Source organism: Nelumbo nucifera, chromosome 3, assembly GCF_055504915.1.
Source record: "Nelumbo nucifera cultivar China Antique chromosome 3, China Antique-T2T, whole genome shotgun sequence".
Classification (NCBI taxonomy): domain Eukaryota; kingdom Viridiplantae; phylum Streptophyta; class Magnoliopsida; order Proteales; family Nelumbonaceae; genus Nelumbo; species Nelumbo nucifera.
Window position 1 is genome coordinate 2,713,581 of NC_142651.1, and position 71,821 is coordinate 2,785,401.

At 40.4% G+C, this 71,821-nt stretch overlaps 4 protein-coding genes and 1 long non-coding RNA gene across 5 annotated transcripts in view; all 5 read right to left on the reverse strand.

Annotated features, from left to right (window-relative positions):
• Positions 1 to 8,440: 8,440 nt before the first annotated feature.
• On the reverse strand, positions 8,441 to 9,597 carry LOC148800904 (uncharacterized). Its single transcript, XR_016084267.1, has 2 exons — positions 8,933 to 9,597; positions 8,441 to 8,759 (listed from the first exon to the last, which is right to left on the reverse strand). It is a non-coding gene; the product is annotated as an uncharacterized LOC148800904 (long non-coding RNA).
• A 5,543-nt stretch (positions 9,598 to 15,140) lies between these two features.
• GDPD2 (PLC-like phosphodiesterases superfamily protein) lies at positions 15,141 to 18,918 on the reverse strand. Its single transcript, XM_010252291.3, has 8 exons — positions 18,432 to 18,918; positions 18,139 to 18,320; positions 16,795 to 16,854; positions 16,589 to 16,669; positions 16,281 to 16,481; positions 16,078 to 16,173; positions 15,787 to 15,983; positions 15,141 to 15,634 (listed from the first exon to the last, which is right to left on the reverse strand). Exons 1-8 carry the CDS (start codon positions 18,526 to 18,528, stop codon positions 15,397 to 15,399), a joined length of 1,152 nt encoding a protein of 383 aa, XP_010250593.1. The 5' UTR covers positions 18,529 to 18,918; the 3' UTR covers positions 15,141 to 15,396.
• Positions 18,919 to 44,384: 25,466 nt separating this feature from the next.
• Positions 44,385 to 47,805, reverse strand: TIM8 (translocase inner membrane subunit 8). Its single transcript, XM_010252292.2, has 2 exons — positions 47,605 to 47,805; positions 44,385 to 44,844 (listed from the first exon to the last, which is right to left on the reverse strand). Exons 1-2 carry the CDS (start codon positions 47,650 to 47,652, stop codon positions 44,656 to 44,658), a joined length of 237 nt encoding a protein of 78 aa, XP_010250594.1. The 5' UTR covers positions 47,653 to 47,805; the 3' UTR covers positions 44,385 to 44,655.
• A 4,373-nt stretch (positions 47,806 to 52,178) lies between these two features.
• LOC104592802 (uncharacterized) lies at positions 52,179 to 54,541 on the reverse strand. Its single transcript, XM_088902312.1, has 4 exons — positions 54,183 to 54,541; positions 53,733 to 53,980; positions 53,379 to 53,598; positions 52,179 to 53,280 (listed from the first exon to the last, which is right to left on the reverse strand). The coding sequence occupies exons 2-4, from the start codon at positions 53,976 to 53,978 to the stop codon at positions 52,331 to 52,333; spliced, it is 1,416 nt and encodes a 471-aa protein (XP_088758438.1). The 5' UTR covers positions 53,979 to 53,980; positions 54,183 to 54,541; the 3' UTR covers positions 52,179 to 52,330.
• Positions 54,542 to 58,663: 4,122 nt separating this feature from the next.
• LOC104592803 (putative protein S-acyltransferase 7) overlaps positions 58,664 to 71,821 on the reverse strand; it is a 14,098-nt gene continuing 940 nt past the window's right edge. The window contains exons 2-5 of the mRNA XM_010252295.3: positions 62,551 to 62,733; positions 60,744 to 61,040; positions 59,687 to 59,920; positions 58,664 to 59,577 (exon numbers count right to left, since the gene is read on the reverse strand). Of these exons, the coding sequence (XP_010250597.1) occupies positions 59,029 to 59,577; positions 59,687 to 59,920; positions 60,744 to 61,040; positions 62,551 to 62,733 (1,263 nt within the window). The 3' untranslated portion in view covers positions 58,664 to 59,028. The remainder of the gene's footprint in view (positions 59,578 to 59,686; positions 59,921 to 60,743; positions 61,041 to 62,550; positions 62,734 to 71,821) is intronic.

Genomic DNA, 71,821 nt, shown 5'->3' on the forward strand with positions numbered 1-71,821 from the left:
TACCGAACGCTGCCTTAAATGATCGATCATAGATGCGTGTTGAACAACTTCAATTGTTTTCGTAGAAACGTTGACGAAGATGCTCTTTGAAAGTTGACAAATGTGCTGGAGATTCTCTGGAAGGAGGGATATGGCCCTCTCTATCCACGTTATTTTGCCCTGCCCGGTGACCCCACCTATATATATATATATGTATATATAATTCGGCTTGTCATTTTAATTCATAGAGGGGGCAGAATTGTCATTTAAAATTGTTGTGGGTGGATTGGGGGGAATAAAGATCAAGGACCTACATGCCCCCAAAACGACGGACATCACGTCGGAAATGGGGGTACGTGACAAAAATGCCACCTTCAGATGATGCCCCCGCAAGATTTCCTAAATCTTCCATTGTTCACTATTCCAGATTAGATTGATAGAGATATTCTAGAAAATAACGTTTCGAATCTTCCTATGACTAAACTACCCCTTCAAATTTTGGGTGTCTCAAAAGTCTCAAGCATGCCTTAAATTTACCATTTACTCCGTTTATGCCTGGTTTGGTTTCTGGGCGACAGAGCTCTTGAACCACCCACCATCTTCCTCCGGTTCATTGGGGCCACCACCCATGTCCCAAGTTCCAAATCCGGTTCAACCTGACCTCACCGTTTTTTATTTTGTTCATTACAAAATTTGTTTGTATCCGACCGTTATCTTGTTTTGATTTGATTTCTCTTTTTTCTTTCTTTGGGTCATACCACCTTTTCTTTTTCTGAAATTAATTTGTCTCTTCAGGGGCATCCACTAAGTTGGATGATTTGGGTCATGGCATTAGCATTTGAACCCACATGTTCATTGTCTAAAATGGAGTCTTTGCGGGAATTATAAGAAAAGAAAAATTGAAACCAATGTGCTGTTTGAAATTACAAAACGCCCATATTTCTGTTTTTAGTAGCAATTTGTAACCATTATACTTTAGATCATGTCGTTTCATCTTGCTTGAAAAAAAAAAGCACTTTCATTCGAACCTTTGAGCGTTTTATTTTATATTTTATTATTTTTGGTATATATGAACCTAACTTTTGAATTTTAATAAATATATATAGATGGTATAAGGCCTGCTGAAGTAATTGCCCGATTTTAGAATACAAAGTTGAGTCTATTTGTGGGACCGGACTTTAGCAGGGCTGAACCAGTTAATGCATTGGATGTAATACCTGCTTTTATTATCAATTTATTTGAACATACATGTATAATGAAAGAACAGATTGCTGAATCGTCAGATCATTTTGACTTTTTGGCCCTACAACCGTAGATAGATGATAGATCTCTAAAGTGGGTCCAAGCCACCGATTCACCATTGTTCTTAAGATTTAAGATTGTCCTCTTATAGTCTAACCTATATTTTTCATCAAGTCTAGCACTGTCTTTGTGTTTTGGTTTCCACTGAATTCCAACATTAGGCAAGAGTAGTAGTAGGAACTTGAATCACGTTTCTATGTGTTTCAACTTTCAATTGCAATTTTCTTTTCTTATTATTTACTTAGGCTGCGTTTGGGAATGGTGTAAATGTAATAATATACCCTTTAAATTATGGCATCTCTGATTCAGGTGATTGCAAAGTGGGATCAGGTTTTCACTTTGTTTTACACTCTCCTCGTTTGATAAGTAGGCGCTTCTCTCGATAAAATGAAGCGAATTTACTTGGAAAAAAAATCAAAGTATTTTTAAACCCTAAATCTCTGACAAATTTGCAAGTTTATTTATTTTTATTACGTTTTCAACGCATGCAAATCAGGATCATGCACCAAAATGGCATTTACACCGTTTCCAAACACAGTGTTATTTGCACGACAGTACTCTAATGGATTAGACATGGAACCTGAATAATTGGAGGTGTCCTTATGCAGTAGGCTACTGTACCTAATCACGCACAAATAAAGTAGGAGGTATAAAAGATCAAGAACCACATTGATTCCTTAGTTGAAACATAATTATAATAATGCCATTTTAAGAATACTGTAATGGATTACAATAGTACTTGGAGTCCAGCATTTTGAATATTTATTTTGTGTTAAATCAAAATTTCAAACAATCAACAAGGTCACATGGTTTATATTCATGTAAGGTATATCATATGATTTACTTATTATTAAAGATTTTAATAATATTATAAGATGTTATGAATTTAGCATCGGTTCATTTACGGTTATGCTATAGCAATTTCTACCATGGATTTTGATTATTATTTATATTTAGATGATAAAATTTATTATTGTAACTATGATGTAGCAGTAGGATGCACACAAGTGTCCATGAACTTAAAATCAAGCAACGTGCCAATTGGCTGGTTGATAAGGTTTTCAATAGCAAACACTTTTTGGATCAGATTTTAAATGCATGCAACATGGACACAGGGTTGGGGGTTATGGATTTGAGGAATGGGCTATCATCGCTGTGTAAGTGTAGCCCATGAAACCCAATTTTAAAAAAAAAAAAAAAGGTGGAATTTTTGTCATGTATATAGTGAAACTGTTACATTTGGAATTTTGTTCAGACTTCTTGAGAGAGAGACTGAGAGAGAGCTAAGCTCTGTACAAGAACATTATTTTTTGTGCATCACTTTTATTAATTTAGAAACAATAAAAAAAGGTGGCTCACATGAATGACTTTGGCTGTGGCAGAAATAAATACAAAGAAGAAAGAACCCACCACGGACACGGAAAGATAAACATTAAAGTTTGCATCCGTCCGAGAGTAGAGCCGTAGGTAAAATTGAAATTTCTTACAAGGGAAAAAGGAGAAGAAGAAGAAAATGGCAGTTACGTAATAGAGAAAATTTTGAAAGGGTAAGCAGGGGAAAATGAAACAGAAGTGGGGACAACGTGGGAGGGTTGAGGTTTTAGTTAAACTGCAGCCTCAAACATTGACAAGAGAAGAAGCCCGGTTCCGTAGGAAGAAGGGAAACCTTTTTTTTTTTTTTTTTTTTTTGAGAAAGAATTAAAAAAAAAAAAAAGAAAGAGAAAGACCTAAGACGAGACGAGCCCCGAGGGAGGAGAAAAGATTGAGATTCTTCTGATTGGAAGATGGTCACACACACCCACTAACCACTTGCAGGATGGAAAGAAAAGTGGGCTTTCGTAGGCCAAATTGCGGCTCTCATTCTCTCTCCTCTCTCTCTCCCTCCTTCCGAGTCAAAGTAGTTTGCGTGTGGGTGTTGAAGAGGGTTTTAAGGAGCAAAACAGAAACGTCAATGCCTTCAATTATTGTGTTTTGAGTAAAAAATATGTTCTCTACTTCTCTGCGAAATGGCTTTCCCTTCTCCTTATTTTAAGTTTTAACCCCCCCCTCACCCCATCACTTTCTCTCTATACACTGTGTGTTACTTTGGTCTTTGATTTTCAATTAAACGCACCCCCCTCTCTCTCTCTCTCTAACCCATCTCTCTTTCTCTCTCTAATCTCTATTATTATATTCTTGTGTAGTGAGGTTTACATGTACTTTTGTTTTAGCTATTTTGAGGTTGCCCTCTTTGGAAGCATTTGAATACCATGGATGATGTATACAAGTCATTATCTCACTTTGATGTTTGTGTGAAGCAGGGGTGATTTTCAACCCTTGAATTTTTCTTTTGTGGTTGATTTCATGGATGGGTTTTTGACATAAACCCACAAAATCTATCCTTGCAAGGTAAAGCAATTAAACAAATCTTGGGCTATGTTTGATTTGGTAGAAGATAAAAAGGAGAAAGAAAGTTGAGGGAATCAAGTTTTGAGTTTGCGGTTCCCCATCAACTTTCTCTGTTTCTCTCTTATTTTCTATCAAACCGAACACAACCTTAACTAATAGACATATATCTCTATATTTCTTCTCCTCTCTGGATTGGATTTCTATTAACTTATACTGAAATTGTTTGTCCAACAAATAATTAAATTAGGTTGAACCCGTCACAAGTAAAGTGAGTCCCCCCCAATAATTTATTGATTAAAAAGTTGTATCAAGTAAAGGGTACTTTTTTTATTGATGTTTCATATAAATGGAAATGGAGATTGGAGGCACTTGTATCAATCATTTACCCATTATGCTTTCTTTCTTTCATTTTTTAGGGTAAATTAAAGATAGGTACCTTATACCTTAGGGGTAGTGATTGATAGATACTCTGAACTTTTAATTATACTACTTGAATACCTTGAACTCTGAAAAATAGACACTTCGATCCATCCGTTTGTATCCCATCAGTTAAATATTATATAATGTCAAAAATACCTTTTTCGTGTATTTTTTAGATCATTCTACGGGGAGACGTTTGGTTACCTGAGAATGATCTTAGAAATACATCAAAAGGGTATTTTTGACATTATTTAATGTTTAACTAACAGATTGACTCAAGTATCTATTTTTGAGAGTTCAGAGCGATCAAATATTGCAATTGAAAGTTTAGGTACCTATCAATCATTACCCCTAAAGTATAGGATACCTATTTATAATTTACCCTTTTTTATGTATCTTTCTATGCATCATGGTATACGCTTGAGAAGGATTTAAACTTTCCTTTTTTGTGAAGTAAGCCCTTATTCAGTCAAGGGTTAATGCATAAATCTTCTCAACAAAGTAGACAAGAATTTAGGGAGTTCATCACCCTAGTAGTAGAAGGTAAACAGCAACTTAAATAACCTATGAACTGTGCCATTGAATCGACCAAGGGTGAAAAGAAAAACCTTCCAACAGGAAAACTTTGAAGGGATTCTAACTTGTAACTATGTTAGACTAAGAGACGGAGCATCAATAACTATCTTCCAATCTCCTTCAGTGATTGAAGGGGTTTAACTTCTAACTTGTAATTTCTAATTTCTAATTGATGGAAGCACAACAGGTACTAATGCACAATCTAGGTCATGGGGCGAGTTCAACTTTGAATTTGTTACAAAAGAAGGCATATTTATTTTATGTAAAACCATGGTCATGGTGGTGGAGTTTTGAAAAGTCATAAAGGTGTAATATCAGAGATCATCACTTGGTTAGTGGGGCAAGCAGAGATAGCTTTCTTCGTTGGAGAGGCATTCCAGTCAAGCAAGACAAGAGATTTGCAGACAGGAATTAGGATCTGCATATGCGCGACCTACCAATACCATTGCTTGAACTATAATTAAACAATTATACTCTTATCTTTTCCATTGATTGGGTAACCCAGCCTTTTGGGGACATCATTTACATTTAATAAAAAAAAAAAAGTGTTTGTCGTGTTACAAGTATCTAAAACCAGTACAAGTAAAATAGTTTGGTATTCGTTTGGCATAGTTGCATTTCATTTTTAAACGTTTTATGGTAACAACGCTGATGTTGGTGTTTAAACTTTATGGAGAAGTGCTCTGCTTTTATTATATATTTGAAAGAAAAAAAAAATTGCTTCAATCAGGATGTGACAATTCAGAAAAGGTGTTTGCTTATTCACTTCTTAATGTGCCACGCTAGAGGGTCCACGGCAGCAACTCTTCCCCAACCAATATGGAAGTGTCCCAACAAAGTGCTTTTCAAATTCAAGCTCAGGTCTTTGCATAGGCATAAAGGGTGCCCGCTAAATGCTTACCTGACAAACTACCTTAAAAACAAGTCTGAAAAAGAAACTCAGCCAGGCCAGACACTCTCTTAACTACCACCATTTATTTATTTTTTTAGGGTCTGTGTGGTTTACAGTCAGAATTAGATTCAAAATCGGAATGATTTATTCCTATAATTTATTTGGTTACAATAGGAATTGAAATAAGCCAGAATAAGATTTCATTCCCAGTGAAGGAAGAGGGAATGGTTATTCCTTCAAATGGGATAACATCATTCCACCAGGAATGGGAATAGGATCCGGATGGTACCTTACTTATTTATATTACTTAAGCTTGAAGCAGACATAGACAACCTGCCAATTGAGCAACTGTTCCCAGCCAAGCATGGGGGAGGGGGATTCTGTCTGTGGGACTGAGACGGAGTGAATTTGCTTCATTCGCCTTGTACACTGTAATTGATTGCCCCTTGTCCTGGATGGTGTGATTTGGAGCATTTGATTGCTGGGCAGGGAAATTCGAGAAGATGGCGTGTGGTTTGGGTGGAAGCATGGAGCACTTAATACGGCATTGTCATTGCTCTCAAGTCTCAATACATACAAGCAAATAAAAACATAGAATCATGGGCAGAGGATGGTGTTTTCGGTTGGAATATTAATTGTGAAAAGATGTAGGAATTGAATTGATAATGGGTTGGTTGTCCATGAGCTGAGCTGAGCTGAGCTCAAATGTTAGTGTTTTGGTTTTGGTTTTGAATTTGAATGGGTTGTTGCACACATCAAACTTACCAACTATGTGATGTTACAATTCAGTAATTAGTAATGAGCCGGGTCAACCTGCAGAGGAAATCAAATCACTACTTGCCAAAGAGCCGTCAATTCTTGGATTAGAATCTAAAGGTAAATGGTACATGGGGTCGGCATTTATATTCATGAATCTTTCAATTGGGTTTTATTATGCTCTGTGTCATTATTCATTTAAATGGGAGATTGGTAAAAAGAGAAATAGTTATTACTTAGAGAATTAATTGGTTTTTGCCTAACGGCGTTATTACAATGAGAATTCAAAAAGGGGTTCATATATAGCTGAAGCTGATTAAATCACTATAATCCTAAGGAAACATGGATCTTGACAAATATAATCAACCCCATCCCAACTAATTTTTGAAATACTAAACAATGATCTTGTTTTATAATAATATATTGCCATTCCCTTCTTGCTTTGGTTTGGGTCGGCCAAAAACCTAGCAGAAATTCAAGATAAGACCGTAGCTTAATCTTTGATGTTGAGGGCTCCATTAGAAAGATCTGGAGATACAGAGAGATGGTGACCGACTTGATGACTTGATGTGGGTGCGTATGGCTTGTGTCCTGATAGGCTGGCTGACACTGACCTTGTAGATTTTATATGGTTGTATGTATATAATACGGAAGACATGGTGGCATATACAGCCATACATACAGAAAGTGTATTTTGTTTTGTTGTAAATAGGAAACGATTCTTTTCTTGAGACTGCAAATATTCTTCACAAATTGGTCAGTTGAGACTTGCGACAGGACTAGTTTTCAATTCATTTATTTCCAATTTTCCTCCTAATGGGATGTGCCATGTGTGAACCGATAAACCTACTCAGCAGACTTCAGCTTACAGCGGTTCCAACACCCTCTCTGTACTCTGCAGCAGAGAGTCTCTCTATCTCTATCTCGCCATATGAGAATTGAGAGGGATGTTTGTAAAGGGGAATGCCGTTTTTATATTCCACTCCTCGAAGCAATTTCTGTTGTCTACCTTTATTAATCCTGCTGCCTCTATTATTTTATTTGTACTCCCTTGCGTGTACGACAGTCGACAGTTAATGTGCACATGCGTTAGTCCCACGAGTAGGCCCATGCTTTGGTTTCCAGCAACTAAAAGCCCATAAGCCATTGTTTGTGGCCTTGGGCTTGGGTGCAACATGTGGGCCTTTTCCTAAGTCCTAACCTCATACACACAAATGAGCAAGTTTGCCCAGTTAATGTGCACATTGTGGTTTGCACTTTACCTAGGTACTATTTTAACTCTACTTAATATTAGAATAGAATAGAATTCTATTATAATTCTATACCCATTCTTCTCAATCATAAAGCACTAGGTACTATTTTAACTCTACTTATTGTTAACTCAGAGATAATTTACCATACCCAACTAGGTATAAATAATATAAAACCTAAATTAATAAAGAAAAACAAATCGATAATAGTATTTCCATACGTGTGTCTCAAACAACTATATACAAAGGTAATCCACAATTATATCTCTCTAACAGTTAAGTTTAGGGACTACCACTACTCTAACTCTTGACAGGTTTTGCTGATAACCTTTCTATCAATTGAGTACCCAAACCTCAGTAATTTCAACCACGGATATAATTTAATTTCTTGAATTTTCAATCCAACAGAAATGTAAAGGAAAATTGATACTAGAATGGGCATATATGCTTTGAATGGATGAGAATCTATTGACAATCATAATCAAAAGAAAGGGACATGAATAAGCCTTTTTTTTGCATCATAAAACAGATTAAAACTGAAATATATGGAACCATAAAAAAATAAAAAGCATTCAAAATCACACACAAGAAAAGGAAAAATGCTTTTGCTCAAACAAAAATGCTTGTAAAGGGAAATAATGCTTAATCCTGCCCCAACTACCAATAAAAGAAAAAATGCTTCCCATTTTCATTATTCCAAACTGACAACAATATGTTTTTGCTAAAAAAAAAAAAAAAAGAAAACAAAAAAATCCAGATGTTGGTGTATGATGCATTTGTACTTGATACAAAAAAGAACTTCTATCATTCATTTCTCAAGAAATTAATACCATATCCTATGAAACACCAAAAGACAACAACAATGGTGTATGATGCATTTTTCTCTTTTTTTTTTTCCCAGTAAACTGGATAAGTATCTCCTATATTTTTGGCCATCCAAAAGCTAACATTTTGCTAACTTTTCAGGTTGTTGTATGTTCGATATTGTTGCACAACAACCTGCAATTAGAGCTCCTATGAGACTTCGCTTGGGCTAGATTTCTTGGTTCTCTGAGTTTTACATGCCTTAAGTAAAATTGTTTCAATAGCATCTTAATTAAACAAGATCTGGCTGGATTGATCAACAAGATGAGCATATCCTTCATTTCTCCGCTCCCAAATGCCGCCTCTTTCAACAAATTGGATTACCAAGAATTCTAGAAACAAAAAAATCAAAAAAAAAAAAAAAAAAGAAATCAATGAAATAACAATAAAAAAGGAACAACAAGATGAAAAACAATTTTTTGAATGGGATGAAAAAAATAAGATGCATTATGTGCATCACAGAGGAACAACGGATCAGTGGGAAGAGGAATGTAGTAATTCTTACCGTTTTAAGATGAAAAAACAATGAGCAGCAGCGGCAATTAGGCGGAGCAGCGACGAGGGCAACTAGGAGGATCAATGGTGCCGTCAACAAAGGGACGATGAAGATGATAGATTGTAGGAGGATAAACTCATTGGCATTAATAACTAGACGGAGCAGCAGTGATGACTTGATCAAGTAGTGGCAGCAGCTGAGGGAATCAGCAGCAGTGAAGCTGATATTTGGGAGAAGCAGAAGAGAGACTCTCGATTGTGGGGGCAATTTTGAGATTTTAAGTTTTTATCTACTTACCCTCTACTCGGGAAACCAACTTACCTGAGTCTCATAGGAGTATCATTTATCCAGGAAAATCAAACTTTCCATGGGTCCTATACATTTTTGAAACCCGAACACATGTAAATTGGTCAATGGGATTTCAGACTTTCCCCTCTTTCACTTCATGAAAAACTAAGTTGCCCTAAATGCTTATTGGCTGGGTGTTGCACTGTTGCTTTCTCTTCTTTTTCTTCTTCTTTTTTCTTTTTAATTCTCTGAGAAGGGAGCCACAATGTTCTTTCTCAACAGCTAGCCCAATAAATATATAAAGGTCCATGGTGTAAAACCAAGACCCATATAAGATTAAGTATGGGCTTACCTGATGGAATCCAATCCAAGTATCAGAACCCTAATAATGTTCTTCCTCTGCTTTTTTTTTTTTTAATTGTAGCTCATCCCTTCTTTTATACCCAAAAATTCTATATAGGATATTATTCCTTCCTTACATATTTGAAAAATGCCATGGTTAACCTGACTGCCAAAGTGCCAATCACTCCATCCTTAAGAATTGTTAATGGACCGCTTGTGCGACGGGCCTGCGTTTGCCAAAGGTATGTCAGATATCTGCCTTCAGTACGGCTGTCAATGAACCGGATATTGGTCCAACTTGACCTGGTCGAAACGCATTATGAGTCCATCACAGATGGATCAGGTCCAATCAAGGTTCTAAATATTGATATGCCCGATATACCGATAGGGGCGTTTCGGGCAGTACAAGTCCTTTTTTTTCCAAAACCGGTTCAGGAGGGCGGTTTAAGACTTCTCCACCCTCTGAACCGGTCAGAACCTCGATACACCCTCTGTAGGGGTATATCGGAATACTTCTGGTACGATACATATCGGCCAATACGGGCCAATACATATCGATACTTTGAACCTTGGGTCCAATCCAATCCCATAGATACTTTGGACCATGTCTAATTCAATATATCTTATTGGTCTGTTCAATCTATTCAAATTGGTCTAACCCAAACCCAGTCCATTGAGATCACTACTCTTTATCTTTTGTCCATGGACCGGATATTAGTTTAACTCGACCCAATCCAACATAAATCCATTACAATGGGCCAGATCCAGTCCAATCTAATAAATACTTTGAACCACCAAGTCTGGACTGTTCCAATTCAATATGTTTTATTGGACTGTCCAACCCGTTCAAATTAATTTTGATTTGGACGGGTCCACCCCAAACCCAGTTCATTGACACCCCTAGTCTTCAGTCATCAATTTGAAGAAGGTTGAGCTCGACCTAATCTCCTCTGAGAATGCAGGTGGGGGAGAGCTACTGAACGGAGAAGAATAAATTGCCCAGTAGGATCTGATATGAATACGCAGAGCTCAATGCAAACGTTACTTTCACTTCATGACAGTTTTCTTTTGCATAATCTATTTTTCTTTGAATGCAAGATATCCCTATTGAAAGGCAAAAGAAGCCTACAAACTCAATATCGAATGGTCGATGTGGTCCAAGCATTAAGCATTAAGCCCAATTCAAATGTCAGAAACAAAATCAACTGGGCTGTAGAATGCTGTGGGCTTTTGTTCTCAACTTCTCATGGGTTGTAGAATGCTCTGGGCTTTAGTTCTCATGGGTTTGAAGCACCATTGAGTGCCTATTTGGGAGGGCAGAGTAGAACATTCAGAAAGCAGGTTCAGCCGCTTTGAGGCGCTCCAGATAAACCATCTAAAAGAGGCTGAAGCAGACAGCCAAAAAACCGATTGACAACTGATTTGGGGTCTTGGGATTTTTCTCCAAACATTGATTATGTATAGTAAAAGCCAGGAGTTGCTGTGCTCCATCCCTCCTAAACGGGCACAGAAGCTTTTCAACTGAAGATAGGAGTTTCTAATACCTGCAATTCAGTTATTTTTGGTTTTTGGGTCTCATTTTAAATTTTAATGGATTGTTGAAACCATGGTTTCCGAACTGTGGTTGACATAAGGCCTAGAAATCGTCCAAGCAATTAGTTTCATTTTATTTTTGAACGGTTCTTTTGTTAAAAGACAGTTGACTTAATCAGCGATCCACTGACTTGTACGGTCAAATCATTGACCTGTTTGACTTGAACAACAGGTTTTTACTATTTTTTATTTTTTTATTTTTTAAATTGTAACAAGTAATTCTTTTGAATCAAGCGGTCGAACTACTGACCTAGAAATCAATGGCCAAAGCAGTTCTGATTCCGGGTCAATTTTCAAAACATTGGTTGAAATTTTTGTGATTAAATTAGAAGCATTGACTGATTAAGTTGAGAAAACACCAAAGTCAAAATTTTATAGTGGTCTATGGTAGAAGTGGAGGGTCTCTGCCACAAGGGACTCAGCACATCTGGAATTGTTGGTTATCCATGAATTGCGGTCAGGTGGGACTTGTAAGACATTTGGATTCACAAGTCAACCGGGTTCACTTGCAGTTAGCCTTGAATCATAGGTAGGACCGTAGGAGTCGCAGGTCCCAAAATTGGACACTGGATTTGCATCAAGGTTTTTTGCAGGATTAACCAAACCTGTCCCATTCTCCTTTTTGTAGGGCTGACCCCTTTTTTTTTGTTTTTTATATAAATACCCTTTGTATTTTTCATAGAAAATAATCTTGTATTGAGAACCAAAAAAAAGTTAGGGAGAATGATTGTTCAGCTCACTTCAGAATTCTTAGCCCCACTATACAGGTGGGATGAATTCTAACTGTGGATTGATGCCAAATTCATGGACAGAATGCGGTTTATCTGAGTAAATATTTCCTGGAAAATACTTATCTGGATAAATAACTTCTTAAAAAACAAATGGAACCTAAGGCTCAGTTTAGAAGGAGTACAAATGCAAATATGTAGAGTACACACCTTACATTTTATATTATTTTGTATACATTAGCACTGTATATATTTGCATTTGTACTCTTTTCAAACTGAGCCTAAGAGACATTTAAAACTTAGTACAAATGTATGGGAGTGCAAATTTAAAAAAAATGCAAATTCTTGTTTAATTTTATTTTAAATTTTACTTTACTATGCTTCATATCTTACTTATTTCATTTATACTGCAACCAAACAAAATAGGTTAAAATATGAAACAAAGGTCAGAATTTACACTCAAATCCTTTGCACTGTCATGTTTTTGTTTCAATGCATTGCATCCAAACACAGCCTTAGGAGTAATTTTATGTGTAAATGCTCCTTAATCCTTCCATCTGGTCTGTAACATGTGTTAGAGATGAAAAGGATCTTATCGTTTTTAACGAGTGAGGATATATTTGCGAATGTTTTTAAACATGGGAGAAGTACCAATCAGCCCAGATCAGAATTCTCTAGCCCCAAAGTACAGGGGGAATGCATCCTGACCGTGAATTGATGTCAAATTCACGGGTAGGATGTGGCTTATAGGGGGGCAGAGGGCTATTAGTAAGGGGGGGCTGGAATTCAGAATTCTGCATCGTGTGATTTTGTACTTCTCCCTTTAAACATTGGAAGAATACTGAACGTGGATTAATTAATGATATTCTAAATTCTAATATTGTACGAAGCACTATTGTCAATTTGGAGATTCTCTTCAGTGACACTTTAGTGAATTTTCAGTATCAAATATAATATGAAAATTTTTGGCAATGTTTTAAAAAGCGATCCGGAATCAAAACTGTTCTGTCCAGCAGTTTCCTGGTTGACGGTTCAACCATTTGATTCAAACGGATAATTTGTTCTGACAAAAAAATAAAAAATTAAAATAAAAATGGGTAAAAAACTGTTGAATAAGTCAATAGTTTGATCGTTCGGATTAACGACAGTTCAAAAATCATGAATTTTGGATGTATTGTGGCCAAAATCTAAGAATATTTTTCAAAATTCTATTATTTTGATTACTTATTTATCCAAATAAATGTTCCTCAAGTAATACTTACCCAGGGCAATACTTGACTCCTAAACCATGTTAGAGGACATGTGTCCTATCACATCTTGATTTTTAGATTTAAACCCTATATCTTAAAACCCTCGAATCTAAACTCTAAACTCCAAACCCCTAAATCATAAATGATAAACTCTACATTAATCTCTAAACCAAGGTTTTAACATAGGGAACTGTTTTGGGATCCAATTCCTAGGACAAATGGACCAATTGTCTAGTCTGAACGAAAAGCCTGCTCTGACAGAAAAAATAAAAAACGGCTAAAATCGTTGTTTGGCTCAACTATTTGATGATCGGACTGCCCGGGTCAACAATTTGCTGACCAAATCAACAATTTTAGGCTAAAAATCCTAGTTTTTCTGGTCCAACCATTCAGTCCATTCCGATTTGAAAACTATGCTGTAAACCCTTAAATCTTAAAACCTAAACCCTAAAAGTATTTTATGAAATGGCTGTGGTAAAATGCATGCCCTTAGGATTCTTATAAATATCCTTTGGCACATCTCTTTTGAATGCAGGCTAAATATTAGAAATCTCCTTCATTGCTCATTGCTCGGTACACTGGGTTGCTAGGAAAGGTAATGAAACTGCACACTTAATTAATTGCCAAATTTGCATTGTCCATATGACCACCCATACTTGGTCTTGTTTGAAATGTAATTTTGCCTTGCTTCAAAAACAAATTTGTTTTCGTGAGGGTCTCCCTCTCGACGGGAGGTTTTCATTTATCTCTCTTTATATCAGTATTTGGACAGATTTGAGGGATGAACAGTTTTGATCTATGCCTATAGAACAGACTTAGGATCTTTGGTTTTTTTGTTCATTCTAGTCTTTATATTTTCACTGCTCTTTTTCTTATTTCTGTTGGGCCTTGATCGGATTTGCGTGTAATGTGCCTTTGGAGCCTGCCATGGGTATCCATTTGTTTTGCAACGATATTATCATTCCTGGGCCTTTTTCTGACAATCATCGAGTTCTCTCCGACACATTCAAACTCCAAATGTTTCAGCTTCTATAACAATATGGATAGATGTTTTTCTTGCACATTTTACGTCCCTACAGTCACAAGTTACTTCTTTGTACACTTTAGACTTTCTATGGGGCCTATTCTTTGAACATTAGGCGGTGGAATGTTAAGAGAGTTTTGTAACAACAAGTGATCTTTGGCTTCTCCCGCTTTTACAGTTTCACGTTTTCAATTATGCCATAAATTAGGTGCCATAGTACCTACTTTCTTTATACCCCTTGAAGGTTTTGCATAGTTAATTCATCTCTATTGAAGACATTTAGCCAAACTTTTTGGTGTTTCTTAAATTTGCATCAGTTGTAAAAATTTCTCATTTCGTTTTTTCTCCCGATGCTCGTAATTACCTGTTTTTGTCTCAGCATGCTTAATATGTTTTTTTTTATTTTTTATTGTATTTTTCATTGCTGCTTATGTTTAATGAGCAATTTCGTTAGACTAATTTTAACATTTAAGAAACTTCATTAAATGTGGAACCCGCCTTTACTAAATATCGAATCACCTGATGATCAATTCCCCTCATTTATCAAACAAAAAAAAAATAAATAAAAAACAAACAAACAAACAAAGAGCTTAAAATCCACCATACTAAATATAAAATTGTGAAATATATTATATAATGTAAATTCGACTTTTAATTTAACCCTACTTAAACCTATAACCCATGAAACTCTCCCTTCTCTCATTCTTTGCTCATCCCATTCTCTAAACATTGGATTTTACTCTACATCGAGCCTCAGCTTCCAAACTGGTTTCATTCAAATTTTAACAAATGGTCCGAGCCTGCCCAATGGGTATCCAAAACCGTTTGGTTTGTAGTTGGAATCGAAATCGGAATCAGAATCCAAATGATCTATTATAGGAACGGGATTCCGATTGTACCAACCAAACAGTTGAAATTGAAATAACCCATTCCATTCCTGCAAACGAAACTGGGCCTTATAGAGATTTCCATCAGAACCAGAAAAATAGATGTAGAAGAAAGCGAAAAAATAACCTTGTAAACCTTGATGGTTATCTTCCTAGTGATTTTAAAAAGAGACCCCATAAAAGTGAAGACAAGATACATTTTCAGTACAAAGTTGAAAGAGCAATTACCGTCAAGGATAAGGACGATGCCACCCACCCACGTTGAAACAGGGAGTGGGAGGCACTCAAAACTCAAAACTGTTAAGTGTTGCTCTTGCGTGTTTGGTTTGGTTTCTCTTTCGTTTTGATTGTATTTAGTGCCTCAAGGTTGTATCAGCTCAGGTATGAGCTTCAGTAGAAATGACAGCTCGCGTTGGGAGAATTTAGGCCTTGTCATCATCCCCTGAATCTGTTCGTCTCCTTCCGTTGAGGTCTCTTCTTCACCCTCCGCTTCTGGCTTGATGAAACCGGCAACCGCCACTGTTATCTCTTGAACAAGATCCACAATAACGCCATCAATTCCCATAACGTGTTGCATGTAAACTGCCTCTCTCACATTGCTGAACACATGGAAAAGCATGAAAAATAAATCTTGATTAGAAGAGATCATCCAAGTCTAGAGACTAGAGAGATTCATAGTCCTAAATCTTCATCAACAACTCAGCATCAGTTAGAATTGAATATTAAAACTCCATTAACAATGAAAACTTACTTCAACTGGCCGTAGGTTAGGAGGGAAAGATTGGATTCTTTGATCTTGGCTATTGCTCCTGGATTTCTAAAGACAGCTTTGACTTCGGATACAATCCCTTGCAAGCCGCTTGCCAAGCACAACTTTATGGCTTCATCCAAGGAGTTCCTTCTCACATCAGAGTATATCTCGTGTCCTCCATTTGTAAGGAAAAAAACCTGGTTTTCATGAGAATAGCCATTACAATCATTCACATTGAAAAGGGAAAAAGATGCATAATAGTATTATGGTAGGAACAGAGGAGACTCTTACAGGGTATGTGCTCTGCAACTTTCTGATAAGCTGTGCTGCATCTGGTTGGAAGGTTGAGAAGATGATTGGTCGATCTTTGGCGTATTCAAAAACCACCTGCCCATCAATTACAACTCAATTAAGACGAGAAGAAACTCTCATATATTCATGCATTCAAACTTCAATTCAATCCCAACTACAACAAAAAGACCAGTGGAGTATACCCTCAAGATTGCTTTAAGAGCATGGATGAGTTCTTGCTCTTGATAAATAACGTCGTCATCGAACTTCAATTCGATATTAAAACCCAACTTGGTATCAACCTTCTGGAATGCCTCTTGCAATGTGCAGAGACAGTCGTCGTCCTCAACTGTCCAGTTGAAAACACTCCCTTTACCAGATTTTCTAAATAGAGCTTTTCCCACCTGAAATTTTGATACAAGGCAACCTTTGTTTTAGTTTTATCTGATGGATTTGGAGAGAAGAAATAAAAGGAGAGTCAAGCATGGCAGGAGGAACAGAAAGCAATTACATTTCCAGGCTCTTTTTGTGGCCCATAGAGAAGGAATTCAGCTAAAGTAAGCTCTGTAGTTCTCTTCTCTGCTATGACCCCCTGAAAAATGAAAAGGGTTTTTTTAATAAAAACAAATAACGTAGATCAAACTTCCAATCATGAAGAATAAGAAGAGACAAAGGAGCGGTACAGAAGAAAAGGAGAGAAAGACTAGTGGATCTTACGTTCTCTTCGGTGACGATGAAATTATCGTGGAAAATAATTGGACAGTCATCTTTAGTCACCTACAAAAAATTTATACTTTTGCTTATAGTCTTGTCTAAAATAATAGAAAATTGGAAACCGAAAAGGGTAAATAAAGAAATCAATATACTGACATATTACAGAGTACAGACTACAGGGAGAATGACTAACAAAGTTGGGAGCAAGCAAAAATTGAGAAGGTCCACAATTATAATTTTGGAGAAACTGGGTGAATGAAAACGTTAAAGGGTTTGAATAGTTGGAGAAGAACTGGGTGGACCACTAATTTCGTTCAACAACAGATAGGCCCAATTAATGGTGACAGACTGACAGTATGGAGGAGCAGATCCCACCTCTATCAATATTAGGATTTTTTATCAATGATAAAGGTCCTCAGCCTCAGGGCGGGCTCACAAGAGAGTAAACTCTTCGGTTGCCATTCAAATACACACGAGATCGGCTTCAGTGCTCACAAGACTGTGCTGACACCGTTCATATAGCCTTGGTCCTCTGCGCACCGAAGCCGATGTCATACATATAATTTGGTTTGCTTAGGTGGACCGTTGACCTTTGTGCACGCCTTGTTTATAACAGTCAGTCTAACAGACTCCATCAGAGCAGCTTGTCTATTCTATGGATAGGTGTGGTTGAAATCATGGCCTTTGGATGTATGTTGGAGCCCACTTTATCCGATTCGCATCATTAATACATAGAGGGCTGTTATTCACGGCTTTAGCCCAAGGCTATGCAATGGGTGTAGCAGATATTTCCCCATGGCACCGGTCCCTTCAGAGTAATTAGTACTCTTCAGATACCAGCGCTACGTAAGATGGTTGTCAGCGTGGGTCAAACTTGGGTTCCCAACTCAGCACACTAGCACAAGGCGACTCTGCCATGGCCAGTGGCCCATGGGAGGAGGAGGACAACTCTAGACAAGGATAAGGCAGAGCTGAGCTGAGAGCCCACCCACATCTGTTGAGTTGACCGTATACGTGCCATCGTCCTCCCTCCTCCTTTTCCTAAATCTGAGCGGTTTTGCGGTAAACACGCCGGTTTGCATCTTGCAAGTTTCTCAACTTTTACGCGGCGGTAGGTCGCCGACAGTAACACCGCGCAAAAAATTGTAGTATTGTATTCCGGAATGGATAACCGAAAAAACGAATTCAGGCAACCACAGTTTCTCCGGGATCGTAGAATAACCAAATAATAAATCAAAACAGAAACAAAAAATTAAAAAAGGCAGGCATGGAAATTAATTAGGTAAAGGGAACAAAGAGAAACTGGGAAAAAAAACACAAAAGTGATATCGCTGGTCGGTGCCTTACCTGAACGTCGAACTCGACAAAATCGACGGAGAACTTTCCGGCCGTATTAAAGGACAGGATTGAGTTCTCTTTTATTGCCTTCATTCTCCGGTCGGACGAGTGCAACATGTTCATTCCATTCCCTCTATGCCCGATCACAAGAAACTTTGACGACTTAAACGTGGTTGCGAGACCTTCATTAACTGTGGTACGAGAATAATGGGGAAACAAATAGATTAAAAAACGCAAACGTAAGATCAGGCGGTGAACCACGGCCAATACAAAGAAACCAAAGGTTATGATTCAACACTCACCTTTGGAGAACCTATCTGAATAGAGAGGTATCGTGGCATTTTCCGGGACCTGGTCGAGGTGAGGGACGTCGGAAACATGAACAGTTTTGAGAGCCATTGTGGGATGAGAGAGAGAGAGAGAGAGGGAAGGATACAGGGGTAATTACAAGGTTTGTCAGAGGATAGAAGGTCGAGCGGGGCGGGGGTTTATAAAGAATGCGGAGGAGACGTAACGGGAAGGAAACGGGGATCTTGACGGAAGAATATTCGAAGGTGAATTTATGCTTTCGGATATTCTTCCTGTTCTTTGTATTTTTGGAGAATCAGAACGTCGCTGTCATTCGGGAGAAGCTCTCAAAGTTGGGTAGCATATTCCATTGAGCTAAGGGAATCGACGGCAACGTTGGGGTGCGCCGTCTCCTCCCGTTAGGTTTCTTCCTTGATGGGTAAGCCTGGCTGGGCAGTTTTCCTCTCCCCTGTAACTGCGTCTCCCTCTGGCCGTAGAACACGAGACCCCGAATTTTTTTTATAAACGATTTTCCAGAGGGGAATATGCCGAGAATATCTGGTTCCGTTTGGAGACCGGATTCGTCTTCACAACACACGACCGTACATTTTCGAAAAATGTTACCAATGCAGGGTTAGGACGGTGTGAGGACAAATTTTCTTGAGGACTGAGCCGTTTGATAGATGAGTTCACGTCTGAACTCTTGATAGATGCGTTTTCTACGTGGATTCGTGATGGCAATTTATCCCTTTTGCTACCTCAGACCGCACACGTAGTGCGCGCATGCAGATGCAGCCAGGAGGGAATGGTGTTTACAGTTGTTCTTTTAATAATAAGAGTATTTTGCTCCACCGTTTGGAACTTAGGACATGGTTTGCACGTGTTAAGACACAAAATGTCTATTTATTGAATTATTGCATACATCGAAATTTGGAAGCTTCTCCCTAGAAAAAGGGGAAAATTTCAGAATAACCGTCTAATTGCCCAAACTTAAGTGGATGATGACGATGTGGGTCCACCACATGTTTTAGTGGAATTGGTATCTGTTCCTTTTGGCTGTATTTGTTTGGTTTGAAGTAAAAAATAAGAACAGAAAGGAAAGCCTTAAAAAATGCTTCTTACACAGATCTCGTAGTGACGATCTCACCGTATGTAAAAAAACATCTAATGGTAAAATCTATGCTGCGGAAAAGATACGATATGAAAAAAGTTTTAATTAATCAAAATCCATTCATGAATTTCGATTAATAATACTTTATTTTCTATTACCTTTTATCATTTTAATTGATTGGTCAGTTGTTTTTCAAATATCATAACTTTTCTACATCATAATCGAACCCACATATAAGTACAGGAGATGTTTTTTATATATGGCCAGAGCATATTGTGAGGACTGAGTGAAGAAGGAGCAGATACGGACTAGTTTCAGTGGCTGATTCCTTCGCAAGGATTTAAGTTGTGTAAAGTTTGTTATTTAAGAGTCCAAATGTATTCATAAGAGTATGCTTTACACCGACCCTACAATCTGATGAAACATTTCTTATATTTGTATTTGTTATTCATCTATAAATGTTCTCAATACAAAAGCGGGATGCGAGTGTGAGGTTAATGTTACTTACTATCAGTATTTAAGGCGGTTCACGAAATCCATGCGAGGCGATCTTTGCTGCTCAGACGTTGAGAGAGTTTTTGGGCCCAACATAATAATATTATGGTGGTGGTTCATCTATTCACGCCTATGATTTTATTTTTTATCAAAATAAATTAAAGCAATTATTAATTTATCCACTCTCCTGTTAGCGTGATATTTCCAAAAACTGCCAAAGTTTTGGCTACGGTCCAGACTCGATACAGCACCAAACTACGTGGCACCGGGGATAATTAACTTTCCAGTTTCCCCCGGTGTTAAGTCGTGTTGTGCTTACCAAGATAGTTGTGGGCAGTGCCCAGCTGTTAAACAAAAGGTCTTCCTTTTCTGGCAACAAAACATTGCCATAGTGTAACTGATTCGACTCCACGTCCTACTTTATCACAAATGCTTACTAGTTATTGTTAAATAAAGCATATCAACTAACTTTCTTGCTTCAACTTAAAATAATATTATTATTAATAAATAACAGGATTTGAGAGCCCTATTATATATATATATATATATATATATATTAAACTTATACATTTTTCTTCGGAAGGCTTTGCTGTAAATAGATAGGTATTTGTTGGTTGAGGGATATATAGATAGATTGATTGATAGAGATTCCCTCAAAAGAAAAAATAAAATAATAAAGGCAATTCAATTAAAATTAAACCTTTTGTAATGTTGCTGGGCTATGCCCTTGTTTGGTGTGTTCCTTGTTCTATTCCACAGGCATGGCATGGGTGTCTCTCTCTCTCTCAAGGCCCAACCGAATTATTATTTGGATTAGGAGTGTTGGGGTCTATTTGGCCGTTGTCGTCTCTTGCCCCACTACTCTGCCACCTAACCCTTGCTTCACATTTATCCTTTATATTAGTAATCTATTTAATGTTGTTTTTGTTCGGTGTAGAGACTTTCTATCCTAATAGTAGGGGTGTATAATCGGTCAATTTGGTTTCTTCAACTGAATTAAATCGAATTGGAGTTCAGAATTGAATTCGATTTGGTTTGGTTCAGTTGGGGTCCTAATTTCACATAAATGATAAATTTTGATCAATAATTTATAAATAATTTACAATTAATAAGTGTTATTAATTAAAAGTTAAAATAGCCCTAAAATCCAATGATTTTAATTAATCGACTATTATTATCAATTAATGTTAGAATGTCCCAAAGCCTAATGATTTTAACTATTTAGCTATTATTATTTTCTAAAAACAATTAATAATTGGTCTAAATTTTAATTAACAATTATTATTTACAAACAATTAAAACCCAACAGAAAATCGACAAATTGGTCATAAGAAATATAATAATTAATTAACATAAAATATTAAATAGATCGCATTAAATATTTAATATACTTAATTAAATACCATTAAAAAAGTAATAAGTCATTTTCCTTCTTCAGAGAATGAGAGTTAAGACCTACACCGACCTAGAATATCAGTCGGGATGTGCAGAATAGATTGTCGGTAATTTTTTACATTTTTTTTCTCATTTCAGAGTAAATAACACTGAACTATATAGTTAATAGTTAACTTATAAATGCATAGCAGTTACCCGAACAAATAACCAATAAAGTGGTGGGTCCTAATAATGGTGCAAAATATGGTGGGAGTAATGGGCCCAAGACCCATTTATGGCCCCATATTCCCAGCTCGGAAAAGCTGAGACCGAGAGTTGCTTGCCTTGTCGTTTCTATCTTCCAATTAAGCAACTCCAATTAATAATTTTTTTTCTTTTTTTGGAAAATTTCAATTTAATACCCTAAACATTGTGGTTAATGCCAAAATTAGTACCCGAACTTTAAAATGTATCACTGCTGTATCTAAATTTTGGAAAACTGTCAATTTAGCCCAAAACAGTTAATTAACGGACGTTAAGTGGTATGTGAAATGAAACAAATACCCTTTGAACATTATCTAATTTTCTTTACAAGGAAAAAGACAATGAACCTGCATAAAAAGTATATCGCTCAGTCTCTCTATAAACTAAATAAATACTAGGAGTACAATATTGTATTTCCCAGTGAAACAGTCGGTGGCTTTCGGTTGCCCAGTTCATCCAGAGGACCAGGTCCTATGGCAATTACCTACTTAACACCACATGAATGAAAATTGATGGTGCGCAATCTGGCTGGTCCTAGCTGTCAACGACCTTGCCTTTGAATGGAGCTACAGAGAGCCTGAAACAGAGAAGATGAGGAAGCTCCGGGGGGAATCCGGTATGAATGCTCCGAAGCTCAAGTTAGAATTCTCTCAAAGGCAAGATAAAACCAGATGGCGCAAGGTTCACATACCTTGTTCTTGGGGGGTAGGGAGCCTTTTATAACCACCTCGTGCACTCACTTCTAAGTTTCAGTCAGGTCGGGTATGACTACCCCTGGACTCCTGCTAGTTCGGGTGTCATCCCCCCTGCTGAACAGAACCGCCACTGCTCTTTTTGTCGGAGCCGTCTCTGCGACTGGCGATGATGGTGGTAGGTGGTGGTGGCAGGTGGCCATTGAAGTGCAGCTGTCAAGCGTCAGATCCCAAGTCATTCAGGTGCGCCGCCCTTGGATACGGACCTCCTCGGTGTCAGGTATGGTACGTTTGTTCAATTCGGCGTCCTGGAAGCGAAGTGCTGGAGTGGTGAGCGAGGTGAAGTCTTGAGTTCAGATAGGAGAGTGTCCCGAACTGCCATGAGGCGGGCCAGTTCGGGTCATTGCCTTGTGTGAAGCTCGGGGCCTAAGGGAGAGTTCGGGCTCCTTGTAGGGAGTTCGGACTCCTTGTAGGGAGTTTGGACTGCTGGTAGGGAGTTCGGACTGCTAGGTCCTCCCTTTGATGCTCGCGCCCTGGGCGCGCTGTTGTGCCGAGTTGTTTGCCTTTGCCACGTGTTCAGTGATTACGAGGTCGGCCCAAATCTTCCTTCATCAATTGCCCCCCACTCCTCGTGCTAAGGGTCTTGCCTTGGCGCGGGGAGTTCGCAAGGTGGCAAGTGGATTTGTCCCGTACTACGAATCTCGGTTGACTAATAGCGTGAGGTGCGTTGTCAGGGTTCTTTGGGTTTCTTCGAGCGCCCAAAAGACGGGAAACGCGCCGACCTGCCTACAAATGCCGACAGACGTGACAGCGCGCGCTTTATTTCAAAAATTCAAAAAGCGCGCCGCTGGGAGACGTGATAGCAGGCGTCTTTTCAAATTTTGAAAACGTGTCACTGCCGCCTTTAATGTGAGGAGACGTGCGTTGGCGTTCTGTCAGTTTCAGAAAAACGTGCGGTCAACGCGACTGCAGTCCGTCGGATTGGCCTTGATATGTGCTATTGCTTCTCGGTCACTGTGGGTATAAATAGTGGGGGACCCCAGTCGCTTTGTCACTTCTGTGCTTTGCCTCTTGAGCTCGCGTCTAGGCTTTCAGTTCACGTTCAAGGTTTTTTGCTTGTTCAAGTTCCCGTAGTCTTGTTCAAGCTTTTTTCCGAGTGAGTACCTTCTTGGAATCCACCTTCTTTCCTCGATGTCTAGCTCGGATAGCTCAGACGGTTCTTCAAGTGGGTCAGATGCAGGTTCCACGAACCGAGTTGCATCCCCTGATAGTCCTAGCGAGCCGGAGGTAGAGCTCGAGGAAGAGTTCAAACCTGTAGGTCGAGTCACCTCGGGTAGTTTGGCGTCCACCTCTCGTCGGGGTCAGACGTTAGACAAGTTTGGCCCCTCGACCATGATGCCTAAGGGGCTCCAATCCCTTATTACCTGTTACAATTTGCCTGGGGAGTACGCTTATTTCATACCTTCGGGTAGTTTTCCTTGGGAACACTGTCCTGATGAGATTGTGATATTCCGGGAGCAGCTCGCTGCGGGGCTGCGATTGCCTTTCCATCCCCTCCTTGTCGAGGTCTTGAATCACTTCGGCGTTATGGTCGGCCAGCTTCACCCGAACTCCACTCGTAATTTGGTGGGGACAATCTCCCTATTTTGCGAACAGGGCTTTCCTTTAGACTTGGAGATCTTCTCTTCCATTTTAATGCTTAAGAAGCAAGCGGGTCTCCTCCCCGGGCGTAGGCGTGCGTATTACCTATCTCCTCGCCCGAGTTTTAAGCTTTTACATGAACTTCCTAACAAGGTCCCGGCGTGGAAGCGGGACTACTTCGGGGTGCGAAGTGTGGTGGGGTGGCCGTTTCAGAGGGTGGGGGATGGCCGCCCCTGACTCTGGTGTTACGCTTGACAAAGAGACGGTGAAGGGCCTCCGGTAATGGGCGCGGCTTGGGCTAAAGTGTCAACAGTATTTGACAGAGGCCAAGCTCATTGCGGCCGGCCTGAGTTCGGGTAGGTTTCTTACTTAGAGGTTCTATTTTGCTATCTCTTGCTTTTTTCTGATGCCGAACTCTTTTTTTTGCAGGTGTGATGCACTCAGGAAGGACTCGTGGTGGGCACTTGTTTCAAGGCATGAAGAGGAGGAAGCGAGTCGACAAGCGAACTCATGCCAAGCTGCCCCGGGATGCGGAGCCCGAGGTACCGGACTACCCATCAGAGGATCTGCCCAGGGAGCCCGAGATGGCTCTTTCAATGCAAGATGCGGCAGGGGGCCCGTATGCTGAGACTACTTACACGGGGGCTCCCACCTACTCTGGTGCTCCTGCTTACTCTGGGTCTGCTTATACGCGAGCAGGGCCCTCGGGCTCGGGGGCCCCAAGGGAATTCAGGAGTGTGCTGTCGTCGACCTACGCTCTTCAGAAGAGTAAGGAGGCCATTTTCCCTGAGGAGGTCACGGCGTGGACTGATCTCCCTCTACACCAGGTGGCCTGTCGTGCTGTTACTCATGCCATGGTGGTAAGTCAGACTTTTTATCGAGCTCTTTTGCTTTTATCCACCTTGCTGTCGTTCTTTTGATCACTCGTTCTTTCTTTTTGGTAGGTGAACTCTTCTATCCATGCCTTGGCGGCCTAGGTGGAAAGGAGCTCGAGGCAGGCGCGAGCTGTTGAAGAGGCTCTTCGTGCTGCCGAGATGACTTCCCGAGCTGCAGAGGCGGTTGCTCGTGCTGCAGCCACAGACGGCGCCAATTGATGGTGCGCAATCCGGCTGGTCCTAGCTGTCAACGACCTTGCCTCTGAATGGAGCTACAGGGAGCCTGAAACAGAGAAGATGAGGAAGCTCCGGGGGGAACCCGGTATGGATGCTCCAAAGCTCAAGTTAGAATTCTCTCAAAGGTAAGATAAAACCAGATGGCGCAAAGTTCACATACCTTGTTCTTGGGGGGTAGGGAGCCTTTTATAACCACCTCGTGCACTCACTTCTAAGCATCTGTCAGGTCGGGTATGATTACCTCGACTCCTGCCAGTTCGGGTGTCATTCCCTCTGCTGGACAGAACTGCCACTGCTCTTTTTGTCGGAGCCGTGTTTGCGACTAGCGATGACGGTGGCAGGTGGCGATGGCAGATGGCCGTTGAAGTGCGGCTGTCAAGTGTCAGATCCCAAGTCAGTCAGGTGCGCTGCCTTTGTATACGGACCTCCTCGGTGTCAGGTATGGTACGTTTGTTCAGTTCGGCGTCCTGGAGGCGAAGTGCTGGAATGGTGAGCGAGGTGAAGTCTTGAGTTCAGATAGGGGAGTGTCCCGAACTGCCATGAGGCGGGCCAGTTCAGGCCATTGCCTTGTGTGAGGCTCGGGGCCTAAGGGAGAGTTCGGGCTCCTTGTAGGGAGTTCGAACTGCTGGTAGGGAGTTCGTACTGCTAATTCCTCCCTTTGATGCTCGCGCCCTAGGCACGCTGTTGTGCCGAGCTGTTTGCCTTTACCACGTGTTGAGTGATTACAAGGTCGGACCAAATCTTCCTTCATAAAAAATGTTCAGGGCTTCACTTAATATGCGACGTATCGATCCAATTCTACTCATTAAACAGAGAAATAGATGTCAATGGTACTTCCTTTTCCTGCGTAAAGCACAACAGTCTCCGTTCTACTTTATGCATATATATAAGAATACTCGTACAACTTCCCTCCTCTCTATTACCTACTACAACCACCACCCTGATTACAAAATAGACATTTTAAGTAATTGAAGAAATAAATCTCACCGTGCCAATGGAAGGTTTCTCGTTTGTTGCCTCTATCAGCAGCAAGCCACCAGCAGTCTTCTGTTCAGGTTCAGCAACCTGGAATCAAATAGACATGAACGATACGACCACAGATTTCCAAAGTAGGTATCAGGAAATATCCAAGTGAACACTGAACACCCATGACGATTTGTTTTGAGGAAGCCCACGTTATTCCTTGATGCACCATACTTTTAAATCATGCACCAGCTTAGAACAACAAAGAAAGGAGACACATCTTGATTAGAACACGGTCATTCGGAGGCTTGAGAATTGAGATCCTTGATATCGTCTGTCTCAAGAATGCCCACAATGTCATCCTCCTTCAACAGTAGAAGATCGGATCCATTGAACTCCAACTCTGTCCCTGCATATTTTGAGTAGACAATCTTGGTACTAGTCTGTCAGAAAGAGAAAATTAGTGGAACCTAATCAACTACATAAATAGAAACGCTCCAAACATACTGAAATTGAAAAATCACCTTGACATTGATGTCAACTTTATTCTCTCCAACAGTCCTTCCCTCCCCTCTCCAACGGCTACAATTTCACCTCCTTGAGGTTTTGTTTGTACAGTTGAAGGGAGTAGAATACCGCCTACAGTTTTCTCCTCTGCAGTTTTGATCTTTACCAGAACTCTATCGCCCAAGGGTTTGATGGAAGTGTATTAGTACAGAATTGAGAAGTTCAGTATGAACAGACAACAGAACAAAAAGAAAAGAAATACCCTAAATTTTACAACACGCAGATGACTTCCTAATTCTGTGTCCATCAGAATACAATACACACCAACATGGATCAGGTTGAACAGATATCTCTATTCAGCTAAAATCAAACACCATGACATTCAAACCCACATTACAACTAAGAGGGCTTCCCTCACCTATTGCAACTGCAGCTTGAAGAATAAAATTTTCAACTCATTCCCTGTGGTTATACAAGGTATAGCCGGACTTTAGGGGGGGGGGGGGGGGGGTCTCACATCGAGGGGCCTAGAATTGGCCTGTTTGATCAGGCAGATCAACCTGTAGCTTTGCGTGGTCACAGCGCATCCTTGGTCGTATTGGGTATCTTCTTACTGTGGTTCCGCTGGTACGGGTTTAAGCCAGGTTCATTATTTACCATCTTGAAGGCGTACAACTCCGGAAACTACTACGGACAATGGAGCGCCGTCAACTGGAATGCAGTGACCACGACCTTGTTGGTTGCACAGCTGCGCTGACCACTCTGTTCAGGAAAAGGTTGATTTCAGGACTCTGGAATGTTATCGATGTGTGCAATGAGTTGCTTGGTGGGTTAGTGGCAATCACCTTCGGCTGCTCAGTGGTGGAGTCATGGGCTGTTATCGTCTGTTTCGTGTAGGTGTGTTTTTTTGGCTAACTTGTGGAAGAGCACTTGATAATTGTTGCTCTGGTTTAATTTCAATTTCAAGGAAGAAGACAATGAACAGTTTCATCTTTAAAGGATAATTTTGAAATTTCAGAATGTTATAAATCACATGTTATTCAGTTAACGGTGGATACTAAATTGATAATTTTAAAAAGTTTGAGTAATGCAATTACACATTTTTTGAATACCAACTTGTCACAATCCAAAAGTCGAAGTACTAAACTAAATTTTTCTATTTCTTATTTTAGTTGAACCATATTTAGTGTGAAGGAAAAGGTAAGAAAAGACAGAAAAACCACTACAATGCTTGTAAAAATTTCCCTACCTTTTCCTTCTTTTCTGTATATTTTCCTTTAAACCAAACATAACATTAGAGAATGACGTAATACAGTCGACCAATCGCTAAACAAAAACCAGCGCAACTAGCAATAGAGAAACCAACGGCACCAGGGAAGAGTATCCACATTAAACTTGAATGGGTCCACACGACACGAGCTCCACAGTACAAAATTTAATTTAAGACGTAGTGGCTAGTGGGAGTGGATGTGGATTCAACAACGCCAATATTGTGGTCGGGTTAAAAATCTAGAGCTTGCAACTTCGGGGAAGTTGGGCATGCAGCCTGGGATGACGATATTTGGGGCACAAAATAAATGTCATAGGCCTTCACATTCTGACCTGAATCATCCTCAGCTATCCAAACCCAATATTAAAAAACCTTCATCCTCTTTGTCAGTTGTCATAATTCATAGAACGACGGTTAGGCCCAAATTCGGAATTTGTATGCTCAAAGTAATGTTAGATTAGGTGTTGGTTCGGAATTAATGTCAATTTACGGGTGGATGTTAATATATAAAATTTTTATGTGAGTTATTGATATTTTAAATATTTATAATTTTATAATAAAAATCAGAAATCTGCATTAGACGACCATACTTTTCTTTTTCATTTCCATGATATGCTCGACTGTCACAAGTGATTCGTTTGGTAGGCTTTCTCAACTCCATCAAGCGCCACTCGGGGCCTCGTCGTTTACCCCGTGACACGACGGCAATCATGTTATTATTGTCTGTGGTGTTTAATTGGATCTCCTCTCGTCCACTATCCCACAGCCATCCATCCAACCTTTATTAAATCATTTCTCCATTTCTGGACTAATTTTGAATTCAACTTAAAAAATTAACAGTATGTCGAGCATATACGCCATGGTGATGAAGCTCCTTTGGATTGAAGTAATGGTGCCGTGCGTCAGCAACGGAATAAACGCTGGATCATGCTCATGGAAAAGATCAGGAGAAAAAAAATAAATAAATAAAAAGTCTGGAGAACCTAGAATGGAATCCCACCTTGATCAGGGTTCTGAGGTTTTGGAAAAAATTAAACAAGTTAGAACCTAGAATATTGGTGTGCCGCATGCGTAAAGCACATATGCATATATAGTACTGAAGCCTGAAGCTTCCCCAGCAAATTAAAACCCAGTGGCTATATCGAGACTGTTGGATCAATACACCCATAGAAATTGATCATCAAAAGCTTTAGCTTCTGCAGCAAAAGAATACTCCATCGCACCCATTTGTACTTAAAAAAGATGAGATGGAAGAGCACCGTATTTGCCAGATGAAAGAGTGCGGTGCTTGTACTTAAAAGTTGTTGGATCCAAGTAATTTCAGGTTCACTCATTTTGCGACACATCGATCAATTGAAACTTTTACTTCACACAAATCGAATTTGTTTATTCTCTCTTTCCCTTTCAATATAAAATTCTTTTCTTCATCGTCAAAAAGTAAACAACCACAAACATTTGCCCAGGCCACATATACTTTCCTTGGCGGTGAGGAGATGCTTTTGATCCATTGGGTTTAACATAGAATTCGTCAAGTGGTATACCGATATGAGTATCAGCAACGATAAAGTTCATCGTTCAAAACCACGATTGATGACTCTGGAGACTAAGCATCTATTGGTGATAAGGATAAGTTTTACCTTTTCAGCTGTATCAATGTACTCACTTCAGATTTCTGGGTTTCTAGGACATCAGAAAATTTAATGGATTCTCGATTGTATTGACCTTTTGATTTTATTTGAGAAATCTTTACACATACATGATGATTCAACAAGCGCACTGGGAAAGGATTGAAGCCAATGTTGGTGAAAGACTGGATGAAGTAATGGCTAAATTTGAATGGGTTCAGCTTTATTCAGATGCCAAATGCTTCCGTTTCTCAGGCGATTAACTTTAGATCCACTCTCACCCCCATTCCCTCTTGCCCCTGTGATAACGTTGTCGTTCAGGCAAAGCTTTCTAAGAGCTTGAAGTTGGGCAATCTTCTCAGTGATATGAACAGACATCTGTTGTTGAGCTATCAAGCATTGCATTTTTTCATGATCGCCACATCGTCAGCGAAGGTTATAGAGACGAGATTGAAGATGGAGAAGAGAAGAAAGGGAAGATGAAAAATGGGTTTCCTCCATCCTTTCATTTCGGAGAATTGGGAGAGAGAAAGAATGAGAGATGTAGTGAGGAAGGGGAAAATAAGAGAAGAAAGGGAAAACAATAGGTTAAATAGGTTTTAAGAGAAAAATAGCAAAACAAAGAAAATAGAAAAAATTTAATAGGATATTTTAGTAATTTAACGCATTTCGTCATCTACAGGAGTGTCTTTGTCACAGACCCCATAGTATAGGGGGGTCTTTGTAATTTACCCTTAAAAAAAGATAATAAATGTTTTTATAATCATTATAAAACAAAGTTGGGAGTATAGAAGTCAGATGATTTGTAAAACATGACATCAAATGACTAGATAAACACATGTTCCTTAAACCACAAATTTAATTTTTTATTTATTTTCAAAACAAACAAAAAAAAAACACAAACAACATTGTACAAATACATATTTATATTTGTACTCTTTCCAAACTAAGCCGCAAATACAAATATGTTCAGTTTATAAAAATGCAAAGTTGATTTAGTTTTGTGTTGATATGGATGCAAGCTTTGCTCTTATTTTGAATGCAAATATATCTTTCAATTCATTTACTCAAATATATTCTTACCAATGCCTATAAAACTGAACCAAAACGAGCTACAGGGATTTTTTCATTACCTCTCAAGTACAGTTTTGTTTTTCACAAAAAAAAAAAAATACACAACCCTCAGTTTATGAAGCATTTGCCCAAAATCAACACTCACATCATACATTAGTATATATTATACAAATTATGTATGGTTATTAATGGGGTTGTCAATAAACTTCCACAATGAACCTATAATCCAGTCTTTCACATGGCAACTTATTAGATCGAGTCTCAAATGATCGTGGAAAAGATTCAACCCAAAATAGTTTGCCAAGTGCTCAAAATACTAAGACCTCCCATTGGGTTTATCTATTAATTTACTTCCTATGGTTAGACAGCCAAGTAGACCAATTGATCTATCATGCAGTCAGGTTTTCGGGTCCATTTAACCTCTGAATTATCAGTTTGCAAAAAAATACATTGAATTGGTAAATGATCTAATGACTTAGCCAGATGAATGCCAAATCTTTTGACCCGCATCCATATCTATGTTAACATTTTCATTGTGTAATTTATGAAAACACAAGTTGGCTTATTTGACTTAAATGGTTGAATCACGATTAAAAGTTTTACACCACAAAACAGGAAAAAAATGAATTACACACATTCCTAACATGCATACTCTTTTATAGATTTTCTTACGTTTTTCTTTCAAACCAAAAACAGCCTTCAAATCATAAACCTAAGGTGGGACTGAATAGTTGAAATAAGTCAGGAAAATGATAAAATATAATAACTTCTAAGATGGTAAAATTATACTTACTATAAATAGATGAGGGTACTTTCATCAATTTTTAATATATATTTAGGCAAAACTATTATTTTTATTGTCACGAATATCTTGGTAAAATACCTATTTCGATTTTATTTTTGTCTCTTGATGGAGGAAGATTTGGCCCAACCTTTTGGCCACGCGACACGTGGAAGCAACCGAGAGTGATCTGGCAGAAGAACCAGTTCGGCGTCTTGGCTGCGAACTACCAACAGTCCGGGCCCATCGAGCTCGGCAACACCGAGGCAAGCAGCACTAATACCAGGCCTTCTAAGCAGCAACGAAGACATCAGCAAAGTCGCCGAACTACCACCCGCGTCCTGCCCGAGCTCCGAGGTAAAGAAGAAACAAGCTCGGACGAGGTGAAAGTTGCCCCTATCCTTTCAGTCCCTTCCCCCCTGTCATCAGAACTCTTTGCGGTTCCCATGCCCAAAGATTTCAAACTCTCTTCCCTAGACAAGTATGATGGGTCCTTTGACCCCAATGACCACGTCGATGCTTTCCAGTCCCAAATGCACCTGGCGAGGGCCAGCGAGTCCTGCATGTGTGTGGCTTTCACTACCACCTTCAGGGGAGTGGCCCGCACCTGGTACAGGAACCTAGCCCCCGGGTCAATAAGAAGTTGGACCCAGTTCGTGCAAGTTTTCACCGCGCACTTCGTTACTAGTAAGTGGTGCCCCCGAACCGAGGAGAGCCTCTTCGGAATAGTCCAGAGGGAAGGAGAGTCCATCCGGGGCTATATCAAACGGTTCAATGATGCGTTCTTGCAGATACCGTGCCTAGACCCCGCGGTACAGCTCGCGGCAGCCAAGAGGGGTGTGACACACAAGGAGTTCAAGTAGCACATGGTAGTTAACCAGCCCGCGACCGTGGCTGAATTCCTCAAGCTCACAGACAAATTTATAAGAACAGAGGAGGAGATCAACCAAAGGACTGAAAGCGGGATCGAAAAAAGAAAGAGGGAAGGCGAGCCCTCCAACCCAGATGACAGGAGAAAAAAGACCCACCTCGGGGGACAAAGCCAAGCCAGTCGTTCCGAGCTCCCTTAGCAGGTTGGGCGGACTACACGCCCTTAAACACGAAGCGGACCGAGATCTTAATGACGATCAAAGACACCCCATATGTGAAGTGGCCACCTCGTCTGAAGGGAAACCCGAACGAGAGGAATAAAAACTTGTACTGCAGTTTCCATAGAGACCACGGTCATAGCACCGAACATTGTAATAATCTCCGTGACGAGATAGAAGAACTTATCCGTCGTGGGTACTTGAGAAATTTTGTACAGCATAATAATAATAATAGTAATAAGACAGGTCGGTAGGGAGAGCACATCAGAGATGTTCCCGAGTCCAGCAGCCGACCAGCTGAACCGCAGAAACAGTCCCTGGAAGAAAGACTAGTTCGGGGAACAATCCACGTGATCGTTGGAGGATCGACCGTAGCAGGATGCACCTTGGCAGCAGCTCGGGCATCAACCCGGGAGGCCGCCAAAGAAGAACAAAATCCCCCAAAGCGGCCTAGGACGGAAGACCCCATATCTTCACCGAAGACGATGCGCGCGAGGTCCACTACCCCCACAACGATGCACTTGTCATAAAGGTAAAGATCAACGACTTCGAAGTCTGACGCGTACTCGTTGACTGCGACAGTTCGGCAGATATCCTTTTTAAAGCGGCCTTCGACAAACTCCAGTTCCGAGAGAGTGACTTGAAGCCCGCGAACACCCCGTTGGTTGGCTTCAGCGGAGAAGAAGTCAGACCCTTGGGAAAGGTCACAGTACCTGTGGAAGTCGGCACGTGGCCCAGCATGGTAAGACTCAGTCACGATTTCTTGGTGGTCGTGACCCCCTCCCCCTACAATGCCATAGTAGGTCGGTCGATCACCCACGCTTTAAAAGTCGTGGTGTCCACTTACTATCTGGCCATGAAGTTCCCAATGGATTTCGGCGTCGGGGTAGTGCGGGGCGACCAGCTTGAGTCCCGCAAGTGCTACGTTGCCGCCCTCAAGGGAAAGGCCAAGGTAACTAGCGACCCCGAACTGGAGTGACCGGTGGAACAGAACGAGGAGCGAGCTGCACCAACGGAGGAAACCATTCCCATCCTTGTCTCGGTAGAAGACCCCGCCAGATTACCTCAGGTCGGAGCATCCCTGGGAGAATCCTTGAGGTCCGAACTGGTAAGTTTCTTACTCCAAAATTTAGACGTTTTTGCGTGGTCCGCGGCAGAGATGCCCGGTATAAACCCCGACCTTATAACTCACAATCTGAATAGTAACCCTGTAGTTAGGCCCATTAGACAGAAGAAATGCAACCTAGCCCCAGAACGCTGGAGGGCGGTCGATGAGGAGGTCAAGAAGCTCCTCGCAGCAGACTTCATAAAGGAAGTTCATTACCCGAGGTGGGTGGCCAACCCCGTTCTGGTAAAAAAGGCAAACGGCAAGTGGCGCATGTGCGTCGACTACACCGACTTAAACTGAGCTTGCCCAAAAGATTGCTTCCCCTCCCAAAGATTGACCGCCTAGTGGACGCGACCTCAGAACACGAGTTGCTAAGCTTCCTGGATGCCTACTCGGGCTACAACCAAATTAGGATGGACCCGTCCAACGAGGAAAAAACCGCCTTCATAACCGAGTTCGGCCTGTACTGCTACAAGGCTATGCCCTTCGGACTGAAAAATGCTAGGGCAACCTTTCAAAGGCTTGTAAATAAGCTGTTTCAACCCTTAATTGGCACAAAGATAGAATTTTATGTAGACGACATGGTCGTCAAGACACAGTTTTTGCATGAATTAATACAAGACTTGCATTCTGTCTTTCAAATTCTGCGTCAATTTAGCATGAAACTAAACCCAAACAAGTGTGTCTTCGGTGTCACCTCGGGTAAGTTCCTAGGGTATATCGTCAACCGGCACTGTATTAAGGCCAACCCGGACAAAATAAAAGCCATCCTAGATATGAGACCACCCTGAAAAGTGAAAGAGATTCAGAGGCTAAACGGCAGAATAGCCGCTCTGAGTCGCTTCATGTCTAAGTCAGCAGACCGCTATCTGCCCTTCTTCAAGGCAATAAAAGGCAAAGGGTTCGAGTGGAACCCAAAGTGCCAGCTCGCATTTGATGAGCTCATGAAATACCTCGCCAGTATCCCAGTGTTGACCCGACCCGAAAAGGGCGATGTTTTAGTACTGTACCTCTCGGCAAGCGACGAAGTGGTCAGTTCGGTACTGATAAAGGAAGCAGATCGGGTCCAATGACCCATCTACTATGTTAGTAAAATATTGCAGGGAGCGGAAACAAGATATCTGGAGACAGAAAAGCTAGCCTATGCGCTGGTCATGGTGGCCCGCAAACTCCGTTCGTATTTCCAAGCCTATACCATCATCGTCCTCATCGACAAACCCTTGGGGCAAGTATTACTCAGGCCCGAGGTCTCTGGTCGATTGACGAAATGGGCCATCGAACTCAGTGAGTACGACCTCCAGTACAAGCCACGAACCTCTATCAAAGCTCAAGCCTTGATAGATTTTGTTGCAGAATGCACGTTCAGCTTCGAGGTCCTTAGCCTGGTTGACCACGAGGCCCACAATTCGGGTGAGCTCGGTGCTCCCTGGCCGGTTGAGTTCGAGCCCCGTGAGGTCGCACCCAGTTCGGTATCTCTCCTGGTTAGGCCAAGCGCGAACTGGGATGAAGAGCCATGATCCTTCACGTAGATGGCTCCTCAAATCAGCAGGGCAGCGGAGCCGGTGTAGTTCTCCACGGTCCGAGTGGCACGAAACTGGAGTACACGCTACGCTTCGAATTTGCGGCATCCAACAACGAGGCAGAATACGAGGCATTGATAGCCGGGCTAGTTTTGGCGCAAAAGGTAAAGGCGAAACACATAGTTATTTACAGCGACTCCCAGCTCGTGGTCAACCAAGTTACAGGGGAATACAAAGGTCGCGAGCCCACTATGATTGTTTACTTGGCAAAGGTAAAAGAGGCTCTGCTTAGCTTCTAGTCACACTTCATCAAGCAAATCCCGAGATCAGAGAACGCTAAGGCCGACGCCCTGTCCCGGCTAGTCAGCACCAGTGACAACACCATGAGAACTGTGTACACAGAGAACTTACCTCGGCCTAGCATTCTTCAGGGGGCAGAGGAGATCGCTCCTGTCACCCAAGCAGAACCGAGCTGGATTGATCCACTCGCGAGCTTCCTGCTACATGGAACCCTCCCCGCAGACCGCAACGCTGCCAGGAGGGTAGAGTGCCAGGCAGCCCAAGTACGCCATGATAGACGGACAGCTGTACCGAAGATCCTACATGCTCCTCTATCTGCGCTGCTTGTGACCTCCCGAAGCCGAGCTCGTACTCCACGACATTCATGAAGGCCTATGTGGCGGACACCTGGGGGGTAGGGCCGTCGCCCAGAAAGCACTACGACAAGGGTACTATTGGCCAACAATGAAAGCAGACGCCGTTGGGCTAGTTAGGAAGTGCGAGAAGTGCCAAAAGCACGCCAATATTCACCACCTGCCCGTCGCCGACCTCAAGTACCTCACCAGCCCGTGGCCCTTCGGACAATGGGGTATCGACCTACTCGAGCCATTCCCACCAGCAACAGGAGGAAGGAAGTTCCTAGTAGTGGCAATAAACTACTTCACCAAGTGGGTTGAAGCTGAAACTCTCGTAACTATCACAACTCGAAACGTCCAGAACTTCTTCTAGAAGAACATAGTGTGCCGCTTCGGGCTACCTCGGGTGCTGATCTCCGACAATGGCAAGCAGTTCGAGGACACCAAATTCCAAGAGTGGTGCCAAGACATTGGGATCCGGCAAAACTTCAAGTCGGTTGCACACCCACAAGCAAACGGTCAGGCAAAAGTCACGAACAGAGCTATCCTCCGCAGACTGAAAGCCAGGCTGGACCGAGCTAAGGGGTTATGGGCAGACGAGCTGCCCAGCGTCCTATGGGCATACTGAACTACAAAAAAGACCGCCACCGGAGAGACACCCTTCAACCTCACCTATGGCATGGAGGCAGTCATCCCAGTCGAAATCGAAATCCCCTCACTTCGGTTGGAAGCATACAACGACAATACTAATAACGACGAGCTACGTACCAACCTCGACCTACTTGATGAGGTGAGGGACCTCGCGTACATCAGGACCGCGGCGTACCAGCAAAAGGTAGCTTGGTACTACAACGCCAGAGTTAAGAGATGAAACTTCTGCATCGGCGACCTGGTTCTCCGCAAGGTCATGGTACCTGAGCCCGGCGTTGGCAAACTCGGGCCGAACTGGGAAGGACCCTACCGAGTAAAGAGAGTACTCGGAGGAGCATACGAGCTCGAGACCCTGGAGGGTAAACAGATACCCCGGGCATGGAACATCGTCAACTTAAGACGATTTTACCTATAAAATTATCGAACTAAGCAGACCATGAGCCACTACCAGATCCTAAGGGCCAGAATGTCGAGCTAACAAAGGCCTCGGCACCCTAAGGCCCAAAATGCCGAGCTAATAAGGACCTCGGCACCATAAGGGCTAGAGTACCGAGCTAAAGATGACCTCGGCACCTCATCAACAAAGCAAGATGAACGAGTAGGGATCCCGAGGTGCATAGCCCAGGGCCCGATTCAGCTTATGTTAACTAACCCGGGCAGAGAACAGGTCGGGCGTATAGCCTTACTATGCTAACTCGCCTCGGGGCCTAAGTCTAGCAGTTCAGCAACATAGTCAGCTTGGCAAAAAAGAAAATAACTGCCCAACACTGCCAAAAAAGGGGAACTATTCATAGTAAAATAAACTTGTTTACACTTCATCCAAAAAAAACAAAAAACAAAAACACAAACGAGCTCACAAGCCCGGAGGTACATCTTCCTCGCCTTCAGAAGGGACTTCGACAATACCCGAAGGACCCGCTTTGACTTCGGAATCCGCATCACCATCAGCTGCAGCAACCATTTTCGGAGTAATGCGCGAAGTGGTTATGGCACTAATGTCGAGCTCGGGGTACGTGTTCCTTATCATCCATCGGCTCAACTTAAAACCCCTACTGTACCAGCCCACCATCATGTCGTCAAAGCGCGGCAAAGCGATGTAATCCTCGACGGCTTTCACCTTCACCTCCTTGACGGCTTGAGAGAAGATCTGAGTCATCTCCCTGATATCATCCTGAAGGTACTTGATCTGATGCTCCAGGTCCAACTTCAGGTCCGCCATGTGTCTCACCACCATTCCTAAGGCCTCTTTGTCCCTCCGAGACCTCGATAGCTCAGCTCGCGCAGCACGGGAAGCTGCTTCGGCAGCTTGTGCTCGCTTCAAGCCCCTCTCCGCCTGGATTGCCAAAACGTGGATAGAGGAGTTCACCTGCCAGAACGAGGACAAATCAGCTCGGTAAAAAAAAAAAGGAGAGAGAAAGGGGGACAAACACTACTTCGACTTACCACCATGGCGTGAGAGGCAGCCCGAGCGCCTATGAGATTTGTAGAAGATCGGCCCACACCGCGACCTCCTCGGGGCAAATGGCCTTCTTGCATTTCCGGAGAGCGTAGCTCGGCGTTAGCACGCTCTCAACTTCATCATGACTTCCCGAGCCTGAAGGCACAACCTGGGTGTAAGTAGTGTCGGCATAGGGGACCCTTGCCGCTTCCTGAACTGGAGGGGCCACCTCGGGCTCCCCAGGAGGCTCCATTCACGGTGCCTCGGACTCCGCAACCCGAGAAGGATTGGCGCAGACCCGCTTAGCGGCTCGCTTCCTCCTTTTCATACCATTGAATAGACGCGCACCTCGAATCTTCTCTGCCTCCATAACACCTGCAAAAAGGAGCTCGGCATCAAAAGATGAGAATAAAAACAAAAGCAAAAGTATCTTCGTCTGAGCAAGAAACCTACCCGAACTCAGACCTGCCTGAATAAGCTTGTCCTCTGTCAGGTAGACTTCACATTTGAGCCCAAGCCGGGTGCAGTCCTGGAGGCCCTTCACCGTATCTTCGTCTAATGCGACATCGGGGTCAGGAACGGCCAACCCCCACTTAGTAGGAAACGGCCACCCCGTAGCACTTCGAACAACGAAGTAGTCCCGCTTCCATGTCTGGACCTTATTTGGGAGATCGTGTAAGAGCTTGAAGCTCGGACGAGGTGACAAGTAGTACGCCTTCCTATGCCCGAGCAGGGGACCCGCTTATTTCTTAAGCATGAGAATAGCGGAAAAAATTTCCAGGTCCAAGGGAAGGCAGTGTTCACAGCAAAGGGAGATGGTCCCGACAAGGTTACGGATGGAGTTCGGGTGAAGTTGACCTATAGTGACGCCGAAGTGGTTCATGACCTCGACGATAAGGGGATGGAAGGGAAGGCGCAGCCCGACAACAAGCTGCTCCCGGAATATCAAGATCTCGTCCGGACCATGCTCCCAAGGAAAGTTGCCCGAGGGTAAAATATAAGTATACTCCCCGGGCAAGTTGTACTGGGCGATAAGGGGCCAAAGCCTTTCGGGCATCATAGTGGAAGGTCCGAACTTGTCTGGCACCCGACCTCGATGGGAGGAAGATACCAAACTACCCGAGGTGACCCGGTCTACGAGCTCAAACTCGAGCTCTTCCTCGAGCTCTACCTCGGGCCCCGCCTCGGACTCAGTAAAGCTGTCGAGGGCAGTAGCTCGGTTCGTAGAACCAGCATCGGACCCCCCAGGAGACTATCTAAACTACCCGACCTAGACATCGAAACAAAGAAGGCTGAGGACTCACCAGGAAAAGCTACCAGACTACGAAAAGTGACGCGAGCTGATAGCCTGGGACGCGAGATCAAGGAACGAATGCTGAAGGATGGCGAAGGAAAGTGACCAGGGTCCCCCCACTATTTATAACCACTGTACTCGCGCATCAACGGCCAAGATCAAAACCATCCAACGGCTCCCCGCAAAACCGGTTGTGCACCCCCCAAGGAGAAGTCAGTTCAGCGCGCATTTTTTGAAGACGACGCCCACGCGATTTTAAATTTAAAATCGTTCGGCGACCGCGCATGAGCTGCATGTAGCCCGGGATTGGCCCCTGGTCGAACCAAGCCGACCCCGATCGGGCCAAAAAACACAAGCAGGTCAGACAGAAGAAGCTCCAAACCAAGGCCAAAGCGCCACAAGGCAAATCCACCCGTCATCCCGTGAACTCCCCACACCGGGTCAAGACCCCGGGCACGGGGAGTGGGGGGCAATTGATGGAGGAAGATTTGGCTCAACCCCTTGGCCATGCGACACGTGGAAGCAATCGAGAGTGACCTAGTAGAAGAACCAGCTCGGCACGGCAGCGGGCCCGCAACCCGAGCTCTGAGAAAGGGAATCCCGAGCTCCCCCAAGAAAGGAACCAGTGACCCGAGCTCCCCAAGGAAGAACCTGAGCTCTCCCTTGGAGATCTTGAGCCTTACAAGGAGCACAAAGGGCAAAAACCCGAGCTGACCCACCCCGGGGCAGTTCAGGCCACACTTCTATCCGAACTCAAGACTTCACCTCGCACACCACTTCGGCTCCAAGACGTTTAACTGAACAACCGTACCCGACACCAGGAAGCCTGTACACGGAGGCGGTGCGCCTGACTGATTAGAGGTCTGACACATGACAGCCGCCCTCCAACGACCACCTGCCACCGCCATCTCAGACGTAGCAAAGACAACCCTGACAAGTATAGTGGCGGTTATGACACCCGAACTGACAACTGACAGAGGTTATGACACTCGAACTGGCAACTGGCGGAAGTTATGACACCCGAACTGGCGTCTGGCAGAAATGATGACACCTGATCTGGCGGAGGTGATGATGCCCGATCTGGCAGAGGTTTGGGAGTGAGTGTAGAGGGTGATTATAAAAGGCCTCCATCTCCCAAAGAAGGAGGTATGTGATATTTGTGCTTTCTGGTCTTGAAATCTCTCATTTTCCCTTGCCTTCTCTAGAGCACTGACTTGAGCTTCGGAGTGTTCCAACCGGGTTCCTCCCCGGAAGTCTCCAATTTCTTCCTTGTTTCAGGCATCTTCGGCTCTATCAAAGGTAAGGTGACCGACAGCTAGGACCGACCGGATTGCGCATCATCAATATTCCATTAGGCTATGTTTAGTTTGAAGGAAAAAAGTAGGAAAAGGAAGAGAAAGGCAATAAAACCTATACAATGTTTGTAAAGGTTTCTCTACCATTTCCTTCATTTCCCTACTTTTTTAACTGAGACTGTAGGTAAGATATAATTAGTTTACCTAAACCATAATCTATTGAGCAAAAATATAAAGTTATACATGTGGTCGATACCTGTATGGGATTGAAGAGACTAGATTTGCTCCTCACACACACATCCTACCATGCAATGGGGACATCTCCCGTACTTATAAGTTATTATTCATGGAAGATATTCCCAATGCATGGTGGATGTGCCTCTGAGGTGAGAATCAGATCCTGTTCCAGTATTGAAGAGATGACCAATCCAACGAATCCTCCAACTAACAAAAAATTTTCAGAGTATCCTGGCACAAAAAAGAAAAATCCAACACATAAGAGCTTCCCTGTCCAGGGGGAGCACGGCATGTATTGATTGTGGAAATGAACATAAAACCAAAGTCCATAGCTGAGAAGCAGGGTAATAGCAGCATGAAAACCAAAGGTGTTTTAACCATACGTATTCACATGGGCACTTTTATAAGGTTGCAAGATCCGCCAGCAGCAACGTGTATTTGGCCACTGGGGCCTCAAGAGCACCCTCATCTTTCCAACCCAAACTTTTGGATAACTTGGGCCTAAGTTTTGGGGCTCTACTGAGCTGAGGCCCAAAACTCGGGAATTAAGCCGACCCCCACCCAATTCTGCATGAAGCTGAATCTTGCTCCAGTGTATTGGGTTTGGTAAAATATCCCGAGCCAAAATTGGCTGTCAGTCATTCGAAGGGCCGTCTCCCTCAGCCTCCCAAACAGGCATCCACTGTTTGAGACGAGTCAATCATGAAATGTCAATTTAAGCCTCTATAAATAATAGATAAAAGGTTTCATTTTGTGGGGTATTATTTTAATTCCGCCTTCCAATAAGGACCCGAAATCAAAAGTTGTCAACAATTTTTTATGTCATTGAAATGTTTGCACTCAAATCATATGATGTGTAGATAAAGTTGAACAAAGAGCTTGTTATTTTTGAAAGTTGTATTAATTTTGAAAAACCTTTCCGAGTGAAGACATTTAAGACAATGCCTCTAGGTAATAAATAATTTTTCTTATAACATGTTTATTATTTCAATTTTATTTTATAAATTAAATCAACTCCATTTCATTGCATATAAGTGAATGGTGGTTGGGATTCGATTATGTCACTCCAAATTTCAAAAGAATTATTGTACGGATCCTTACCCAGACATGTAATTCATCTGGATACACATGAAGAGAAGAAATAGGTTTAAACACCAAAGGCTCAATGACCTAGTATATGTTCATTGCAACCTCCATGTTATAGATGGATAAATGTATTATATTTCATAATTGTCTATTTTTTCAATGGTTTCATTGCATCTAATTTTATCATTCGTTGTTTTGTAGGAAAAAAAATAAAAGTCTTAACCTAATTGGGCATAAACATGTTGATATTGTGGAAGATTTGGATAATGTACAATCATGAAGATCTTCTGTTACTTGATGGCTATGAAAAAGATGATATGTTTAAAACTAATGAAACAACATTTCCAATAATGGAATTATCATCAAGAAAAAGAGATAAGACTTATGGTAACTATTATTGATATTATCTCATGACATTTCTATACTTGATTCTTTTGGTTTTTTCTTGAGTTCTAATTTTTTATTTCACTCTTTAGATGGTGATGATTTTTTCACTGAGCAATGGGGAATCGTGGAGGAAAATGCAGCCAACACCCAACTTGGAGATGTAGATGAAACATAGCTTTCCAAAGATGACGATAAAAATGATGGTGAAATACCACTTGGTTTTGATTGGTAGTTGGTACCGCTGAGAAATGAAGCCAACATATCTTGAGAATTTGGATGATTGGATCAAGGTTCAAAGTATTGTTACGTATCGACTGATACGTATCGTTTTGAGACCCTTCTGATACGCCCCTACAGTGGGTGTATCGTGGGTCTGACCAGTTCAAGGGATGGAGGGGTCCTAGACCAGCTCCCCTGAACCAGTTTTGAAAAAAAAAATAAAAAAACAAGTATCAGGCATATCGATATTTTGAACCTTGGATTATATTAGTATAATTTATATGTTGAACTTCTTGAAGTTTTGATTTGTGTTTAATACTTGTTGAACTTGATTTGTGATCTTTTTATTTTTGAGTATTTAAGTATTGTGTTTAATGAATTAGGAATGCATGATGTGATGATAATATGGAATCTTTTGCAAATTTTCTTGACTTGTTTTCTTAGTATTTTTGAATAGGAAGTCCAGAGGAAATAGTGAGAGACTTGACCATCTAAAGAGGTTCCTTTCAATTTGTATAGGTAAGGGCATTTCTAAAGCAAGTCTTGCTTTTATTTAGTTTTACTTCTTGTTATATACAAATTCATTGAGTTGCAATTTTTGATGTACAACAGATTGCATTTGTTATGAATAAAAGCGACTTGATTAGAGTAGAGAAATTTGATTTTCAAAAGGCTCAAAGGTACTTGAGTTTTTTCCTCTTCTAAAGTATGACAGATTATAATGGCATGAATGTTTAGGAAAACATTGTTTGAAGTTTAATCAACTCTATGTTTATATGAATTAGATCAAGGTTCAAAATATCGATATGCCAATAGGGGCGTATCAGGCGATATCGATACTCTTTTTTATACTTACTTTTATTTTTTTCAAAACCGGTTTAAGGCTCTTCCACCCCCTAAATCGGTCAGACCCCCGATACACCCACTGTAGTGGCATACCAAAGGAGTCCCGAAACGATACGTCTCAATACTTTGAACCTTGAACTAGATAAACAAATTGTTTGAACTATAGGAAAACATTGTCAGTTTAGTGAACTCAATGTTTATATGAACTCTTTTTTTTTTGTTTTTTTCTGTATTTTTCTTTTTTTTTGTACTTTTTTGTGTATTTTTTTTTGTAATTTTACAATTTTTTGTATTTTTTTGAATTTCTTTGTATTTTCTACCAACATATGACTGAACACATATCACTAAAACATCCTAGTTTTTGTTTTCTAATGTTTCTTTTGTATATTTTCAGTATTTGTTTGCAATTTTCTGTGTTTTTTTCTATTTTTTATAATTTTCTGTAACTTTTTAGATTTTTTTTTGTATTTTCTGCACATATAGAGTATGACTAAACACACCCTAATTTATGTTTATTTTTTCTGTATTTTTTGAACTTTTTATGTGTTTTTTGTGTATTTTTTGTATTTTCTATCTGCCATGTACTTTATTATTTTTGTATTTAAATAGTTTATTTTCTGTATTTTTTCGTATTTTATTTAATTTTAGGTTAATTTTATTATTTATAAATATATTTTTTAATTTTAATTGATTTATGACATCACAGGTTGAACCATTCAACCCAGACAGTTCTACCGCCAAACCGGAAAACGGTCTCCTGATCGGTTCTGTTTTCGGTAGTTTTTAAAAACCTTGGAATCTTCAGCTCAGCCCTCCCAAACAGGCCTCTACTGTTTGGAATGGTTTAAGTGCAAGAATGGTAGGTAAGTTGTCAACTAAAAAGCCCAGCTTATTCAAAAAGCCAGCAGTTTCCTCAAGAATCATCTGCAATGCTTATGTGAACAGACCACTTCTTAGCTTAATAACAAGTAAGGCAACCTTAAAACAAAGATTACCAAAGACCAAACAGAGACAGGATTTCCTAAGTGCAAAAACCATCAAACACTCCAAGAGCACGGCATCCATCCCCACATCAGTCATCAGGAACATCTCCCCATTAATTTAACACGCATGTAAGACATTACTGATGTGCGGCTGGATGCTGTGCTCTCAATGTTAGCACAGTTTTTGCTTTCAGGAGACCCAGGGTCAAGGAAACATGGCTTTTCCAAATAACCAAGATTTATGGTGAAGAGAAAGGAACAGAACTAGATCTACGGTGAAGATCGCTTTATCTGAACTATTAATCAGATGGGCTTGACCTCAAGCATTAATTCTCAGTCCAATGTTTGCGTAATAGAAAGACTTGCATTCGACTTCCAGATAACCAGCAAGAAAGCAATAGCTTGTTGCTTACTCTGGAACTACATAAAATTGAATGTCAAATATGAGGAAATAAGAATACATACTCCTGATAATGAACCAACATGCAAAAATGGCCAAAACCTCTTGATTTCATAGTTGGCCAATACTTGGAAAAGAAATATCAATGCATGGACTGGAAACGCTTCATGATGATAAGACTCATGTCCATATACCGCTGAGCACAGTTAGAAAGGCAAGTTGATTCACTAGAACTGAACTTGCTGCCAGGGGTCCCAGTGATGCACTTGTCCCAGCACACATTTGTAAGCTTTGCCACCATCTCATTAACCATGGCCTTTTGCTTCTCTTGCTGCATAGAGAACCATAACAAGTCTCAAGTCAATAGTATGACCAGCTAGTTCTTTAACGATATAATTTAACAATCTTCTATATTCATCATTTGGGAGGGCCACTATTCAAACATTGAAACAATATTCTTTCTTTTTTCTCTGTTTCTTTCCTTTTATTTATTTGTTTATTTATTATAATAGTAATTTACTAAAATAGACAACAAGAAACCAACTAGAAACATCAAACTACAAATTTTGTTTTTGTTATATATGGTTATACGTCACTTTTCATTCTTCTTGTATAAATGGCAAAAAATGGATGTCGTCTTCATAATTTAGGATCATTGTTGAAGTCTTGCAGGTTCTTTAATGTAGGATAATATGTTTCACCAAAAATGACAACAAACCACCAGACAATACCTAATAGAAGTAGCAGGAAGGATTTATATAAAACCGGAAAAGATCTCAGTTTGCTTGTTTTGAGGCTTGGCTTGAATAAGCCCAATAAAAGGGGATGGACAAAACTCGTGTGACCTATAATATATTAAAACAAAGCCCTCAAAAAGGAGAGCTTCTCCTTCAAACATGTGGCTAAGCCTCCCCCACAGTTTTCAAGGCGCCAAGGTGGGGCTAGGCGACAGTGGGGTGCCTTGTCACCTAGTGGTCTAGGTGATGGATTTTTTTTAAGTAAAAACCACATATCCTATGGTATCCCCTAGATTTCATAACCATCTTTCCTTAGTAACTATCCATAATTTTCATAAGAAAATTATAAACATCATGTTTAAGTCTAGAAAATCAACATATTTATGAGAAGAAAAAGAAGAACAGAAAATTCAAAAAATATAGGGGCTCAACCCTAAAAGAAAAGGTGGAAGAAGAAATGTGTTGATTAGACAAATTTTTAAGTTCTTCCCATACTTATTGGTTCAGATTAAGTCTTTGAGGGTTCAATAAAAAGAAATTAGTTTATAAACACAAAAAAATGTATATTTTTGTTTAATAATATCTATTTCATAATTATAATCTAAAAAAAAATAACAATATAAAAGTATTTTATAAGACAGTATACAAAACTGCTTGGTGACTGGCAAGGCGAGCCTCCAAGGGCACCTAGTAACCAAAGCGTCACCTTGAAAACATTGAAAAAAGGGGCTAAATAAAGTTTAATCTAAAATGAAAATATATGTACATTGGCATGGATCCAACTCTACCTACATCATATTGTTTACTAATTCAGATTAGAACATTATTTCACATCCTTTAATCACAAATCAATTTTCCGAACTCAATTATAAAACCCAAAACAAAGGCTATCAAGATGTTACTTTTTTCTTTCTTTTTTTTTTGATAAATGCTATCAAGATGTTACATTGCTGTAGATCCTATTTTCAAGGTAAAATATGCTTTTAATTGCAACTCAAATCTAATTAGTATCCTAAATCAAATAAAAGCCTGCGCTAAACGCTTCAAAACTTACCACATGGATAGTGGATCCCAAACAAAATAGTTACATACAGTTGTCTTGCATTGAGTACAGGACCATTAGCTAGTTAATAAAATAAGGGAAGGACCAATATGTCGATAAAAACGGTGAAAATGATGCACACATGCCTTTCATTAGTAGAAAATATCATTACATGTTTCATATTAGAAAAGATAACAAAGAATAAGCAAAGAAAAATACCACTTTACTATTTTCAATACCTAAGTTCAATTATCTAGAAGCATTTAAAGATAAAAAAGGATTGGCCATACAATTAGAGAAGAGTGCATAAAGGGGAGATTTGTTTCTACCGGCAAATTCTATGAGTAATTTCCCAATTCCCAAATAGCTTTTCTCATAACAGTAGAAAAGTACATCCGTGTTCCAATGCTTTTTATAACCCGACCCCTCCCCCCCCCCGGAAAAAAAAAAATGCAACAACCAGAGATGAGCCTCCAAATCTGTATTGAGAAGATTAATAATTCATCTCTAATTGTAGTTACTAATGATGTCATCCCACATATCCATAAAAAAAATAACCAGAGGCCATCTTTTGCTCGATTCAATATTTCAATCTATATATACAAACTCCCAACAACCACACAGACGGACAAGCATAAAAGATATCCAACAAATCTTCAACTTATTATAGAAAGAAAGAAAGAAAAACGGTGATAACCCCTTGAAATGGCATGGCAATATTAACCTGTGGTACACAATCTGGCTCATATAATTTTTTACAGATTTTGACAGAAGTGTGGCTTCACAATGTAAATTCAAACAACAGAACAGTTTGTTCCTATGGTGGCTATATGGGTTTGTATTTTTAAAATCAAGAATTTCAAAGAAAGATGCCATTAATTTCCTTCACATAATTAAAGTTAAAACAGAAACAATTATGCTGACATAAAGTAAAATATACAGATTCTAAGAGAACCGGGTACCCAAAAACCAGGATTTCATAAACCCCATTTTTTTTTCCTTTTCGGCATTCAGCCCCAAAAGTTCTCGACCTAGCTATTCCAAGTAAAGAAAACTGTCAATGGTCAGTCTCTTTGTGGCTGTTTTTGTTTCTTGTTTTGGCTCTACCCCTGGCTCTTGAGCAGAAGGGTTAAATGCGACGTTCTAACATTAAGATCAGATCAATTCGATACGTTAGCATTCGACTATCTTCACTACCTCAGAGATGAAACATTAAGAAATAAACTATAACTATTGTGCATAAAAATACAGAAAAAAAAAATACATTGTTGAAGAAAAAGGGAAGAAACAAATAGGAAGCTCGAGAACATACATCAAGAAACTGCTGCAACTCGGCGGAGTTTAGAGCTGAAGGATCCATCGCAGGTGGTGTTGTTTTGCAGCAAAACACGAGAACTCTGACAGTGTGAGACCCTCGGAACAAGAAAACCCTAGAAAACACTTCGTTTTTCTCTGCTTGTTCTCCCGCTTCCCACGAGTGAAATAGGGCGTGGCCGCGTGGGGAGAGGAAAATTTGAAGTAAGAAACTAAGAATTGTCTATTAACTCATTGACTGACTATTGCTGTCTGTTAACTTTTTACTGCCTTGAAGATTTCTAAATTACAATAAGCTGCCTCCTTTTTATTTTGGGCGGACTGATGAGTGTGGGTTGGGCTGTGTTTTTAACCCATCAACCCATATTAACACTTCCTATATATCCTGAATGGGCGGGGAGGTGTAACCCATCAACCTATTTAGGCCGATTAAGTAATTCTAAAAAATAATTTTAGAAGTAATTATTTTAACAACCCTTTAGATTGTTTGGTAATCCGTTTTTTCAAATCACTTATTATGTTTTTAAGTACTTATTGGGGGCAGGAATGTTTGGTAAGCTACTTTCCCAATAAGTGCTTATATATATGCAAAGGACAATTTTAACCCTCTTCGTCTCATATTTCTTCCTTTTCTTCTTCAGAACCCCTAGAAATCCACTGTTCATCATCTTCCTCACGACACAGAACTAGGCGGTGGTGAATTCATTCCGATCTCCACCTTCCACCATTCCATCCTCCTTGAACAATCGAACTCCCTTTCTCTTACATTCGGAGCTCGACTCCAGCCAGTACTTAATCAATCCATTTCATGGACAAAAATATTTTTTTTTCCTTTCATCTCCTTTCCTCTTGATCAGAATTATTGGTCGAACTCCCTTTCTCTTACATTCGGAGCTCAACTCCAGCCAGTACTTAATCAATCCATTTCATAGACAAAAATATTTTTTTTTCCTTTCATCTCCTTTCCTCTTGATCAGAATTATTGTTTATATTAGTTTTTTTCTTTTACTGATAATCGTTTGATATTTATTAAAATGACCCTCTTTTGTTTTCATTTCAGAAATTTTTGTCTGCTTTATTTTTTTATTGCGGTCAGAGATTTGAATCTGAGTACATATATAGAAAGGAATTATTGGTCCAATGAACAGGTACACAACAGGATCGATGGGCGCTGATTTGGGAGTTTGTTTTGGGCTTTGGATTCCTACAGCCATTTGGGAGTTTGATTCCCAGAGATCTGAATCTGAGAATCTCCACCGCTTTTTGGGATACATCTGAGTACATAATTGGGAGTTTGGTTCCAACAGCCGTTTTACATGTATTGTAAGAACCTCCACCGCTTTTTTATTCCTATACTGAGAACAGTGTTGGGCATTGTCGTATTTCTGTCGGCTGTATTATACACCCAACTCCATCGGCTGGCTTTTGCTCACCATCGAACGTTGCCAGTGGACCTGCAACCAAACGCCGCCATTGCTTGTTGTTGTAGGTTTCGAATAGAATAAGATGATAAAGTCGAGTGGGGGTAGTTTTGTCATTAAAGAAAAAAAAAACAGGGACAGGGCCTTAAGAAAAAAAACAGTGACACATCCATGTCACTTTCTTAAGTACTTTTTTTAATAATAAGTACTTCTTACCCTCTTTTTTACCAAGCACCCATAAGTACTTAAAAACCACTTAATGTGTGATCCCATGTCTTAAAAGAAGTACTTGTTTAAATAAATACTTCTTTTAAGTGTTCTCAAACAGGGCCTTAATACCCATTTGTGTATACCATAAAGAGAGCAAATCAACCCCCACAACATCCCACAGCACATTCACCGTGTATTAGGAACATCTCTCGATGATGATACTAGAAATGATGATGTCATCATCGGGAGATGCTCACAATACACGGCGGAGATGTGTTGTGGGACGTTGTGGGGGGTAATCTGGTGTGGTGGGGGGGGGGGGGGGGGCTGATTTGAATTCTACCGTAAATGGGTGATTAGCATTCACCCAAATCTGATCGCATCCTGTCAATTGATGAAGATTTCATACATTTTCTTTTTTTTTTTTGCTTTTTTGGTAATCAGTGTTATGACCATTAATAACTTCCTCCTGACCCCTTTTTTTTGCAAAGTGGTAGTTGCGAGATTTGATTTCACGTATGCTGGAGTAAAATCAACTAACACACCAACGAACAGTCTCGGTTGATTCATACATTTTCATTTAGGCTCAGTTTTGAAAGAGTACAAATACAAATATGTACAGTGCAATTACATAGAAAATAATAAAAATATAAGGTTTTGCATTCTACATATTTGCATTTGTACTCCTTCCAAACTAAGCCTAGGTTTTATTTGTTTGCACTTTGTAAATGCAATTTCATTTGAACTAACACAAAGACTGCAAGTGAGAATATAATATAAATTATGGTTTCATTTTACTTTGAGTTTTGTTTTATTTCATATGTACTGCAAATTAAAAAAAAAAGGGTAAGGTGAGATCTAAAACAAAAATGAACTATAATTTGTATTCCCATACTTTTACACGACTGCAAACGAAAATGCATTACAAATGAAACGAACATAAGGCTGTGAATGCCTGAATGGTTTCATAGAAAAGAAAGAGAAACAAAAGGTTAGAAAGTTGAAGGGAAACTCCTTAAGAAAATTTCCTTCAACTTTATGCTTGTTTCTTATTTTTCTATCAAACCAAATGCAGTTTAAGCAACAAATTTTATTAAGAAAAATGGGATTGGGATGCCGGATGCACACCTATGCATATCTTCACTGCTCTACATATATTTTATTTTAAATTAAACTTTGTCAAGCCCCTTTGTTAACAAGCAGGAGGCCTGGCCGAGGGGTTATCATTTCTAACCCGGCCCAGACAAGTCTACAAATTTCTGGGCTTGGGCTTGGATTTTTCAGGGCCTGGGCACAAGCAGGTCTGGGCCCAATACTTTAGTCCCAACCCCCAATATATTTATATTTTATATATACTTGCATACATATGTTTTATTTTACATTGTATGATTTATTATCTATATAATGAATATTTGCTTTGGTTTTGGAGCAAGTCATATAATGTTAGCTATCTTTTACTCTATACATGTGTACATACTCTTGCACTAGAGTACATAAACCATTTTACTCTATACTCTATACATGTGTACATAAACCATTTTATGTTATATTATATTTTATATATAAATATTATAATGTAACACTTATTGTATATATTATATATAGTATTTTATAATGTATAAAATAAATTTATATACATATTATATATCATTTAGTATAAAGTTATTATATATATATATAATATTTTATATACAAAAAACATAGAAGAAGAACCAAGCCCGACCTGGCCATGATCACTCCTAATTAATACCCTTTTAACTTAATATGCCTTGTATGTAGATACCCATTACGCTAGCATTGCTTTTATTTTCAACAATTGGCACAGGTAAAATGCTCAGTAAGAAGCCTACCGCAGTGTTAGCAGTTAGCATTCATTATCAAATTTTGCAGAGTTTATTGATCTAAGCCACTTTTTAAATATATAGAAGAATTGCTTGTTTTTTTTCTTTATAATAAAAAGGACTGAATTACGGAAGGAAGGATGATACAAATACAACAACTAGGGTTGAACACACAGTTGCTTGGGGAGAAAAAAGTTCAATTCAACCTGCCTACATGTGAATGTTGACCGGGACCCACTCTATCAACATGGCAACTAATTCCTATTCCTAATTCCTGTTAGACTTTCTGATGGGTGCTTTGCACGATTACTGGTTTCTGCAATGGAATAATGTACCCTATTACTCTGTACTGCGTTGCAGAGAATTACGCATTTACAATTCAGTAAAAGGCAGATAAATTAGATTAGATTACCCCCTCCGAAATCCAATCAACGGATTCCCCTTATTGACAGTTAAAAACACTCTATTCACCATCATTGTCCACCAACAAACCCTTGTTTTGTTTACATTTGATTTGCAGTGACCGCACAATAACGGCTATATGTATGACTTGTTCTGAATACTAATTTTCAAACATTTGAACAACCTGAAGACCCCGAGAAAGAAAGCCGATGACTTTTCCTCCAAGCCCAAGCCCCCAGGTCCCCAAGACTGCAGGTCAGGTGCAGGTGAGGCAGTCAGTCAGTAGGATAGAGAATGACTTATATTAATACACTACAACACAATAGAAGAAAAAAATTCAAAAAAGAAATAAATATTGGCGTTTCTCTGGCCTTTCTTCTTGCTTCTACTCCCACAGAGAGGAGCATTAATGGAGAAGACAATACCATTAATTTTCTGACCACAAACTTAAAGCTTGTGTTTATCACTGCATTTGTTTGTTCTTGAGCCTGCTCCTTCATTCAATGCTACCTCATCTGCCCACGCCACACCCTCCTCTGTTCTCTCTCTCGTTTCTGCAACCCTTCCTCAGATTTCAATTAATGCCTTATTTTTTCTCATTTATTTTACCACATGTTGTATGAGTAGTCTCTCTCTCTCTCTCTCTCGATGGTAGATTCTACCAAATTTTGGAAAACATCCAAGTAAAAAAAAAAAAGGAAGAAAAGAAATTGCTGTAACTATGGAGCGGTGAAAACAGCCTTCACCAGGCAAAAACACACAAGGCAACCGATCAAGCAAAGCCTGCATAATAAGATGGTTATGTATTTCAAATAGATGATTTGAGTATATCTTTATTCTTTTTTTTTCTTCACAACTTTAGATCTTTGAACTTTGCGCTAGCTGATGACACCTCTTGTTCTGTTATTGTTGAGACTGGAGCTGAGGCTTGCTTTGAGGCTTCCTCCATCTGGGGTGTTGTTGGAGTTGATGATGGAGGCCTCATGGGTGGGGCTGCACACACTGGAATCACTGATCGAATATGAACCGCTGGGGCGATGTTCTGTGCATGGAATCTTCCGGTGTGGAGGATTCTCGGAACTGCAGGAGCCACTCTTCCTACTGGAGCTGGTGCCAGTGGAAGAGAAAGAGGTCCAAAATGACTAGTTGTTATCTGGGTTTGTTGCCGAGTGTGGTCAGTACTAGAAGTGTTGAGCTTTCCAGATCGAGGGAGTGCAAATGGCTTATTATAGTCGATGACTTCTGGCCCGAAGCCACAATTCGACTTTGCACTTCCGGGATCCTTTTCAATAATTTTCTCTGTGACATCTGGTTTTCCACCAAGCCACTTTTCTTCATCCTTCTGGTGCTTTTCCACTGGAGGTGGGACCTCTTGCAACTTGACCTGTGTTCTGCTCTTAACTTGTACTACGGTAGACCTGTTGGATGAGTAGAGAGATGGATGGGTTTCCCTGGTTGGAGTTGGCGTTGGCGGTAACATCTTAGAAGATGTGAGTGGAATAGATGGGGGCAGAAGAGCTAAGAAGCAGTTCTTTCTCTGTTTCTGTTGCTGGGCTGGGCAAGTTAGGGAGAAATCCGATACTGGACCAATAAACATCCATTTCTGATACTGCAATAAGTTATGAGAAGAAGAAGAACTAGGGGTACTGTCCCTATAACTCAATAGCTCTCTTCTTCTTGCCTGGGTCTGATCCCTCTGTTCTTGCTCCTTCTTCTTCATCCTTCTTCTTACCTGTTCCTGCTCTTCGCCGTTGTCGCTACGTTTTCTTGTCAGCAGAGATGAAGAACCGAAGTTCGGCACTGCACAGAATGACATGATCATGATCAAAAACGGCACAAAAGATAAAAGTAAGTAATTGTAAGCTCGCATAAAACAAACTATGGGAAACAGAATTTACTTTGTTTTAAAGCGGACCAAGCAGACATGGCGGCATTCTTCTCAGCTTGCTTCTTCGTTTTCGCTGGTTCGCCCGTGAAACTCATATCCGCAAGCTCTACAGTGCACGTGAAAACGGGTACATGGCCAGGACCTGATCTGACGGTGGTGTAAACAGGGAGTTTCAGGCCAGCTCTATGAGCCGCTTCTTGTAGAAGGTTCTTGTACACTCCAGTCTCATCCTTTTATGAAGGAAAAGAGAAAAAAAAAAAGAAGCAACAAAAGACAAAGGGACATTCTTTAATACCCTAAAAAGAATGTAAAGAAAACAAGCCCAACCTTTATCATTTGTTGTTTTGTTTCTTAGGGAACTTACAAGAACTTTTGCAGCCAGAGACCTTGAAGGACCTCTTGTGGATAGGGTGTTGAGGGCTACCTCAGCTGCTGCGTGCTCTGCCTGCCGTAGTGTCGTGCAATAGCTCGGCCCTTCAAAGATCTCGCCATTGAAATTCACAGAAGCTTTGAATCTAGGTGCATGATCAGGCCCTTCTCTGATACATGCATAAGAAGGGAGGTTGAAACAGCTTCTCTGTGCTAACTCTTGCAACTGGTTCTTATACATTCCTGCCATGAACAAACAATCCAAAACAAACCTATTACATATCATATAATCTACAGTGTGCACATCATACATCGTCCAAATCAGAAAAAGAATGAGAAAACGAGTATCAAACACCAGAAGAACCCATCAGCGCCCCCCCCCCCCCATCCACCCAAAAAAAAAAAAAAGCCAAGAAAAGCAACATGCAATATTGCAAGTACTCGCCTGTCACCTACAAAAGATGAAGAAAATGAAGAACCGGAAAGGATTCTCTCACTTCTTCATGATCATGTCTTCTTGTGGCTCAGGAAACAAGCATAGATCTGTTGAGAAAGAAAAGAGAGAAGAAATACAAGCTGAGCGAGGTGAAAAATCTCAGGATGAACTTAGAAGTTAGAACCTAATATTTTGGTGGACTCTGTGTTATTTATTTGTTTTGTTTATTGGGTTACCCAATAGGAGAAGATGGACTCTTTGGTTGTTTTCAAGTTTTAACACACGCTTTCCGAATACACAGTAAACCCAGCACCTAGAGGCCGAAGAATAGCCAAGCCATTCCCCCTCAAGCCCCCCCGCCCCCCCCAACAGCTCTCACCATTAATGAAAGCATTTATGGCGTTGTAAATCACCCCTTCTTTGGTATTATAAAATTGGACCTTCGAAAAAAAATATAAAAGAAAAGAAAAGGCTAAGCTTGGTCTTCGGGGTCATAAACAGCAAAGATTTAAATGTCAATTGTCAATGGCTCGTATAAGATTCCCTTAGCCTAAAGGTCAACATAAAAAAAGGGGGTGTCTTACTCCATAGCTTCTAATTAACGGCATTGGCCATTAGTTCTTAGTTCATCGGTGCTTGTCACCTCGTGCCAATGATCCAATCAAAGGGAGGGACTGTGTTCGTGTTTGTTTTATTGGGCAGTTACAGTAGTCTGTGTCCAGCAAAGCAAATTTTGTGCCTTGGTATTTAGGTGGGCCCCACTGGTAATACATGGGGTGGGTCAGGGTATTATTAGAGTTGAAAATAAATAGTATTCTAGCACAAATCATGGACATTTCATGTAGTTCAATGCTTTCGTTGGTATCCATTAAGTAGTCCTTTATCCCAAATAATGAGCTCTTCTACATGACATGATTTGTCATTTGTCATAGGCTCATAGCGGCCTTCAATTCTATTTGATGCCTTGACGGTTGAAGCCTTTTTATGATTGAAAGTTCAACCGATAAATTTGTTTATATGCTTTCTAAGTGACCAGAAAAACTGAAAAATAGCAAGCTTAGAGTAATTAAGCTCCCAATCAAAGAGAGCTTGTACTAATTAACTTCGTCAATTGTTTAGGGGAAAACCATTCAACAAACAATGCAAGATGAAACATATGTATTTCAATTGCATGAAGAGAGGGAATTTGATTAAAAAAAATCTAAACTGTTTTTTAATAATAATAATAATAATGTGTAGTGTGCACCATTTGATAATGCCCGTCTTCCTGGTAACAATGAACCCAATATTGATACAATGAGAGGGAACTGTGAGTTCTGGGAGTGCCGAGTGTCGCACATTGCTTTGGTGATGGGTCTCACACGTTAATAATGGATGGGGTTAAATTTCGTGCAACAGCCAGCAGCTAAGGGAGGAGAGATGTAACCATATGGTGGAACACCCCAATGAACATGCACACGGATCGGAGAAGAGAACCTGTTCATACTAAGGGGGTGGGGGTGTCACAAATTGGATGCATGTGACATCAGTTGTGACTAAGCCATATTATAGCAAGAGGTGTCTGTGTTGACAAAACAAAACAGCCAACAGGCAGTCAGGCACATCTCTTATAAAGAAAGGATTGTAGTTGGTGAACATAAATTAGCAATCAGGCGAGTCAATTAAACAAAACCAACGCCTTCACCTGTCCATTGGACTGGATTTGGTCCAATCCGATCTCATCCGATGTGAGCATTATAAATGAACCAGGTTCAATCCAGGGGGGGGGTCACAAATTGGATGCATGTAACATCAGTTGTGACTAAGCCATATTATAGCAAGAGGTGTCTGTGTTGACAAAACAAACCAGCCAACAGGCAGTCAGGCACATCTCTTATAAAGAAAGGATTGTAGTTGGTGAACATATATTAGCAATCAGGCGAGTCAATTAAACAAAACCAACGCCTTCACCTGTCCATTAGACTGGATTTGGTCCAATCCGATCTCGTCCGATGTGAGTATTATAAATGAACCAGGTTCAATCCAATCCAATGAATAATTTGGACCATTTTGGACCGGTCCAATTCAATGTTTGGACCGTCCAATTTGTTCAAATTCATTTTAATTTAGATTGGTTTCAACCCAAACCCTACCCATTAACACCTATATTCTTATCTTATATCAATGGACCGGATATTGGCTTATTCCAACCAAATCCAATATAAATTTATTACAGAGCCAGATCCAGTCCAATCTAATAAAAATTTTGGACCGAATTGGTCCAATCTACCGTCTTTTTGGTCCATTGACACCCTTAGACACAGGTCATGGGACTTGACAACATTATACTTTCCGAGGGCCACGATGTCCAAGATTCACTCCCTCAGTTGGCAAAGTTGCACGTGGAAATTTTCACTTACAATGAAAAAAATAATGAACGAACCAATCAAACTGAATATGGACATTTGCAACGACTGCCTAGTTTTTTGCAAAAGAAAAACAAGGCAACTTAAGGAGTTGAAGGAAGTGTTGAGAAAATTTGAAAACATATCAGGACAATGAGTAAACAACAACAAATCTATTCCCAATAAACAAAAAAAAAAAAAAAAAAAAATGACGCTTCATCAAATGGGAATGAAAAGAATGTCAAACAGACATAAATACTTGGGAGCTAAGCTCATCATGGGGAGGCATAGAATTCAAAATACCAAAAAGCTAATTGATAGTTAAATGTACACATAATGAGCTGGAAAGGCAAGCTCGTCATTCACGCTGGTAGAACCACACTGATTAAATCGGTAGCACAAGCTCTACCTACCCATTTATATGGGAGTTGCTACATTCTGCAAGGAACACTAAAAAAATTGGACAAAAAACAGAGTTTTGGTGGCAAGGTACCAAACACAAAGAAACCCTACACACCATTAAAATGGGAAAAGATTTGTAAACCAAAAACAAAGCAAAGGGTGCATTGGGTTTTAGATCGAGTGAGCAAATAAACAAAACAGTGTTCAATAGCATCTCCTAAATCAACCAAAAACTTCGTGGGCTCAAATTATAAAAACAAAATACTTTCTCAAGAAACTCCATCTTTGAAGTAAGGAGTGAGAGCCATTATTCACAATAGTGGAAACATGCCTTGCATATATTAAGAGGTAAAACAAAATATTTTTGGGAAATCAAAGATGGAAGGAGGCATTCCTCATAAAAGCATGGTGCTAACATAGTAGAAGAAGATATCAGCGTATGTGAGTTTTTAAACTCTGTAAGGCAAGTTGATTGATCAAAACTTCACAGGCTTTTTGAAGAAAATATCACTTGGCACATTAAACAAGAAATTCCAAGCAGAAGGGAAGGAGACAAATTATTGTGACAATGAAACAAAAGTGTAGAATATACTGTGAATAGAGGCTTTCTCAAGAAGTCACCCCAATCTTCAGGTGTGCATTTTAAATGGATGCAGATTTGGAAAACCAAAAATTCTCACAGGTTTTGGTTATTTACATGGAAGTTATTGCACGAAGTATGGACAAAAGAAAAACAAAATTCGAGACAAAATGCTAGAGATGACTTGTGTACTCTATGCTCAATACAAGGAGAGATATTCATGCATCTCTTTTTTAAATGTGCGTTTGCAAAAGCTGTTTGGATCCAAGCTCAAATTGGCATTAGTCCAGATCAAATAAATATGGAGAACTTGAAGCAAATAAAAGAACAATGACAATAACATAAAACATGGAACCTGAACAAGAATGAGAGATTTTCTTGGGCAGATTTGGTATAAAAATGAGGCTCATATGGGATTCAAGAAATGATAGAATTCATCATTTGATTATCAATTCAAATGTAGGCAGCAGAACACAACAGTTGGAATCTCATATAGATTCATCATCAATTAAGGACAACGTGGCATGTTTATATGCTGATGGATCATTTGGTCCAGAAACTCAATGGACAGGGGTGAGCTACATTTAATTCAATACTCAAAATCTGTCTTGCAACAGCTGGAAAAGTTTGCAATGTTACCAACAGTTCGGGTGCTGAACTCTAGGTGATAAATCTAGGCTTACAAGCTGCAGTCAATCATGATATTAGAAGAATACTCTGATGCAAAGGAGCAGGTGTGCAAGCTTCAAGATGGGAAAGGATCATGGTCTCAACAAGGCCTTATAGATAATAATATAATATATTGCATCTTTTCACCAAATTCTCACTTTGTAAATATTATCTATATACCAAGAACTAGTAACCTAATGGCTCATAAATTTGCCACATCTGCGTGGTTTGGTCAAGCAGACATTGAGGCTGTGTTTGGTTTGAAGGAAAAAGTAGGGAAAGGAAGGGAAAGGTAGGGAAACCTTTACAAACCTTGTATAGGTTTTCCTGCTTTTCCCTTCCTTTCCCTACCTTTTCCTTCAAACCAAACATAGCCTGATGTATCATCTATAAACATACTCTTAGCAATAAATTCCTTTTTGGTTAAAAAACAAACTATTACATGCTAAAGGATGGAAAATGTAAATAGAACTCATAATGGCACACCTTTCCAATAGGAAATAAGAGATACAATTGGTTCAACTCAACCCACCCCAACCGCTAAAGTAAAAGAAAGAAAGAAAGAAAGAAAGAGGGATGTCGCAATGAAACAAGTTCTGAAGAACAAAGTACCAGCTCCAAGCAACCTACTACATGAATTTTTTAAACCTTCCCATGATTCTTTTTACAGCTTAGAAACTACCTGAGAATGTCGGTTTTTAGCTATCATGCTGCCACTATAACCCAGCTTACTTGCATAACCACCAACGGCTAAGGGTGGAGGCTTGAGCCCAAACAACACACTCCATACACTAAACCCCTATTTTTTATATTTATTCAATTACAATCTAGGTTCTGATTGAGATTGTCTACTGCTGGTTGTCACACTGCAAAGACTGTCATTTCCCACTCGGTTTGATTCACCAACTCCGGCTGCCAAAGCAAGAACTTCAGGTGATATTTCCCAGCTCCCACTTTTCCTTCCCCAACTTGAGCGCCTGTTGTTTGTTCCAGCACGGCTATCCATACTCTCTGCAGGAATCGCCGTGCTTAAATCTGGTGATATGTCACCAAGCTCTCTATCCTTGATGTCCAGAGCATCATCATTGCTAAGCGGCCCTTCAAAATCACCTATCCCAACCCCAGACTCAGCCCATGTAGCTTTTCTACCCATTTCTATGTCTCCAACAGCTTTTCCCATATTTGGACTAATAAACCCCCCGCCCACAGAACGAGGTGGCAAGCAAGGTTCCTGTGGCACCCTTGCTCTAAATTTGTTTTTGGATGGCGGAATACTGGTGCAGAATATCTCCTTGAAGTTCTCCACCACACCTTTGTTGTATGGGTTAGCACGCCGATCATATCGGTATCTAAAATTCTCATAGGTAGTCTGTCATATCACAGAAAAACAACAATTGGCATCATCAGCCACTGAAATTTTAATTTGGAGTTCCTGGTGTACAACTACAAGGTTTTAATTTGCTTAGATGATCTTTTACCTGGTTTGTGCTGATTAGATATAAATGGAAAACAGTGAGGCCACCTACGAACCAGACCGAAACAAAGGTGTAGATTATCAGCACAATAGAAGCAGGTGTCTTACTCATTGCTTTCCAGATTGATGTATTCTCAGCATCCATGATCCTCTTGATGTAGACCCAGCAGAATCCAAAGACATATATACAAAGAAGAGTTGTCGAGAAAACAAACATGAAGAAGAACCGGTAATTTCGCTGCAGATAAACACAGTAATAATGTTCAGAAGTATACCAGGAGTAAACATCCTCAAATCAAGTTCTGATGAGAATTATGACCATGAGGTCCATGACTTGTGATGCAAATAGCATCTGAAACAATTGGCCAAGGTTTCAAATAATGCCATTTCAACAAGAAAACTTACCTACTTGTTTCTATCAAGCAACAACTTTCACTTGGGTTCTAATTTTATAATTTCAAGTTCCACATTCCTTCTGATCATCGTCGTTGCATGGACTCTCCTAAATGGATGAAGCATCCATGTCAGACATGCATTGGACTTTGACACTCCATGGATTCTTTAAGGACACTTCTATGCAACATTTTTCTTTTTCTCTTTGCTCGTTTAACATAATTGAACAGTTAATATACAAACCAAATGTCATATTTATAGGCTTATAATGTTGGAATTCAACAAAGTATGGACTATTTTAATAGATTATACTTTCCCATAGATGTGTGTGAGTCCTTGTTTCTTTGTCTTGCTGAGTTGGACTCCCAGATGTTGGATTCTGATTCCTGTGTCTGTATCCATGTAACACTGTCTACCGTCTGACAGTATTATTTAGTCAAATGCAGAGAGAGGGAGAGAGATTAATAAGGATCTCAGCTACATGATGGTCAGCATCACCAATCCCACCTATATTTGGGCTACAACCAATCGTGACTAACTCTAACCATTCCCAAACCCCCCAATATCATCTTAGAGATAAAAATTTGGATTTCAGAGTTTGCATGCAAATGTCACTCATTTGGATATATGAAGTCTGTGATATGATTAATAAGAATGCAATCACTTACCAGCCCGATACACTGGCCAACCCAAGGGCAATGGTGATCAAACCGTTCCACACAGTTATTGCAGATTGAGCAGTGTGAACAGCGAGTAGGCCTATAAAGCATGCAAGTATCACAGTACTTGATTTTCACAGTGATCCCGTTAACAACAACATCCTTCATACGAGGTAAACGTAACTGTGGAGTTTGGCCACCCCCAACTTCAGCACTCGCATCGTAGCCTTCTGGCTCTGGAGGATGTGCATTACGAGGTATTATACCAGGATCTCTTCCAGAGGTTAACAAAAGAAGGATCAAATCCTGAACAATAAATGAAACCCATCACTACTGATAAAAAAACTTCATATGGATCATAATTATTTTATCTATTTCATCAGGAAATGAAAACAGATGGCAAGTAATAGAGATTGCGATTTATATAGCCAGAATATAATTGCAGAAGACAGTTACTATTGCCAAATGCACAACAATGGAATTATAAATCAAGAAGACGGTTACTAATGAGGTAGCACTGTCCTCTAGGCTCAGTTTGGAAGGAGTACAAATACAAATATATACTGTACAAATACATACAACATAATATAAAATAGAAGGTTTTGTGCTCTACATATTTGTATTTGTACTCCTTCCAAATGGAGCCCTAGGGAAAAAGAAAGAATATGAATGGAGTGGAAATCACCAGAAGGCAGCAAAGTAAAACTAAACTTTGATGGAAGTTCATTGGGGAACCCGGGTCTGGCATGGTGGTGCAATCAGAAATATGGAGGGTAAAATCCTGGCTAGTATTCAGGGCCAATTGGCATTCCAAACTCTACGGAAGCTGAATTGTTGACATGGCTGAAGGGTCAACGGCTAGCAAAGCAACTGGGTTTTAGACAGGTGGAGGTGGAAGAGGATTCAAAAGTAATTATCTCATGGGCAAGCAGTAACAGAAATATCCCATGGACTCTCAAACATGTTTTTTCAGGGTCGTGGAAGGGATAGTAAGGGATGTAAATGCTGAATTCAAGTGGGTAAGAAGGAGTGCAAAAGCTCCCTTGCTAAACAAGGGACTGCGAGACAGCAATTGTTTTGGGCTTCTTTGTAAATGGGCTTTAATATATGGGATGGCTTGTTGTCATCAAACTGTACCGATCTCAGTTAAACTACTTTAATAAAGTAATTTTTGCTGATCAAAAACTAAATAAATAAATCATGCATTATCATACATCAGTAATGGCACTACTCATCAACAAATGCAGGCATAGTTTCCCCAAGCAAGGCAGTTCATAGTCCCAACTTCCACAAAGGGGGTAAGGTGGGGAGCCATTAATTGTCTACCAAATGTCAAGCGGTGCCTAAGAAGCATATCCAACATGGTGGCCTTGGAAATAAAATAATATTATGCAGATAAACAATTTTGGGTAATTTCTAATGGCCAACAGACCAAAGTTTGTTTTTTTCTAAATAATGGATTGCAATCAATGAATGACTTTATTTTTGCATATCCAAAATAGCATTTTCTTCATGGATGATGGGTTGTTTTTGCTAAATGGGTCAGAAGCACAACACATTTGTCTCTAGAGTCTTTCAAATACTTAGCAAGTCTAGGTCAATTGACTGAAAAATAAGCAGACCGACATAAGCAACACCAAAGTGAAGCCATCATTTGTCCAATCTGCAACTTATACTTTTATGTTTATGAGAATTGGTAAATGAATGCTAAACCACTAATTTGTTGTGGCACATAATTAAATATGAAAGATAAAATGTCAAAAAAAAGTTTTAAAAGGTATAAGCCTTAAGAGACATTAAAAGAGATGAAACTCACATATAGCGTGAATGCAATAGCAACAACCATTGTTGATAATCCCAAGTCATGAGAAAAATCACTCATCAATTTTCTGGCAACAAAGATGCAGAAGACTGTGACAGGAGCAGCAATAAGGAAAATAGTTAGAAACAGTGACCTCACATCTGGTCCAAAAATAAATCTCCCCTGAAGAAAAAATATCTGCAAAACAGAAACCATATATGTCATCAGTGAATTGTTGATAGCATGAACTAGTAAAGTGAATATTTTCCACAACAGACAACAATAAAAAAAAAATTGCGAACAGAAATGCAAACTTCAGAATTTTAAACAACATTTTGTCTTTAAATTTTAAATTGTGGCATTAACACTTTAAGAACCAATATTCTAACCATCATGAGCATAGGAAACATCACAGTGCATAATTCATTAAGGAATGCATGACCAATTTAGATAATATTAAAAGGCAAGACTCTAGTTAAATCTCAAGTAAGGACAACTTATGTGTCAGAGGAAAGGAGAAATATAATAAGAAAGTGCCAATACATTAGGAAGCAGGCTCAATGAGACAGTGGTTTGTAGGAGATTATAAACTGCTTGTTTCTTAAATGAACGCAAGTCACATAACATAGAAGCACCAGTCTCCATGAAGAAACCAACAGAAGCTGTCCCCCTGAAAAGGTGATACATATTCATTGAGAACCAGGGAAGTCCAAAAAGGATCACCTGTTAAACTAGGCCAGTTTTTGCATAAGCAAGGTACACAATAGTTTAAAGCTAGGTAGGACCGAGGAGGAAAATGGCAATCGATATTGTCCATTGAAATCAATCCCTTTATCCCTTTGGCATTCAATAATTCAAAGCAAGTATAGGCTTTACACTGACTAGAATGTCTAAAACTGATATCTGTTTACTGGGTAACATCACTTACAAATGTCAATTCTCCTTTAATGACATTTGGAGAAATTGGTCAGCAGTAGCAAGGTGTTCATCTCTAAAGGACAAATCAATTACAAGCTAGTCTCCTCCACCCGAAGGCTCAATAAAGTTGAACTTTGATGGAAGCAGCATGGGTAATCCAGGATTATCCGGAGTGGGGGGTGCTTTGAGAAATGAGAAGGGAGAGATTTTGTTGCTCTACTCAGGTCCCTTGGGAATTGGGAATTCCATCAGGGCAGTACTTTTAGCTGTTGTACAAGGGGTCCAATTTGCAAACCAGCTGGGGGTACAACACCTAATAATCGAGGGGGATTCCAAAGTGGTGGTGGGTTGGTTGAAAAATTCTGAAGAGGCTATGTGGCGATACAAGAATAAAATGAAGAAATTTAGTTGGTTGACAAGGAATATGTTGGTCACTGTACAGTGGGTGGGGAGATCAGCAAATACCTTGTCAGATGTATTAGCTAAGCAAGGGGTAAATAGGGAAGAATTATTTTGGGCTCAGTTGTGATTCTTGTTTTTCTTTCCTAGTTTACTTGTAAGTTTCAAGGAGGAGCTGCAGCTCGCGCCTCTCGTTGGGATGATGTATGAACTCACTCTAATTTGCTTATGAATCAATAAACTTATTTATTCATCAAAAAAAAAAAAAATAGACCTCTCTCTGCTTTTCAGATTGTTTTGCAACTATCTTTGAAAAAAAAAAAAAAATCCTATCAAAGAGGTAGTCTCTTTATCTACTGTGGCCCTTCCGTGCAATTTTGGTTTTAGTAAAATGTGAGAAAGTTATTACTCTTAGAATACCTAAAATGTCTATTTTTCACATAAGCAAGGATTCTGACTAAAGGTTATGTTCTATTGATCCTACAGGAGTTCTCCAATTGTCCTTTTTTTTCTTTTGAAGATTAAGTTTATCCCCCCTCAGCCCCTCATTTTTTTTCGTATAGAGTACCATGAGATGGTCTTAAGCCTCCAAGTATTAAGCTTTTTTTGCTGGGAACTGAGAAGCTGAAGATAACTGACATTGGTGAGATGCTCAAACACAGACAGAGGGCATGGAGCCTCTTCCCTCAAGTGTATCTCCTTTGCATGAAGACTGGAGAAAATGCCAAATACCTATTCACATCTTACTATTACATAACAGAGATATGGAACCACCTTTCCCTCTTTCTGGAAATTCTTGAGCACCAATCACAGAGATAATACATAATAGATTAAATTTTCCTCCATCCTGATTCTCCTAAGTACCAAAATAGTTAGCTGTTATGGTCACACACTAAAGTGTCTGTGCTTTGGAAATGTTTGGTACAAAAGAAATTCAAGAATATTTGGTGAAATGGGAGGTAGTGTGTAGACACAAGAGCCAAGGGGGTTTAGGGTTAGGAGGTTTGGCGCTTAGGAAGTAGGAACACTACTCTACTTGGGAAATGGCTGTGGCGCTTGCCTCAAGAGAAGGAACGTTTGTGGCATAAAGTCATAGTAAGCATTCATGGAGTTTTGGACAATGGTTGAGATGTGAAGGTTTCACCTCTTGTTTCAAATACTTCTCCCTGGAAAGCCCATATTGCCCTGGCTGGGGATCATCAGAAGCCCATATTGCCCCGGCCCACTATGCCCTTCAAATGTCTCTCATGGCTGAGATGCAAGCCCGACGCGAGAAAGGCCTTTGTTATAACTGTGATGATAAGCTTGGACCGGGCCATAAATGTCGGGTCCAGTGGGTGTTTCTCCTACAGACAGAGGAAGAGCCGGAAGAGAGACCCAGAGCACTTAAATGACTGTGAACTGATTCCAGACGGACCAAAACCTGACGAGGCCGAGATCTCCTTACACACCCTCATGGGCCTCAACTCTCTTTAGTCCATGCGCGTTGAAGGAAGATTGGTGGGCCGGACCGTGATGATTTTGATTGACAGTGGCTCTACCTTGAATTTCATCACTTGTCGTTTGGCTAAGCAGCTAGGTATGACCATACAACCCACTCCTCTCTTTTCAATCCATGTGACTAATGGGAGTCAGATGTCATGTAATGGTGTATGTAAGAAGGAAAAAATCCTCATACAGGGCCATAATTTTGTGGTGGATCTCCACCCATTGGATTTCTCGAGGGCTAATATTATTTTGGGGGTTCATTGGTTGCGTGGCCTGGGCCCCGCTCTAAGTGATTGGGCCATTACGAATTTCTGGTTATGCCTTTTGGACTCACAAACGCCCCCTCCACCTTTCAGGCCCTCATGAATGACATCTTCAGGCCATTTCTAAGGCGATTTATTCTGGTGTTTTTCGATGATATTCTGGTGTACAGCAGGGATTGGGACACACATATGGAACATCTGAAACTCACCCTCACAACTCTAAAGGGGCACCTATTACATGCCAAAATGACAAAGTGTTCCTTTGGACAAGGATAATTTCAGTACTTAGGCCATGTGGTTGCAGCAGGTCGAGTCATGGCAGACCCAGAAAAGGTAGACGCCATCCAGAAGTGGCCCAAGCCCACTCCTATAAAGGCTCTACGGGGCTTTCTTGGGCTTACCGGATATTATAGGCGCTTCAGTAAGGGGTATGGGCTTATGACCACCCCTCTAACGTGTCTATTAAAGAAGGATTCCTTCAGTTGGACGGATAAAGCCCAACGGGCTTTTGAAGACTTGAAGATAGTAGTTTCCAGCCCTCCAGTCCTCACTCTTCCAGACTTCTCTCAGCCCTTTGAAATAGAATGTGATGCGTTGGGTGTAGGAGTAGGGGCCGTCTTGATGCAAAAAGGGCAGCCCATTGCTTATTTCAGCAAGGCTCTCTCAGTAGCTCACCAAAGTCACTTATGTCAAAGAAATGATGGTTGTGGTAATGGCAGTGCAAGAGTGGCGTGCATACCTATTGGGACGCCAATTTGTTATTAGAATAGACCAACGAAGTTTGAAGTACATAGCAGAGCAAAGGGTGCACACCCCGGAGCAGCAAAAATGGCTTAGTAAACTGATGGGCTTTGACTACCTCGTAGAATATAAACCGGGGCCCGCAAACAGAGTAGTTGATGCCTTGTCACAGGTAGAAGAGTTAGCCCATCTGACCTGCTCTCAGCCCAGCTTCCCTTTGTTTGAAGCTATATGACAAGAAGCCAGGTTTGATCCACAATTGCAGGTCATTAGAGATAAGTGGAGGCGAGACCCTTCACAAGTTGATGGTTACCAAGTTGTGGGGCCTGATCTTTTCTTTAGGGGTCAGTTTGTTGTTGCCCAGAATTCGGCCCACAAAGCTGAACTGCTAAGGTTGTTTCATGACTCTGCCTTGGGAGGGCACTCAAGGGTGCTAAAGAGGCTCAACAACCACTATCATTGGGTAGGAATGCATAAGGATGTATTACAATATGCATCCAAATGCCAAACCTGCCAACAGCAAAAATACTCGTCACAGTCTCCCGTTGGCCTTCTACAACCTCTCAAGATTCCAGATCAAATGTGGGAAGACCTTTCCATGGACTTCATCACGGGTCTTCCTCGTTCTGCAAGAAAGGAGGTTATCATGGTAGTGGTTGACCGTCTCACCAAGTACAACCATTTCTCTGCATTACCTCACCCTTACACCGTAGCAATGGTGGCTGACATCTTCATCCGGGACGTCGCCAAGCTACATGGAACCCCAAGATCCATTGTCTCAGATCGGGAGCCTGCTTTCCTGAGTTCATTCTAGAAGGAATATTTTCGATTGCAAGGAACCCAACTGCACCCCTCCACGAGTTATCACCCGCAGACTGATGGGCAGACTGAAGTTCTTAATCGTTGCTTGGAAGCCTACCTTAGATGTTTCATAGGGGAAAAGCCTCGACAATGGGCTCACTGGCTTCCGTGGGCAAAATACTGGTACAATTCGACTTATCAGTCGGCTGCTGGAATGACACCCTCCAAAACTCTTTATGGCAGAGAACCTCCTCCCATATTACCTTATGAATATGGGTCATTCAAGGTGGCAGAAGTAGAGACCCGTCTACTTGCGAGAGACGAGATTCTTAGATTGCTTAAGTCCAATTTGACAAAAGCCCAACAGCGAATGAAGGCCTGCTATGACACTCACCACCGCCTGTTAGAATTTCAAGTGGGTGACTTCGTTTACCTTAAGCTCCAACCTTACCGCCAGATCTCAACAGTAAGACAAGCTTGGCACAAGCTAGCACCCAAGTATTATGGGCCTTATAAGGTTCTGGAGAGAGTGGGCCTTGTTGCTTATCGGTTGGACCTCCCTGCAACCTCAAAGCTTCATCCAGTGTTTCACATCTCACTTCTTAAGAAGGCGGTGGGAAATCATACACCTGTCTCACCCAACTTACCCCAATTCATTGAAGAAGGGGACATTGACACAGAGCCTATCAGAATTGTGGATTTCTGTTGGGTTCGATGAGGTGGTCAGGTTGTGCCAGAAGCCAAGGTAAAATGAGTTGGGCTTCCTCCAGATGATGCCACTTGGGAACCTTATCTTAGGCTGAATGAGAGATTTCCAAACCTAGACCTTGAGGGCAAGGTCAATGCTAAGGGGGGAGGAATTGTTGGGACCCAAACACTCCCTCCGAACCCAACTATAGGAGTGGAGCAGGCCACCACCGAGCAGCATTTCACTAGAAGACAGAGAGGCTAGCGTGACACGCGACAGAGCCTCCCAGAGTTAGTTACACTGCCACCAGAAGATATTCTCTCCATGATTGCATACATGTAGGCCAGCTATATAAGGCCCTAATCATGTAATAAGTGGCGTGAATGAATATCCCTTTCATCTCTCTCTCTCTCTCTCTGTGTCATCTTCTTCCTACCTTTCCCCCTTTCCCTCCCATCTTCTGTTTCAGGAGGTTAAGCCACCCTCGAAGGGGCTTCCGAGGTGAGCGGTAACTCATCAAAAATCCAGGTCTATCGAGAATTGGAGGGGTGTTTAGGGATGCTACAAGGAAAGTGATGACTTTGTTTTCTAGGCCGATTGGAGTAGGGACTCTGCAATCTGAAAGAGCAGAAATATTAGCCTCACACCAAGGTTTGAAATTAGCAAAGCAATGTAGTCGATTAAGGGCAACCCATTCCTATCAAAAAAAAAAGATTGAGGGTGACCCAAAATTGGTAATCTCTTGGATGAATGATAGCAGTCCAGGCATGTGGATGTTCAAACATCTAATAACTGTTTGGAAAAACAAGGGGTGTATAGGGATCAACTGTTTGGGGCAGATCTGTAATAGGGGATGTTAAGCTTGATTTTTTTTTTTTTTTACTTTTCTTTGCATCAGAAACACATTGTAATGTTTTTTCAGTAAGTTAATGAATTGATTACTGATTACCGATCCAAAAAAAGGGCCCTCATGAGGGTGGGCAATGGTTCCTAATGAACTTCTACAATTCTATTGAGGAGATGGCAGGTAGAGGCAGCTTTTTCTCTGTGTACGCAGTAGATAATACATGGCAAAGATAACTACCGGAGATGGAAAAGTAAAATTTAACTTTGGTGGATGCTCTCTTGGAAACCCACCTTGGTACAAAGGCAAAGACTACAGTGGAGATATTGTCCTTATCTTTTCCTGACCAATTGGTCAAGGAAAGTCTCCAAGGACAGAATTTTGTGCACTCTTCAAGGTCTAAAACTAGCCTTTTCTATGATATAGGATGTATTTTTAGAAGGATATCTCAAGCAGTGATTTAAAAGGCACACCATGCATTTTCAGGTATGTGCTCACCTAGACTCCAGGAGCAGTACTTTCAAAAGGCATGTGCTTTTTTTATTGTTTGTGTTTTTTTGTTCCGTTTTGAACCTAGCGGCTGGGCTGGGGACTCCACCCCTGGACCCCCAACCAAGCCCCTTGAGGTAAGCCCAAACAAGTCCATGTCAGGGTCTTAAATTCGTAATCCCTACACAAAAAAAAAAGGTTTTATAATTTTAATATTTTATTAGGATGCTTGAATGAACAACATTAGCAAATAGGGTCTGAGGGCAACACATGGTATCCTCAAGCAACAAGATCATTTCCAGTGAGGAAAGAAGGTAAGATACCATGTATTGCTTTCCAGCATTTGAGCAACAAGATCATTTCCAGCCATTGTCCCTCAGACCATGAATGCTAGCATCTACCCTATTCCAAAGCTTGTCTCCATCCCTAGGAAATCTCCACAACCACTTCCCAAGTAAAGCCTTGTTCTTTTCACCCATTCTCCCTAAACTTATCCTACCTTGCCTTTTACTTCTACACACTAGTTCCCACTTCACCAAGCAATCCTTCTTACCCTCCCCCATTCCCACAAGAAATCTCTCGTTATTTTTCAATCTTCTTAGCCACTCCCTACAAAATTCTAAACACAAACAAGTAATACAATGGAAGGATAGCTAAGGAGGATTTAATTAAGGTGATTTGCTTCCTACAGATATATAATTCCTCTCCCAACAACAAGGCATTTAGAAAACCTTTTTTTATCATCAAAGGCATTTAGAAAACCTTTTTCTTTCTAGGATTGGCCGATTGGGTTCCAAAAACTATTCTCCCTTGTGTTGGCTCCTAGAGGTATAACTAGATATATCATTGGCCAATCTATAACCAAAAACCCCATTATACCTGCATAATCAGCAATCTCCCTTTTGTCTATGTTCACCCCACCACTCCACTTATTTCAAAGTTGATCATCAAATTTGACAAACTATCAAACAATTCAATATTCAACCTTAAGTTTCTAATCTATTGTGACCATCCCATTTGCAATACAAGATAATATCATCAGCAAATTGCAAATGGGTAAATAACAACATTTTCCTTACCTATGCTCCATCCTCTAATTAATTCCATTCTATCTACCCTCAAATTTAATTTGCTAAACATATCACTATTAAAATTAACAAAAATGCTGACAAAGGATCCCCCTACTTGAGTCCTCTACATTCACTACCCCATTCACCAACACTGAATAATTACATGTTTGAAGGCACTCTAAAATCCATCTACACCATCTACATCCAAACTTGCAATTTCTCGTTACTTCCACTAGAAAAGACCAATCCACCAGGTCATAGGCTTTCTCTCAATGTCCAATTTGCTTATTAACCATTTCTTCCTTGACCTCTTCATCTCTTCCACACACGCATTTGCTATCAGAATCTGATTTGTAATTTGTCTGTCCTGCACAAAAGCTCCTTGTGTGGAAGTGGTAATGTAGGGGAATACCTTTTCGGCCTCTAAGATAGCACCTTGGCTATGATCTTATAACCGCTAGTCACAAGGCTTATGGGTTTGAAATCCTTACGATGACCAGCCTTAGATTTCTTCGGAATCAAAGCCAAGAAAGTTGTATTTAATTGTGGATTGACTATTCCCATCTCGTAGAATTTCTCAAAAAACCTCCAAACGATCATCCTTTGGTATCCCCCAACAATCTTAGTAAAAAGTCATAGAGAACCCTTTTGGGCCTAGGGCTTTTGATCTATCCATTGAAAAGACCATTGCTTTGATTTCATCCTCACTAAATCTTTCCACGAGCATCTCATTTTGATCCCCGCTTATGCATGGCTATTCCAAACCTTCAATCAAAAGCCTTTTCTCCCTCTTGCCACTGGCCACTACATGAAAAAACTCACCATAATATATATTCTACACAAAACACCCTATCCCCTTTCTCCTTCCCTCATTCATACTTATATTCACAAATATATTGATATATTTAAAGAAAAAAACACCTACAAGTACAACACATCAGGATTGGATTGTTGGATCACCTAAGGCTTCATCCCAACCTCAATCTCGTTTCAACTCAGATTGGGATTTTCTAACCTGACCTCACCCATTCTTATTTCAAATTGGATTGCCATTTTCCAACAGAACATTAACCCAATTTTAAATGAAACCTTACCCTTTTCTTTGGTTTGTATTAGACTGGATTTGGGTCAGCCCAATCGAAATTGCATCCCTAGCTTTTACTTTTTAGAGAGAAATAGTTTACAACCTACTAGACTAGCTCCCATATAAGGCCACTAGGTCATTGTATACCCCTTTTACTTAATCTCAGCATTTATTTCCAGGCTTAATACTTGTAAAAGATGTATCTTCTTGAATATGAGGTTTTGTTTTCTTGTTTCTTTTGAAATATTAGATGAGTATTCAAACCTTCATTACAAAAGGTACATTTGTTTCTGTTCCAAGTCTATTACATCCCCAATGGAAATTCCCGCTATTACAAAGTGTTAACTACAAAAGAAACACTAAAAGGAGACCTTTCATCAATTCCTTAGTCTGCTGTGAGTTTAAAGCAATTCCTGTATTTTTTTTTATCAATAAGCATTTCCCTGTTGACAAGTGTACTGTTTATTGCTTTAAGAATGGGCCAACAATACCTACAATACC

Bases quoted from the DNA above. Each gene is read 5' to 3' on its own strand.
- GDPD2 (XM_010252291.3), bottom strand. From the start codon at position 18,528: ATGGCTCTCAAAACTGTTCATGTTTCCGACGTCCCTCACCTCGACCAG. The intron at 16,855-18,138 runs GTAAGGCACCGA...AATTTTTTGTAG, and splicing joins TTGTCGAGTTCGACGTTCAG to GTGACTAAAGATGACTGTCC. The intron at 16,174-16,280 runs GTATACTCCACT...ATTGATGGGCAG, and splicing joins CTCTTAAAGCAATCTTGAGG to GTGGTTTTTGAATACGCCAA.
- TIM8 (XM_010252292.2), bottom strand. From the start codon at position 47,652: ATGGATCCTTCAGCTCTAAACTCCGCCGAGTTGCAGCAGTTTCTTGAT. The intron at 44,845-47,604 runs GTATGTTCTCGA...TTCTCTATGCAG, and splicing joins AGTTGCAGCAGTTTCTTGAT to CAAGAGAAGCAAAAGGCCAT.
- LOC104592802 (XM_088902312.1), bottom strand. From the start codon at position 53,978: ATGTATAAGAACCAGTTGCAAGAGTTAGCACAGAGAAGCTGTTTCAAC. The intron at 53,599-53,732 runs GTAAGTTCCCTA...CCTTCATAAAAG, and splicing joins CTCTGGCTGCAAAAGTTCTT to GATGAGACTGGAGTGTACAA. The intron at 53,281-53,378 runs GTAAATTCTGTT...CATTCTGTGCAG, and splicing joins TTGGTCCGCTTTAAAACAAA to TGCCGAACTTCGGTTCTTCA.